This window comes from Crinia signifera, chromosome 12 (assembly GCF_055691185.1).
Source record: "Crinia signifera chromosome 12, ASM5569118v1, whole genome shotgun sequence".
Classification (NCBI taxonomy): domain Eukaryota; kingdom Metazoa; phylum Chordata; class Amphibia; order Anura; family Myobatrachidae; genus Crinia; species Crinia signifera.
The window spans coordinates 53,062,493-53,134,581 of record NC_139228.1 but is presented as its reverse complement, the minus strand read 5'-3'; the positions used below and the strand labels follow the sequence as shown (position 1 = coordinate 53,134,581).

At 48.4% G+C, this 72,089-nt stretch overlaps 1 long non-coding RNA gene across 1 annotated transcript; it reads left to right on the top strand.

Moving 5' to 3' along the window:
* Nucleotides 1–38,882: 38,882 nt before the first annotated feature.
* On the top strand, nt 38,883–41,268 carry LOC146049818 (uncharacterized). Its single transcript, XR_014466211.1, has 2 exons — nt 38,883–39,897; nt 39,971–41,268. It is a non-coding gene; the product is annotated as an uncharacterized LOC146049818 (long non-coding RNA).
* The last annotated feature ends 30,821 nt before the right edge of the window (nt 41,269–72,089 follow it).

Genomic DNA, 72,089 nt, shown 5'->3' with positions numbered 1-72,089 from the left:
GGCATTGTGTGCGTAAGCGGTGCTAGTACTGTGGGCATTGTGTGTGTAAGTGGTGCTAGTAATGTGGGCATTGTGTGCGTAATTGGTGCTAGTAATGTGGGCATTGTGTACGTAAGCGGTGCTAGTACTGTGGGCATTGTGTGTGTAAGCGGTGCTAGTACTGTGGGCATTGTGTATGTAAGCAGTGCTCGTACTGTGGGCATTGTGTGCGTAAGCGGTGCTAGTAATGTGGGCATTGTGTGTGTAAGCGGTGCTAGTACTGTGGGCATTGTGTGTGTAAGCGGTGCTAGTAATGTGGCCATTGTGTGCGTAAGCGGTGCTAGTACTGTGGACATTGTGTGCGTAAGCAGTGCTGGTATAGTGGCCATTGTGTGCGTAAGCGGTGCTAGTAATGTGGCCATTGTGTGCGTAAGGGGTGCTAGTAATGTGGCCATTGTGTGCGTAAGCGGTGCTAGTAATGTGGGCATTGTGTGCGTATGCGGTGCTAGTACTGTGGGCATTGTGTGTGTAAGCGGTGCTAGTAATGTGGCCATTGTGTGCGTAAGCGGTGCTAGTACTGTGGGCATTGTGTGCGTAAGCGGTGCTAGTATTGTGGGCATTGTGTGCGTAAGCGGTGCTAGTAATGTGGGCATTGTGTGTGTAATTGGTGCTAGTACTGTGGGCATTGTGTGCGTAAGCGGTGCTAGTAATGTGGGCATTGTGTGCGTAAGCGGTGCTAGTACTGTGGGCATTGTGTGTGTAAGTGGTGCTAGTAATGTGGGCATTGTGTGCGTAATTGGTGCTAGTAATGTGGGCATTGTGTGCGTAAGCGGTGCTAGTACTGTGGGCATTGTGTGTGTAAGCGGTGCTAGTACTGTGGGCATTGTGTATGTAAGCAGTGCTCGTACTGTGGGCATTGTGTGCGTAAGCGGTGCTAGTAATGTGGGCATTGTGTGTGTAAGCGGTGCTAGTACTGTGGGCATTGTGTGTGTAAGCGGTGCTAGTACTGTGGACATTGTGTGTTGTAAGTCGTGCTACTATTGCAACTCTTTCTGCACGTTACATCTGCAGTGCAGCATAGTATTGCCCATTTTGAGAACAAATTTCCCCTGCGATCAGGTTTGAATTAGGCCTAATGTCTATAAAACTAATGGTGGTCTAACCCCCCCCCCCTTATATCTGCAGCACTACAATGGTAGACAAGTGTATAATAAATATTGCAGCCATACAATTATTTGTAACACAAACATGTAACCACTTCCCGGTGTGTTATTCCAGTTATGATTTACTCCCATCTTTGCAGCCAAACAGAAACGTGTCAAATATCCCCACAAGTGATGTATCAGACGCTGCCCCTCCCCCCGCACAGGCACAGAAGGCTCCGGCCACCATTGCCGACCACAGTGCTCAGCGAGTGCGAGACTCCCAGGACTGGGGGTTGTATGTACGGCTCAGGAGGTGCCTGGAATATCCATTAGCCGTAGAATAAAGCGCACGGCTTTAGTTCCTGACTGCTTGATGTCTGAGTTGGGCCGTCTGGCATTGTTCTCTAAACCTTCCTTCAATTTGTGGAATATCAAAGCTCAGAAAACCAGGATTATGAATTAAAAGTTGGGTAAAACAGCGACGGATCTCTCAGACATTTTATATACGTATTATATTCCATGCTGTAACCGATATGTGGTGATTAATATACTGGTTAGCTGTGCAGGAAGGACGACCTGTCTGTGGCACCCTGGTGGTAAACCATCACTCTGCGTGTAATCTCCAGCTTTGGTCATTTTACAAGGACAGAGATCTGTAGAGTTCAGGTTCCTGTTTACTGAATATCCTGATCTGAATGAGGGGATGTCGTTGGTATCGGGGATAGGGTTAGACACTAATGGGAGGGTTAGAATACAGGAGTGGAGGGTTAGGGTATAGTATAGAACAGGGGTCAGGGAACTTTTTTACCTTTGACCCCAAAATATATTTAGATATGCCAACATTACCCCCTTGATTTCAAAGGAAGGAAATCATGTAATTGTAATAAACACTGTACCCCCAGACAGGGACGGATCCAGGAGAAAATGACAGGGAGGGGGGGGGCACCATGATAGGAGAGGGTTTGAGAGGGGGAGGGGGTGATGGTGGTGCCAGTGTACATGCTCAGAGATTGGCGAGAGAGAGATGGAGAGAAGAAAGAGGATGGGAAAATAGGCCCTGGCATTTAAAGTACCCAGCCCACCTTCGCGTCAAAAGTGAAGGATATAGTTGCGTGCATGCCAAAGGCGTGCTCCGGTAAAGGGTGTGTGGCCACTCAAAAGGGGGCATGTCCTTGAGTGTAGTGTACCACACCCTATACCACTTCTACAGACTATGCAAAAAAATACTAGACCCCTTTATACTTGCCCCTTACACATGATGCCAAATGGAATGAGCCAAAATTCACATAATGCTACACAGATTGAGCCAAAATTCACATAATGCCACATGGATTGAGTCAAAATTCACATAATGCTACACGAATTGAGCCAAAATTCGCATAATGCTACACAGATTAAGCCTGTTTACCTATATGCTTATTGCCAGGGGTTGCATGCTCGTTGCCATGTGGGATTACATGCTCATTGCCAAGGGGGATTGCTTGCGGTAACTGGGGGACAGCTGTCGCCGGTCAGAAGTGAAGCCAGGTAGAAAGCGAGGGTCTGCTCTGCTGTATTCAGAGCACTGCAGGTCGTGGCTATTTGAAATTATACCTCTTTCACACAAGAAAATTTTGAGTGGGCTTCGGATGATTTTGGTCCCGTGAAAATGGACCATTTGGTTCCAGAGTCATCTGCCCTCAAAGAACATGAACAGCCATGTTTCATAAATATAGAAATTTGTTTACCCGCAATATCTCTGCAACCAAATGACCCATATTGACCATCCTGTATCAAGGCCCACCGATTTGGGTTTGAATGAGCTCAACCATGAGCTTCTGTGATGCAGGAGAGGAACTGGAAGCTATCGGAATCTGGTGGGGGTCGGAATTAGCGGGAACCATGTTATCCCATGGGGAGGGTTGGGATTAGGCACTAGGGGGAGGGTTAGAGATAGGCACTGGAAGGAGGGTTAGGGCTAGGCACCAAAATAAGTTTTGCAAGTGTTGATACTAAAATTGCTACCTGCAATATGAGGTATCTTGTTTGCAACTATATATTAATATTTCTGTTCCTCTTGTGACACCTATGCAATAAATTCCAAATGCAGTTTTAACCTTGTCCCTTTGCATAAAATTATATCTTTGGTGTATTAAATGTTACTGACTGCCTGCATCTTGTAGGCAATGTCGATATTTATTGGATGTTCTGTTTTCCATACCATTATAGCATTAGCACAAGCATTCCCAACCATGGTCCTCAAGGCACACCAACAGTGCAGGTTTTAGTGATATCCAGGCTTCAGCACAGATGGTTTAATCAGACACTCGGATACTAATTAAGTCACCTGTGCTCAAGCCTGGATATCACTAAAACCTGCACTGTTGGTGTGCCTTGAGGATTGTAGTTGGGAATGCCTGCATTAGCTCATTAGCAGCAGCAGCACACTATGGATGAGGGCACACCAGTGCAGAAGACCCTGTGTGATGATTCACTGCTGTCTCTCCTTCCTGTAGGAGGTTCCCACAAGGAGGGGGGGGGGGGTAATGAGAGTTGTCAGTTGGGACTCCTATGAAGCTACAGGAAATAACAGTGATTACAACAAATTGCAATCCTTGCAAAGCAACCTGTTGCACGCAGCGGGCGTGCAGCGGCGGTGACGGGGCGGCGGCATCTCACGGCCGCACGTCCTCCCCGTCACAACGCCAGGCGGCCAGGTTGCCTAGCAACCGCAGACGCTCTGGCGGCCGGGCGCAGGGATAATGCGGCAGCCCGGCGCCTAGCAACCCGGGACGCCGGGGAGCTCAGGCAGCCGGAGGCTGCAGGTCCGTTGCCCAGCAACGGTGGACGCCGCCGGGGACAGCTACGGAAGCCTCCTGATTAGGAGACACAGGGGAGGAAGTCCTCCTGTCATCACAGCTGCCTCTCGTTCGGCTGGGCGGGCTGGGCTGTAGGTACTCCTTTATAAGGAGGCCAGCCCAGCATACCCCTGCCGGTTATAGCACCTGTCACAGTGGTTTCCGGTCTCCTTGCTGCTCAGCATTTGCAGTGTCCTGTCCTGTCTGTTCCCAGTCTGGGACCCCCCTCCGGTCCGCGTGAGTACCCCTTTTTTGGGGGCCTGCTTTATTCTTTTACATTCGCTTCCCAGCCCTGGGATTATCCTTAGTTTTGGGGGCACCCTCTGTAGTTCTTAAGAGGTGCCCTGGGCCTTCGTCCCAGTTCAGTTCTCCTTGTAGGTGTCGTTCTATCGTCACCCCTTCTTTATCTTTCGTGTTGTGTGCCTTTTTGTGTGGTGTATTTTTTGTGTATGCGACTCGGTCGCTGGTGGTTAGCGACTAGGTCGCTGGCGCTTAGCAGCGTAGCCAGGTTGGCAAGTTGCCTTTTGTTAAAATACCAGTTAGGTCCCGTAGCTAGATCTCCTTTTGGCTGTACCCTTAGGAGGTCCCGGTTCCTTGTACCATCATAACTCCTGGCTGCACCGGAGCCAGGGCGGGCTTAACTCGCCCTTCCAAACGTGGCGGCTACAGGCGAAGCCTAGCTCCTGCAGGAACCGGTTACCTGGCTTTGGGGGTCAACAGAGGTAGAGTAGGGTTTCGCTGTGGCTGTCCTAAACAGCAGTCACGGCTGCGGGTTAACTCCCGAAACCATAACATTATAACCGGCCTTAAAAACATAGTCAAAGAGGGAGGGTTTAGTATTAGGGGATTGATTCTGTTAGAATTGTCCGCCTCGTGCCTCTCTGCTTTGGCTTCTTATCATGAATCCTACTCCATCTAATCCAGCCCAGGCCTTCGCCAACCAGCTACAGAACCTTACCCAGATGGTGCAGGATCTGTCCTTACGGGTAAAATCTCAAGAAGAGCTGGCTCAGGGTCCCTCAGTTCCGGCTCCCGAGCCTAAGATGAGCCTCCCGGACCGATTTTCCGGTAATCGGAAAGATTTCTTTAATTTTAAAGAAAGCTGTAAGCTTTATTTGCGTCTCAGGCCTAGGTCATCAGGTTCCGTGCAGCAACAGGTGGGATTGATCATATCATTGCTGCAGGGGGATCCACAAACCTGGGCCTTCGGGCTTAAACCCGACGATCCGGCCCTTCGATCAGTAGATGCCTTTTTTAAATCCTTAGGGTTACTATATGACGACCCTGATAGAGAGGCCTCAGCAGAAAGTCACCTGCGGGCCTTAAAACAAGGAAGGAATCCGGCGGAGGCATATTGCACGGAATTCCGCCGATGGTCCAACGACTGCGGTTGGAACGACCCGGCCTTGCGCAGTCAGTTCAGGCAGGGATTGTCGGAGGTAATCAAGGATAGCCTGATTCAATACCCCTCTCCCGACACTCTTGATAAGCTTATGGAACTTTCCATAAAGATTGACCGTCGCCTTAGGGAACGAAAGTCAGAGAGAAATTCTACTCTCCGACCCACCTCTCTCGGTTACGTGCCATCCGAAGAGGAAGAAGAGCCCATGCAGATAGGGGCCTTCCGAATTACTCCAGACGAGAGAGCCCGCAGGATGTCAGCAGGGCTTTGTCTCTATTGCGGCAGCAAAGGACATGTCTTGCGTACTTGCCCGAACAAACCGGGAAACGCACGGACCAAGTGAATTATGAGAGGGTTCATCTTGGTCTCCAGCTTATTTCCTCTCGTAATGCATTATTGGTACCAGCTTGTCTTAAGGTAGATAACATTGAACACCCCGTATCCATTTTTATTGATAGCGGGGCGGCTGGAAATTTTTTGGATATTTCTTTTGCCTCTAGGCTGGGAATTCCCCAGTTAGAGCTGGATAGAATGCTCATTATGCGGGGTCTGGATGGCGGCCCTCTTCCCAGTGGAACTATCACAAGCCAGACTCCACCATTGCTACTTCGTGTGGGAATTTTTCATGAGGAGACTATCTCCTTTTTCCTAACCTCTTGTTCCCTGGTCCCGGTGGTTCTGGGATACCCCTGGCTCAAGAACCACAATCCACATATTGATTGGCAAACAGGAGAGATTATACGTTGGGGCGATCAGTGTTTTGGGTCCTGCGTTAACTGCCCCATTCGGGCGGCGGCAGTTACCTTGGAGGGGATTCCCCCCAGTTATTTAGATTTTGCCGACGTATTCTCCAAAGGACAGGCAGAGGTATTACCGCCTCACCGTCCGTACGACTGTGCCATCGAACTTCTGCCAGAGGTACAATACCCGAAAGCCAGACTCTACTCATTGTCTGGTCCCGAGACTCGTTCCATGAACGAGTACATTCAAGAGAATCTGGATAGAGGGTTTATCAGACCATCTAAATCCCCTCTAAGCGCGGGGTTCTTCTTTGTTTCCAAAAAAGATGGGTCTTTAAGGCCCTGTATTGATTACAGGGCCCTCAATAAAATCACCGTAAAAAACACTTATCCCTTACCATTGATCTCGGTTCTCTTTGATCAGTTGCGCTCCGCCAAGATATTTTCCAAGATTGATCTTCGGGGAGCATACAACCTCATACGTATTAGAGCCGGGGACGAGTGGAAGACAGCCTTTAGTACCCAAACAGGGCACTACGAGTATCTTGTGATGCCCTTTGGGTTATCCAATGCACCTGCTGTCTTTCAGGACTTTATCAACGATGTCCTCAGGGACTTTTTAGGGAGGTTTGCGGTCGTCTACTTGGACGATATTATGATTTATTCTAGTACCCTGGAAGAACATCGCGCCCAGGTACGTCAAGTCCTGCAAAAACTCCGCGAAAATCATCTTTTCGCCAAACTGGAGAAATGTGAATTCGAAGTGCCCGAGATATCCTTTTTAGGGTATATTATTTCTTCAGATGGTTTTCGCATGGAACCCAAAAAATTGCAGGCAGTCTTGGAATGGGTTCGTCCCTCCAATTTAAAGGCCATCCAGCGATTCTTAGGATTCGCAAATTATTACAGACGATTTATCCGGTCTTTTTCCGATGTAGTCGCTCCCATCGTGGCCCTCACAAAGAAGGGAGCGGATCCTTCCAATTGGACCCCGCAAGCGGAGCGGGCGTTTGTAGCACTGAAAGATGCTTTTGTGACAGCTCCCATCCTCAGACACCCAGATCCAGAGCAACCCTTTATCATTGAGGTTGACGCATCGGAGGTAGGAGCAGGTGCTGTGCTATCTCAGAAGGGTTCCAATTCCTCATTCCTCTTCCCATGTGCCTACATGTCCAGAAAATTCTCATCGGCAGAGGCCAACTACGATGTGGGTAATCGGGAGTTGCTGGCCATTAAGTGGGCCTTTGAGGAGTGGAGACACTGGTTGGAGGGAGCTAGCCACCAGACATTGGTCATTACGGACCATAAAAACCTGCAATATCTGGAGTCTGCCAAGCGTTTAAATGCCCGACAAGCCCGGTGGGCATTATTTTTCACACGCTTTAATTTTCTTATCTCTTATAGACCGGGATCAAAGAACATTCGCGCAGATGCTCTTTCCCGCAGTTTTATACCCAGACAAGAATCAAGGGTTTCCCCAGTGTCTATCCTTCCACCATCTGTTATCCATTCTGGTCTTACCCAGACCTTGAAGGATTCACTTCTCAGGGTTCAAGATGGGGCGCCCAGTCAGAAACCCGATGGGTGTCTGTTTGTTCCACAGGTCTTGAGAAGAGAAGTGTTGGCAGAATTTCATGAGAGTAGGATTGCAGGACATCAGGGGGTCAAAAAGACTTCGGAACTCCTCTCTCGCAGCGTTTGGTGGCCCGACATGGCTAGTGACACGAGGGACTTTGTTTTGTCATGCCCGGTATGTGCGAGGCATAAAATTCCCAGGATAACTCCGACGGGGCAATTGGTTCCATTGGCCATTCCGTCCAGACCATGGTCACATATTGCCATGGATTTTGTGGTTGATTTGCCCATGTCTCACGGGTTCCAGGTTATCTGGGTAGTCATTGACCGCTTCAGTAAAATGGCTCACTTTGTCTCATTGCCACAATTACCAACAGCTAGTGGTTTGGCCAAATTGTTCCTTCTCCATATCTTTAGGCTCCATGGTTTGCCTTCTGACATCGTGTCGGATCGAGGCCCTCAGTTTATTGCACGTTTTTGGAAGCACTTTTGTGCGGCACTTAAGATTAAACTGAGTCTAACCTCAGCCTACCATCCCCAATCCAATGGGGTAACGGAACGACTTAATCAGTCCTTGAAGCAGTATCTGCGCATGTTTGTTTCTAAGACTCAGAATGATTGGGCAGACTTTCTTCCCGTCGCGGAGTTTTCCTATAACAACGCGTATCATTCCTCTTCAAAGATGTCTCCGTTCTTTACTGTCTATGGGGTTCATCCCAAGGCTAATGCACTGGGCCCAGAGGGTCGTGTTGTCGCTTCTTCAACCACGGCCCGGCTCAGAGAGATATGGAGGCAAGTTCACTTAGCCCTCAAAGGAGCTGCCTTTCGGGAAAAAGTCTTTTCCGATCGTTCGAGACGGCCGTGCAATTTTAAGGTGGGTGATAGGGTGTGGTTATCGACCCGTAACATTAAACTTCGACAAGTGTCCGCCAAGTTTGGCCCGAAGTTTATTGGTCCATACACCATTATAAGGAGGGTCAACCCAGTAGCCTTTCGACTTCTTATCCCCAAATCTCTTAAAATTGCCAATACCTTCCATTCCTCGTTACTCAAACCAGCCATCTGCTCCAAGAAGTTTCCTCGGAGGATGGTGCAGGGTAGATCACCAGTGGATGTCCATGGTCACTCTGAATTTTTGGTGGAAAAAATCTTGGACTGCAAAGTGGTACGCGGGTCTCTCCGCTTTCTAGTCCATTGGAAAGGATATGGGCCGGAAGAAAGGTCCTGGGTCTCGGACAGAGATCTGCACGCCCCAAGACTCAAAGCAGAGTTCTTTCGGGAATTTCCCGATAAAGCTGCTTATAGGGGTTTGTTAACCCCTCCTCGAGGGGGGGGTACTGTTGCACGCAGCGGGCGTGCAGCGGCGGTGACGGGGCGGCGGCATCTCACGGCCGCACGTCCTCCCCGTCACAACGCCAGGCGGCCAGGTTGCCTAGCAACCGCAGACGCTCTGGCGGCCGGGCGCAGGGATAATGCGGCAGCCCGGCGCCTAGCAACCCGGGACGCCGGGGAGCTCAGGCAGCCGGAGGCTGCAGGTCCGTTGCCCAGCAACGGTGGACGCCGCCGGGGACAGCTACGGAAGCCTCCTGATTAGGAGACACAGGGGAGGAAGTCCTCCTGTCATCACAGCTGCCTCTCGTTCGGCTGGGCGGGCTGGGCTGTAGGTACTCCTTTATAAGGAGGCCAGCCCAGCATACCCCTGCCGGTTATAGCACCTGTCACAGTGGTTTCCGGTCTCCTTGCTGCTCAGCATTTGCAGTGTCCTGTCCTGTCTGTTCCCAGTCTGGGACCCCCCTCCGGTCCGCGTGAGTACCCCTTTTTTGGGGGCCTGCTTTATTCTTTTACATTCGCTTCCCAGCCCTGGGATTATCCTTAGTTTTGGGGGCACCCTCTGTAGTTCTTAAGAGGTGCCCTGGGCCTTCGTCCCAGTTCAGTTCTCCTTGTAGGTGTCGTTCTATCGTCACCCCTTCTTTATCTTTCGTGTTGTGTGCCTTTTTGTGTGGTGTATTTTTTGTGTATGCGACTCGGTCGCTGGTGGTTAGCGACTAGGTCGCTGGCGCTTAGCAGCGTAGCCAGGTTGGCAAGTTGCCTTTTGTTAAAATACCAGTTAGGTCCCGTAGCTAGATCTCCTTTTGGCTGTACCCTTAGGAGGTCCCGGTTCCTTGTACCATCATAACTCCTGGCTGCACCGGAGCCAGGGCGGGCTTAACTCGCCCTTCCAAACGTGGCGGCTACAGGCGAAGCCTAGCTCCTGCAGGAACCGGTTACCTGGCTTTGGGGGTCAACAGAGGTAGAGTAGGGTTTCGCTGTGGCTGTCCTAAACAGCAGTCACGGCTGCGGGTTAACTCCCGAAACCATAACACAACCCCTTAGTAGCACCCCTGGCAAAATCTGAAGAAATCATGGATTAGGAATACAATGCTGGACAGCAGGAGATTTATGATGGAAATGGGAGCCTCCTGCAGGTAGACAACAAAAGTTTTCTGAGAGGCCCAGATTACCTTTATCCAGTTTTATGTTTTGATTTATTTGACAATGAAAGAGAGGAAAGGAGTCCAAACCCATATGTTACCTATGGCCTCATAATAATCTTCTTAATATAGGGCCTTATTCTGGTTCACTCCATCTGGCAATTCCTTCTTCGATAGACAAAACCATGTACACTGTAGAGGGTGGGAGGGGGGGCAGATGTAACTTGTGCAGAGGGAATTAGATTTGGGTGGGGTTTTACTTTAAAGTGAGATCTATATTGCAGTGTAAAATAAAGCAGCCAGTATTTTCCCTGCACAGAAACAAAATAACGCACCCAATTCTAACTCTCTCTGCACATGTTACATCCCCCCCCCCCCCCTCAGTGCACATGGTTTTGTCCATCTAAGAAGGAATTTGCCAGGAGTGAACCAAAATAAGGCCCATAGTCCCAAATTTGCAAAATGTTTTCAGACAATCTAAATTTGCCCAACCCGTTACATTGTGAAAATGTGTGAATTATACCTCTCAGCTGAGTGCAATAGACTAGTCCAATCAGGACCTGCCTACTACAGATGTATAAGCCTAAATGGATCAGCCCAGAACAAAGAACATTCCCTGCAGCTGTTAATCTAGTCTCCTTGAATCCGCGGCCCCTTTGTGTAATTAGGTTCCCTTTGGCTGTTCCTTGCTTTGAAGAACTAATTTATTTATGCACAAATGCATTATACATACAGGCATCTGAAATTGTCCTTGTACATGATGACAAACATCCCAGACAAAGGACACGCGGGGCTGATGGAATGAAAGACCCTGATCTTCTAGAAAACAATAGTGAATTAATCAATAAGCCGAATGTACACTTAAATACAAGCAGTTGCTACAAGATTGCTGCGGTATATCTTCATCATACTCCTGTATACAATAACGGGTGATGTGCAGTATGTCCGGGCTGCTTTGGAACATAGGGCCTTATTCTAGTAAACTCTTTCTGATAAAATCCTTCTTAGATGGACAAAACCATGTGCACTGCAGGTGGGGCAGATGTTACTTGTGCAGAGAGAATTAGATTTGGGTGGGGTTTTACTGCAAAGTGAGCTCTATATTGCAGTGTAAAAATAAAGCAGCCAGTATTTACCCTGCACAGAAACAAAATAACTCACCCAAATCTAATTATCTCTGCACATTTTACATCTGCCCCCCTGCAGTGCACATGGTTTTGTCCATCTAAGAAGGATTTTGTCAGAAAGAGTGAACTAGAATAAGGCCCATTGTGCTGCATTATGACGGTGGTGTGTGGGCTTGTTCCGAATAGGTTTTTGGTTGCAAGTGACTCTTTGTTTAAGCACAATGTTCCACACAAGTGGAAGCGAGGGACACAACGGAGGTGTCAAACACGCCTCTCCTACCGGGGAGTACGTGGGATAAGTACAATAGGGCACTAGTGGTAGGAGTACATTAGGACGGCAGCCAGCTGTGCAAAAGGTAGACGTAAGCGGACGAATGACAGTGGCGCATTTGTGGCTTGTCACATCCAATATTTTTAGATCACGCTCGTGTTCTGTGCGGCTGTGCTTGACAGTAATTCTTTTCTTTAAATGCATTCTTTTGTTACATTGTTACAGGGTTATTGACTTGTATTGTTCTGCGAGGGCACGCCGTGTGCTGCCTGTCCCGCTGAGCGGTGTGCAGATAACAGCATTCTTTTACTGCTTTGTCCCAAACATTGGAATTCTACAAATGGGCTCCGCAGTCCAAATTATAAACAAATTATACACTGGATCTCACAGAATGATATACGGAGAAACACAGGATCACAGGAGTTCTAGGAAAACACATAATTAAATTTTGTGACGAATGCTGAGCACTGGGCCGGCCTGCAAGAGCAAGGCGTTTGCAAGGCCCAAATCACAGTCCCAGTAACAGAACAACTCCAGTGAAACATGATCACGGTATCTCCTTCCTCTGTGTGCCCCAAGTCTGTGACTTACCCAGGTACTGAACACACATGTGGATCTACTCAGCCTATTCTGAGCTTCAGGATGAACTCCAGCAATACTAACCACTGCCACAATTGGTCCAGAGTCACCTAAACTGTGCCCAAATGATTTATACCCCTGGAGGGCATCAGGCCAATTACAATGCACGAAAAACAGAGAAGAGATGCATAATACCTAGTACAGTACATCAAGTACATAATATGCCACATAGCAGCAGTGCCCGCAATACATAATATGCCACATAGCAGTGCACGCAGTACATAATATGCTACATAGCAGTGTCCCAGTACATAATAAGCTACATAGCAGTGTCCCAGTACATAATATGCCACATAGTTGTGCCCCAATACATAAAATGCCACATAGCACTGGCCCAGTACATAATATGCCTAATATTAGTGCCCAGTACATGATATACCACACAGCAGTGCTCCCAGTGCAGAATATGCCACACAGCAGTGCCCCTAGTACATTATATGCCACATAGCAGTGCCCCAGTACATAATATGCCACACAGCAGTGCCTCAGTACATAATATGCCTCATAGCAGTGCCCTCAGTACATACTGTAATATGCCACATAGCAGTGCTCCCAGTACTTCTATGTCCCATAGCAGTGCCCTAGTACATAATGTGCCTCATAGCAGTGCCTCCAGTACATAACATGACTCAAAACAGTGCATTCAGTACATAATATGCCACCTAGCATTGCTTCAGTACACAATATTCCATATAGCAGTGCCCTCAGTATATAATATGCCTCATAGCAGTGCCCTAGTACATAATATGTCACATAGCAGTACCCTTGTACATAATTTGCCACATAGCAGTGCCCTTGTACATAATAACCCACATAGCAGTGCCTCTAGTACATAATATGCCACATAGCAGTGCCCTAGTACAGACTATGTGGCCCCAGTACATAATATGCCACATAGCAGTGCCCTTAGTACATAATATGCCACATAGCAGTGTTCCCAGTCCATAATATGCCACATAGCAGTGCCTGTAGTAAGTAATATGTCACATAGCAGTACCCTTGTACATAATAACCCACATAGCAGTGCCTCCAGTACATAATATGCCACATAGCAGTGCCCTAGTACATACTTTGTGGCCCCAGTACATAAAATGCAACATAGCAGTGGCCTAGTACATAATGTGCCACACAGGAGTGCCAGCAGTACATACTATGCCACAGAGGAGTGTGCACAGTACATAATATGTCACATAGCAGTACCCTTGTACATAATAACCCACATAGCAGTGCCTCCAGTACATAATATGCCACATAGCAATGCCCTAGTACAGGGCTGGGCAACACCGGCCCTCCAGATGTTAGTGAACTACACATCCCAGGATGCTTTGCATTAGTTTTGCTATGTGGCCATGCTGAAACTGATGCAAGACATGCTGGGATGTGTAGTTCACTAACATCTGGAGGGCCGGTGTTGCCCAGCACTGCCCTAGTACATACTCTGTGGCCCCAGTACATAATATGCAACATAGCAGTGCCCTAGTCCATAATATGCCACATAGGAGTGCCAGCAGTACATACTATGCCACAGAGCAGTGCGCACAGTACATAATATGCCAGGTAGCAGTGCCTCCAGTACATAACCTGCCTCTTAGCAGTGCCCACAATACATAATATATCACATAGATAATAAACTGTATCACACAGGAATATACAACAATTAAAGACCGATAATGCATACTAACAGTTATACAATACAATATATCATGCAGTGCTTTCATTTGGAGATAATTTATTACCCTAAGTGTGATATCCAGGGCCATGATAGGCGAGATGTCAGAGATGCATATACCTGCCCCCAAGATGTTGTGGCCACGCCTCCTCCATGGTGGTAATCAAACCCATGACCTCAGCACTGTGAGGCAGTAATGCTAACATTACACCATCCGTACTGGTGTAATGTCAGCATTAGATGTTCTTAGATGTTCTACACCTGCTGTTTGCATTAAGGTCAACAAGGATCCACCTCTCAGAGACCCTACGCACCCCCCTGATTCTGAAACCTACAGGCAGCCGCCTATATGTAGAGCTGGCCTTGACTCACAGGTGCCACTGTAATGACATAAAGTTATTATCTGCACCTGTCAGTGTTTTCATTGTTGTGTCTGTTACATATTATGTTTGTTTCCATATTTCCTGATGGTTTTCTGACACATTATAATCCCTAATCAGGTGCTGTTGTAACACTGGTGACGCCTGAGGCATTTGTAGAACATATACATCACAGACTTGCTACAGAAATGGGTACTTGTTTAGTTTCACCGTGGCAGCTTACGCTACGTTTGAAGCTATGGTAATAGTGTAGCCCAACGGCTGCCTAACTTGTGTAGTTTCACGGCGCCAGGCTAAGCTACGTTATCAGCGTAGGCTACCGCCGTGAAACTACACAAGTCTTGCCGAGAACTGCATCTCTGTTCCTGGTGTCCCTGGCAAGACTAGTAATTGCCTCTCTTACACCGCCGGCACCAGCATGATCCCCTCTCTTGGGATGCAGTTAAAATCCCGGCGGTCGGGATCCCGGCGTTCAGAATCCCGACGCCGGAATCCCGACCGCCGAAATCCCGACACATTCTCCCTCCGTGGGTGTCCAGGACACCCCTGGAGGGAGAATAAATTAGTGTGCCGAGCGTAGCGAGGCACCGGGCCCGCTGTGTGGCGAGCGCAGCGAGCCCGCAAGGGGGGGGGGGCGATCCACGTCCCCCCCTTGTCGGCATTTCGGCTGTCGGGATTCCGGCGTCGGGATTCTGAACGCCGGGATCCTGACCGCCGGGATTCAGTACTGAATCCCCTCTCTTTGGCGGAGAGGGGATCATGCTGGCACCAGCGGAGAGGCGCTCCATCTTTCTCAGACAAAGGAGCGTCTTAGACGAAGGAGCATCTCAGACACGCCTGCACTGAGACGCACCTGCGTCTCGTTAGCTATTGCGGCAGGGTACATCAACCCTGCGGACTGGGTTAGGGGTTCTGTAGCGCATGCGTCTCCTTTCCAAAGTGGGGATGTGGACGCAAGTGCGTCGCATTCACAATGAAGGAGGCATTTTCCAGTGCTCCATGTTACATACTGTCAAATGCCTCCTTTTAAAACCCCCACTATCCACGGCAGTCCAAAGCGTGGCGAGGGACCGCGGTATGCGTCCTCCCGACCTTTTCATACCCCCACTATCCACATCGGCGTGAAAGAGACGCTACGCTAAGTACGTAACTGCCACCGTGAAACTAAACAATTACCCAGAAATGTGGCATTGTCCATCTGGTGACGGTGACGTGCGGAGGCTGTAGCGGTAGGTGGTTTACGGCCAGTGGCACTGCCCTGCCATTATAGTCTCCCAGCTTCTCATTAAACATTTCTGTTCGCGACTCAGTTTGAAACAATTTTTAAAAGACTTTTTAATTGTCTTATAATTTCCACCGGAGAATACTTGACAAATGTACCCACTTGTCTTACACTTAGTCATATATAATGTGTTCTCAGGTTCCTGCGGAACGCTCCATCCCCTTATTGCCCCATTCTTCTCTTTATTATTCCCATCACCAGAGTTTTTCCGTTTTTAGTAACAGAACAGAATATACTCATATAAAGAGAGTTTTGTGCTGTAACACCCTCTACACAATTACACCCAAAAGCCAGATCCACGTTCCTATGATAGATGTGAATTATTTTTCTAACCTTTTCATACTTCTCGGACCAGATCCCCCCGGACCCCCCATATTAAATGTGCATTAGACAAGGCCAAGCGGCTCACAAGACAGAGTGCATGAAATAATCCTGAATTGCTGATCGCTCTAGGGGGCACCTGAGGATACCGGGCCCTGCGCAGCAAACTGGTGAGTGTTCTGCTTAATGTTTATTGTGCTACTGTGATTCATCTCGTGAATGAAGACAAATAAATTAAGATTTTAGACACAACTCTAATCAATCCCCAGCATGCATTGACGATATACTGTAACAGGATAATAAGCTCCAAGCATGGGCTGCAAGATGGATATGTGTCTTTAGTGATATATGGAATGTGCCACAGATTCATATAGAGTTATATTAATGAGCGCCATCTGGCTGCTATTACCAACATTGACCTCCAGAGCCATAACTAGAGAGGTCCGGAGTGTTCCGCCATATACAGCGTGGGGAGTGCTGTTGGTGGCACTTTCTATTTTATTTACTTTCACCTGTAAGCTTCCCTCTTTTTTAAAGCCCAGTAGGGTGTATGACTGGAATGCAACAGATAATGAGTTTGAATCCTGGGTATAGCAGTATATTATAATTTGTAATTGACTTAACGGTACTATAATTACATGAAATAGAGCTCTCCAAAAAGGAATAGAAAAGAATAAAAGATGCTAAGAATAAAAGACTATTTTCTGCAGAAAGAGTAACAAGATAATTTATGTCCAATGGTCCTTGAAAAAGTGCCACACAAAACGTGTTGGAGACCTACCCCGGCGTCCACACTTCAAGCCGCCCACCCTCCTGCTACAACAACCCGGCACGCACCCAGCGGAGACGCCATCAAGCCGCGGCCCGCCGGCACCCGCTGCAACAGCCTCCATAAAAAACCAGCAAGCGGACATCCAAGTCTGGCTGAGGAATACCGCTGCCTCAGGCTGCCTGGGTAAGGCAGGGAGAGTGTATTTGAAAGGGGACTCTGTCCTCCAAAAGGGAGTGTAAACATCTAAATTAGTTAACCTACTTGTTTTTATCCACAGGTGCTCATTCATTATGTTTTATTTGTCGTTTGTCCTGTATTTGTCCATAGTTTAGCGCTCTTATTTTTCATTCTTAAAACGTCACCATATATAGAGCTGCTTAGCAATGGCGCGGATTTCAATCATTAAACCTGTGTAATGAGTTTTGCTGCAGAATTCTGATGTATATTAGCTAGCGTACATGTTACATACTGAATAGAGGACTGTACAACCCTCACTAATGCTGAGCGCTGATGTCCTCAGTCCGGGCAAAGCTTCTATTTCCTCCCGAAGCCTCCTGGAGCCAGCCACAACTGCAAGAGGCACTTAATGAGATCTTTGTACTTACTAATTGTTCTCTAGGACTATTGTGATCTTTAAAGTCCACTTATTCCCCGGGACTGTTTTATTGGTTAATATCAGTTAATTCTGCTCTTGGATGTCTTGCCATTCTCAGCAGGATGAAGTAATGTCTTCCAGAGACACTAATCCAACCAAACAGAGCAATGGCCTCAGATTACTCTCTGGGCCCATGACGTAGGTGAGAAACTGGCAGACTGAGAATGTGCAGACTCCAAGTGAGGAACCTTCACTGCAACACTGTGGACAATAGCATATAGAATGCATTGATGAGGGTCCCGCTGTCTATGAGCAGGGGGTGCCGGGGCAGGGCGCAATACAGCATACAGCGTTTACGCGGGTGCAAATTGACTCATTTGCATGTACCGTCATGCTATTCCATCAGAAGGATCTTTTCTCTGTGAAATGGGCGTATCGGCGAGGGACTTGGTTAGTGACAATTCAATGGCAAAGAGTCGCCCTGTTTCGGGGGACAGTGTTCTCAGAAGTGAGTTGGGTTCCAGATGTTGTGGAAACAAACTGAATCATGACAGATGTATACTGTAAAGCTGGGTACGCACTAGATGATTATATGGTGCCCAATCCGGCAGATCGGAACGTCATATAGGGCACATCGTCGCTGATCATATGCGTTTCCATTCATTGTCAACAGCATCATCCGTCAGCCCTGCTGCAGGCCCAATGGAAGACATGGCGAGCAGGGGACGACACATTTCTGTCGCCACCGTTCTCATCGCCCTGTGTTGCTGTCAGTGTGTATGCCCTTGCCAATGCCAGCTCCGATTGGGCTCCTTAATCTCTGACTGTGCATTGTTACAGAGTCTACTGAGAGTCTCCGGGAACAAGGTGCCCGAGCCACATTCCTGGGGACATCGCTACCGTGCATGCGTGAATAACTGTATTTCAGTTTCGGTTCTTGACGTTGTAAGACGATGCGGCGCAGGGGGTGTCACCTTTCAGGCACTTCTTGTCCTCATGCATCACGCAGTATTTTAGCAAACTTTGTTACATGAACTCAATTTATAATTTCCTACAAATACACATTGTATTCCGCCTTATTTAACAAAGAGTATTCTTCACAACTGCAATTGCCTGCAATACATGCCTGACTTAAGTCATCTATAATCTTTTATTCTGTTTGTTTTGTTACATAATTACAACAGCAATTTATTACCAGACTCCCAAAAATTGCTTTCCCAATATCACTATATTTAAATGTATTATGGAACCAATTGCTCGGAGCAGTTAATGGATTCTTTCTTCTCGCCGCGGAAAGTGCCATTTGTGATTTATAATTTTCTAACTTGCGTATTGTGTGTAATTCTTTGTGTTTATTTAACTAAGCGTCTTCCATTTCGGGAAGTTTATTATTTGCTTGTGATTATGTTGGTTTTAATGATATCAATAGTATTTTTTTTCTTTTTTTCTTTCTTTCTTATGATTTTAAACTTAATTGTGTTTTTGGCAACTAGCGATGCGAGCACTGTGCTCTATAGAATTATTTCATTGCCTTTTCATTCTCCCCGATCTGTGTTTGGGAGTAAAGCACCAACTTGCTCTACAACTTTTACACTATTGTAGAAACTGGTCCGTATTGACTGTTCCACTCCTCCAATGCCAACTGTTCCAGGCCTCTGGCGCCAACTGCTCCATGCTTCCAGCGCCAATTGCTCCAGGCATCAAGTGCCAACTGATCCAGGCTTCCAGCACCAACTGCTCCATGTGTCCAGCATCAACTGCTCCAGGCCTCTAGCTCCAACTGCTCCAGGGCTACAGCACCAACTGCTCCAGGCCTCCAGTGCCAACTGCTCCAGGCTTCCAGTACCAACTGCTCCATGTGTCCAACGTCAGCTGCTCCAGGCGTCCAGCGCCAACTGCTCCGGGCCTCCAGCTCCAATTTCATCAGGGCTCCAGCACCATCTACAGGAACCTTGGGAAAAATGTATTAAAGCTTCTAAAATAAAAATAGGTGAAGTTGCACATAGCAACCAATCAGATTGTGTCTGTGCAGGGTAAATACTGTCTGCTGAATTTTCAGACAGCAATTAAAGCATGTTGTAAAAACCGCCACTGAAATCTAACTCTCTCTGCACATTTATTAGTAACCATCCTGGACATTAATGTACACATTGGTCTTTTTATACACTGGATACTGTATGAAATAAGGAATAATGGTCTTTAGTATAGTCTGTATCACAAATTTACATAATATGCATAAGTGGTCAGGAAATGGTTGGGGCAGATGTATTAAGCCTTAGGGCGAGATGTATTAAAATACATCGCCGCCCATCGCGGCCACCCCGCCGCGATGCCGCCGCATATGTACTAACATATGCGGCTGGCATCGCGATGCGGTGACGGAGGCCCCCCGCGATACCTGGAATGTGGTGTGCGGGGGTCTCAAGGACGTCCGGCTACGTCACTAGGGGGAGGAAGGACCAGGTAAGAGAGGGAGGGGGAGAGGGGGGTCGGCGGGTTTTTCGGCGGAGGCATCGGGCGGAGAAAAGAAGCCTATAGGCTTCTATAGGGTATCTCCACCCAAAGGTGGCGATACCCTACACTGCGGTGACGTGGCGGTAGGGTAATAGTACATAGGAAAATGCGGTAAAACGGGGGTTTTACCGCATTTTCCCTTTAGTACATCTCGCCCTTAACAAGAGATAAATGCAAGTGTGATAAAGAGAGATAAACATCCAGTCAATCACCTGCTAACTGTCGTCTTACAGGCTGTGTTTGAAAAAAGTCAGTAAGGAGCTGATTGGCTGGACGTTTATCTCTCTTTATCACCCTTGTATTTATCTCTTGTTAAGGCTTAATACATCTGCCCCAATGAATGAATAGACAAACATAATAGAATCAGTAATGCACTTTCTAAGCTCACATTCTCCCACCTGATGATAAGGCTCCTGTCTCTTCTTCCTGGCAGCTGCTCTCTAGTCCAATGCACTGATTGAGGACACACACGGAGACACACACACACACAGAAAACTTGGTAGAAGAAGCTGGTACACTGCTCTGTCCCTTACACTGCATGATGTGGCGGCAGCTCCACTAATAGTATATACCATTGCTATTTTTGTTATCATTTAACCCTTTGAGTGCCAAGTGAATTTGTCAAAATAGATGTGCAAATTGGCAAGCAAACATTTGTATTCATCATAATAACCTGTAATGTTACCTTATATAGGAAATATAATCTTTTTTAAACACAGCACTTTTATTTGAGTTTATATACCAAATGTGAGCAACTCTGGCATATTTAGCAGATATTTTGCACATCGCTCACAGATGTTGGCACTCAAAGGGTTAAGCCATTTGCCAAGAGGAGGGAGGTTTGTGGGCAACGGGAAACCACCCCTGCATTTGCCTATGTTGCCTGACGTCAGATATGTTTAAGCAATCACACAGACCTGTACTTACCACGTCAATTAAACAATCAGTAGCCCACGGGAGCACTGTTTAGGGGGGCAGCAAAGAAATGATGTTAAGTGCGCTATAATACAGCGCCCCTCCCTATCTACAACACCATTTTAAATCACCAGGCTAATCTGGTATTATAGACATATAATGGATTATTATATAATGCCCTTTTTAGAAGCGAAGAGAATAAATGATGACAGGGTGTAGGGCAGAGTGGGCTGTGAGTGGGCAATTTACTACAGCGTGTACGCCCTCACAATGACCAACACATGCAATGTATGTTCTGTATAATCTACAATTTGAAGCATTTCAATCACGAAACATTTAAGTGACTGTCAGCAACATTCATCACCATAGCAACGCGCTGGATGCGCTGCTGAATATGCTTTTATATACTGCAGCAATCAAGTGTGTGATTGTGCATGTGTGTGTGTGTGGATAGATAGATAGATAGATAGATAGATAGATAGATAGATAGATAGAGAAACTGATCAGGTTTGGCTGATTAGCAGCACCTTTGCTCTCCTGATATAAGTTTTTCCAGGGCAGTATGTCATTGCTCTTGATGGCGGGGTAGCTGCCCAAGTGAAAGGCCGGGTACCACTGGAACATACTGCAATGCTGTAACCATCCTTGCTTACACTGATTACCTGGTAAGCTGTTAACCTGCTACAAAATAAAGAACACGACTTCATCTTATCCCGTGTTGTGAAACCTGGCATAAAAAAGCCTTAATCAGAGAGAACCGGCTCTAGTGGTTCTGCAGAATGGCCAGCAGACAATGTGTCCCAGGTAGCGTGTCAGCAGCTCACCCAGCCCCTGTTACAGAGGTGTATACCGTGTGTGCACATCACATTCCTCTGCAGAGAAGCTAATTATTCCAGCAGATACAATTACTGTCTGCTGTAAGATGAAATAACAGAGCTGCGCTCCTCACCTCATCTGCTTAACCTCCTAAGACAAGGTACAGGCGTGACATTCCATAGGACAGTCATACATGGACAATCTATAGCGTGACGTACACCCCAGATTGCTGCTCTCCATTATTCGCCTCTCAAACTAATGATTCGGATTGCAGTTTATTCCAGGGAATGAATTAAATGTTACATGTCATTATAACGGCAGCGCTATAATGCAGCCGTCTGATTTTTGCCACTTGACAGTCTTATGTCAACACAATTCACAGCAAGTCGTCAGGATGTGGTTCCGATGCAGTGGCCCCTGCCTCGTCGACAATGAAGGGTTTTCTGTATCCATGCTTGCACTGTGTCCTGCAATTCTTCACTCTGTAATACAGAAGGTAGGGACTATGAAGTATGAAGGACCCAAAGTCTGCCATGCAGTAAGAGACGGGTCATGTAGAATCCCATAGCATGGAGCAGTGGTATAAAAGTACGTGTGAGGGCCAAGGGGCGGCGGCTAAGGAACTCAGAGAGAGGTTAGTGATGTCACAAAAACAGATAGATGCTAACTCATAGCCAGATTAGGGGGGAGGGGGGGCAAGTTCCCAAAGCCCCGCTTATTGGGATTCTGGAACACTAAGTCACAGCCGAAGAGCAGCATGCGGATGAGCGAAGGGTAAAGGCAGGTTGTATTAGGTTGACACCAAAAGGTCAGCAGGGTATACCCGGGAAATTGCATGAGCCTGGTGGATTTGCAAGAGTTAGAGGGGGTCACTCAGGATGAATGAGGCACACCCCCCTCCCCGTCAATACAGAACAGACAAAATGTAATACAGCCTCCCATCACATGCACCCCTTACCCCTAGAACTATGAAATAAATAACAATGTGTTACTCTGTGTGTGTCTGTGTTACTATGTGTGTGTGTCCATGTTACTCTGTGTGTAACACAGACACACACGAGATGCTCGCGCGCCCCGTGGCAACGGAGCTTGGAGGTGGTCCCCGCTGCCTCCCCCGCCATCGGCACCGGTCCCCCAACTGATAGGCTGTCCGCTGCCCATAGGAGTCCATGTTATGAAAATAACATGGTCTCCTACGGCGGTTCCCACTAGAGATGGGTCGTTCGTGAACGATCCGGTTCTTTTGAACGGTTCCGTTCAAAGAACGAGGGAGCCGCCGATCCCAAAATGGTGATCCGGATCAGTTTCGCTTTACATTGCATACAATACAATGCATTGCTTGAGCTCAGCACTGCCACCTTTGGCAGCTGAGATATTTTCTTCTAATTGGAGACTGTGAATAGAAAAACAAGGCTGCTTGTGCTGCTGCTGCTGTTGCTGCTGCTGCTGCGTCATGTGCAGATCTAGATTCTTATTGAAGCCCTGAAGGAGGTCATCAGCAGACTCGGCAGAGGCATTGCAAGATTGCTTCACCATCTTCTCCTAGTACAGTATCATAGAAAGTTGAGTAGAAGTATGAACACACATTCTCACAGACACACAGACTTAAGTAGCCTAGTGAATATGTTGCTTGTACTCTAATAACTGCATAACGGCCTAGAAATAACTTCACACGTAGACACTTATCTAAAATAAAGACGCGACACCAAAAGCTTAGATTAAACTGTCATACTTATTTATTTAAGAAGTGGTATGACCCCCGATAAAGGGGATGGCAAAGACCAGGCACCTGAGACCAGAGACCGTTCAGGGGTGTTGCCCCGGGCAACGACCAGGTCGTTCCCAAATTCCTACACACCCCTTACCAAAGGCACAGCCCGCCCTGCGTGGACATCCCCCCGCCTCTAAGGCCTGACGCGAACATATCCGCCTAAATGTTCGTCGCCCCACCGCGCTGAGTCGAGGCCCGTCCGCCCTCCTGGCAAGGAGAGGGGTAATACCACGCAGGGACCACCTGACGCCCTTCTAGAATCCTGGTCGAGGGTGCTGTCCCGCCAATTTTAAACTTATAATAGCCAATTGATTCAAATTTTTGTGAGGCAAAGCCTTTAGAAGGAAGGGAAGGGAGGGTGGGGATCAAAGAATCAAAGAGGGCGCATACCCTTGCTGCCCTAACCTATATACCCTTGACCTGGGGTGCAACCCCCTTTGCCCCCCATTGGTGGGGGCTTCCCGCCCTGGGTTAACCCCTCCTTCTATGCCCTATCACTATCACTGAACTTTATTTACACAGCCCAATTCACAGGCTCTTAACTGCACTTGGGCTTATTCAGCCCTCGTTTAAACTAAGTAGCCTAGTGAATATGTTGCTTGTACTCTAATAACTGCATAACGGCCTAGAAATAACTTCACACGTAGACACTTATCTAAAATAAAGACGCGACACCAAAAGCTTAGATTAAACTGTCATACTTATTTATTTAAGAAGTGGTATGACCCCCGATAAAGGGGATGGCAAAGACCAGGCACCTGAGACCAGAGACCGTTCAGGGGTGTTGCCCCGGGCAACGACCAGGTCGTTCCCAAATTCCTACACACCCCTTACCAAAGGCACAGCCCGCCCTGCGTGGACATCCCCCCGCCTCTAAGGCCTGACGCGAACATATCCGCCTAAATGTTCGTCGCCCCACCGCGCTGAGTCGAGGCCCGTCCGCCCTCCTGGCAAGGAGAGGGGTAATACCACGCAGGGACCACCTGACGCCCTTCTAGAATCCTGGTCGAGGGTGCTGTCCCGCCACAGCAATGGTACTTCTCTACTGCCCTGAGCACCTAGTACCAATGCCCCGCCATACCCCACAGTAGTGACACCCACTAACATAACTGTTTAAAAATATCTTCCAGAAAAACTGCCATGCCCTCCTCTGAGAGGTGCACCCCGTCTGGCCTGTACAAGCCTGGTTTCTCCGTCACAATGCCCGGGTGTCTGACTGCCCTTCCCCCTTGCCTTAAGACAAATCTAGTCACAGCGTGATTCAGCTTTTTCCTAGCCTTCTCAATTGCCACTAGGTTTTGGGCGCCTCTCCATGAAAAACGTGGTACAATGTCTGACCACACCAACTTCAAGCCGTTCCACTTGCGCAACAAAACCAACAGATCCTTCTCCATTTTTATCCTTAGAGCAATGCCTGTAGTTTTAGCCAGGTCGTTGCCCCCCAGATGTATAATTAAGGTATCTGGCTTGACAAAACCGCTGCTCTTCTTTTCCAAAAACCCCAACAAGTCCTTCCATAACATGCCTCTAACACCTAACCACCTCACCGATTTTGCCTTTGCTAAAACTGGCGCTGTTCTGGCTAGGATATTTCTTTCTGCCCAGAAAACGTATGAGTGACCTACAAACCAAATCACCCCCGTGGGGCCAAGGGGAAGGGGAAGGGCTGAAAAGAAAGCAGAACCTAATGATTAGTAACCATACTTATGCTCTATAGTAACAATTAACTGGTTTAGACTGAGGTCCAAGTGGAGGTGAAAAACTCAAAAACCTCTAGAGGGCTTCTTTGTTTGGGGCCAGATTGAATTGAGCACCTCTTAGAGGAAAAATAAAAAATTCACTCCACACCGACGATTGCGGAACGCTAGCCGTTCCCCAACCGTTTGTAAACGATACGTTTTTGGACCCGCGCAACAGGCGCATGCTATACTTAGCTTATAATGAACTGATATTACTGTACTTAACTTATGATTAACTTATACTTATATTTATAACTAAAGCATTTCAACTCTAACGTATTTCCTAAAGCTGTTGGATTTCCACCTGCCCACGGCCTTGATTGCGCTTTGTGGCAAGCCCGCCACAGCTGCTGACGTAGCTGCGCCAATCCTGAACGAATGCGTTCCGAAATCCTCAGGCCTTAGCCCTATCGCTGCTAAGCCCTTTTTCATCACTGCAGTGAATTGAAACTTAGTTAGCGGCGATCCGTCAGCGTGCGCTAAGAATTGTGCGGCTGCACCCTGTCTCAATGCCACATACTCCCCAGTTAGAGTGACTGGGCAAATACTTTTCACCAGGTGGGGTCTTAGCGTGATCCAGGTGCCCCTGCCTAGCTGGTCTGTCTTAGACCTCTTCAGCTTGCATAGCACCTGATCCTTGCCAACCACCACATCCTCCCAAAGTATTCCTGAGTGTACCTTCTTATTGCGCGCGGTTAGCTCACTAACCCTAAATGCGCCATGGAAAGCCCAGGCGTAAGCCACTCTAAAAAGTGCCAGCTCCGTGGCATTTTCTGCCACCGATGCCAAGCCCTGTAATAGCTCTACCAACTTCGCCTCGTCCAATGGGCGTCTAGTATCCGGTTGAACTGGCTGTACCCTAGACCAACCCTTCATCGCTTTACTTAGGATAAAAGACTTCGTTGGGTCTGGCATGTTAAATAAACGGCAATGAAAAGCTATTCCCGCCAATGTCGCCGCCATAGCCGACTTGGACCTGCCATTATTGTAGTTGCCCCAAACGAAAGCCAGGAGGCAGTCGTCAAGAGACTTACCCCTAGCCTCCGGCAGCTGCTGGTATCTACACCAATCCTCCCAGGCTTTTTCGTATGCCCTACGAGTCGCCGGCGCCAGTGACCGAAATGCCAATTCTGTCATGCCGGCTCTATCACCTGCCAGACAGAATTTGGACAACTTAGGCCGGTCTCGGCTGCTGTTGGAGCTAGGGCGCGGAATCTAGTGAACTGAAATCTAGATAAAGCGTCTGCCACTTCATTGTCCACCCCTGGTACATGCTCAGCCCTGAAATTGATGTTGTTCTTTAAACAAACAAGGACAAGGTGCCTCAGCAATCTCAATGCTTCCGGCGCTGTTGCCCTTTGATTGTTCACCGCGTGAACAACCCCTAAATTATCGCACCAGAAGATGATGTTTCTGTTTGCTAGCTGGCCAGCCCATAGCTCTACTGCGACTATAATAGGGAAGAGTTCCAGTAATAACATGTTCACCGTGAACCCTCTGTCAATCCAGGATTGGGGCCACTTCTCACAGCACCACTCCCCCTGAAAGAAAGCCCCAAAACCAGATGATCCCGCAGCGTCCGTAAAGAGCTGCAGGTCCCAGCTTGAGGCCGCCTCAGACTGCCACATTAGACGCCTGTTAAAGTCTACCAAGAATTCGGACCATGTCCTCAAATCCTCCCTGATTTCCTTTCCCAAGCGAATTGTGTGGTGCGGGTCCCTGACCCCTGCCGTGGCCCTTTCCAATTTCCTACAGAAAACCCTGCCCATGGGTATGACCCTACAGGCAAAATTTAAAGAACCCAGTAGGGACTGGACCGTTCGTAGCTGGACCCTCTTTCTAACCTCGCAATCGTCTATCAGCTCCCGCAGCTTGTGGACCTTGTCCGCTGGCAGCCTACAGCAACCTTCCCCGGTATCTATTTCAATGCCGAGGTACGCCAGGACCGTCACCGGTCCCTCTGTTTTGTCGTGGGCTATGGGAACTCCTAAAGAACTGAAAACTCTTAAAGCCACTTGCAATGTCTCCCCACATTCTGCTCGACCTGCTGGTCCTGCTATGAGGAAATCATCCAGATAGTGGGCCACCCCTCTGGAGCCAGCCTCCCTCTGGATGCACCATTGAAGAAAAGTACTAAATTTTTCAAAATATGAGCAAGATATCGAGCACCCCATGGGGAGACATTTATCTATGTAATAGGCCCCTTGCAACTTAAAGCCCATAAATCTGAACGATTCCGGGTGCAGTGGAAGCAGCCTAAAAGCAGATTCTATGTCCAACTTGGCCATAAGGGCCCCTGGGCCGAAACTTTTAACCAAACTAAGAACTTCCTCAAATAACTGGTAGCGAGCGCTTGCCAATTCCTCTGGAATGGCATCGTTGACTGAATTGCCGGGTGGGTGGGACAGGTGCTGTATCAGGCGAAATTTGCCTGGCGTTTTCTTGGGCACCACGCCCAGCGGTGATATGCATAGGTCAGGTATGGGGAGTACCTCAAATGGTCCCTCCATCCTGCCCAGCTTGACCTCATTTAGCACCTTGTCCCTAACCACCTCCGGCAATTCCCTGGCCGACTTTAAATTCTTATTTGTGGATGTGTAAAAACTTTTTGGGATGGGTAATGAAAAACCATGAACAAAACCCTCCAACAAAAACTCTGCATCGGGCTTATTGGGGTATTCCTTTAAGTAAAGGGCCAACTGTCTTATGATTATAGGGGATTCCGCCTTATTTAGAGCTAGCCGCTCCCTCTCCGGTGTCCCCCGACTTACCACCCCCTTTGCATGACTTGGCAGGGTGGCCTGCTCCACAGATCTTACATTCATGCTTAAAACGGCACTTGGCCCCTCTGTCGCATTTACCGTCGTTGTAAGCGAAACAACGCCCTTTCCCCCCTGACTTTCCCGATGCTTTTCCCCCCTGAAAGGACTTCTTCCCGGCGGGTTCTGTCATGGGCTGGCTTTTTCCTATAACCTCCCACCAGATCTCGACATGCTTAGAGCCCATGGGCATGATGGGGGTGCCCTCGTGACATAACCTGAACTTCTCATCATATTCCCTCCACGCCGGGCCCTTATAACTTATAAAAGTCTCATTTATGAGATGCAAGTATCTAATCACGTTCAAGTATTCGGTGGGTCTTAGTGTTAAGTAACATGACGAGAAGGCCAGGAAACCCCTTAACCAGTTATGGAAACCCTTAAAGGCAGCCTCGCCGTTGGGCGTGGCCTTCTTTGCTTTATCGAATTCCTTCTTCATTTCTGTTGTTATGGTGAAGAAATCGATAAATTTCCCTTTGCGGATTTTTTCCCTAACTCCCTTCCTGAGCCCTCGAGCTACCGCCGTATTAGAGCAGTGCGATGCCTCAGTGTCCGCTGGCGCTGCTGGTGTGCTACGCTTCCTCTTGCGCTTTTTTCCCTGCACCTCCTTTGCCACTTGTTTCGCGACTAGCTTTGCTAGCTTGCGCGGGCGTTTGGTAGCGCCTGATTCATCACTAGCCCCTGACGATGCTGAAGACCCTGACTCACCCGAAGACGACCCTTCTTCTTCACCATCTCCCTCTTGCGACGTGTTCTCGTCAACTTCAACCACTGATTCGCTCGCCGGTGCTTCCCTTGCGGCCGAGGATTCTCCTGCTTTCCTGGGTGCCTTGACAGTTGATGCTTTCTCCCCCAGAGTCGACCGCGGAGTAACTGTACGTGTTGACCCCTCACGAGACCTTGACCCCAAAGACGGCACCGGTGAAGTTGGACGTGCTTCAGAGGCTGAAATAGAAGGGGCGTCAATGACTGTGCGACTGGGTGAAGGCGCAGCCAGATCTAAAACTTCCGCTGGCGCTATGTCTACCTGCACTGCCGGCCCGCGAGCGCTAGACCTATGCATTTCTGCCGCAACCTCCCCCTGCCTCAGGTGACTGTCCGTGTTCCCCGCGAAATGGCCCCTTGGCGGCGGCGCCCAGCCCCCGTACGGCTGCATTTGATATCCCGGGTACCCATATCCCCCTTGCTGGATGTAAGGGTTGTATGCTGGCATGCCTATATTGACAGAGTGGCCGGGCCCAGAACCCCAGTAGGGGAACTGAGGCCCGCCGTAACTCCCAAATGTCTGGTACTGCATGGGCCATTGCCCCTGCCCCTGTTGCCCCATGAATTGCTGAGGTGAAAAATGTGTTGGGCCTCCCTGGGCCCTGTTAAATTGTGGGCCTGACTCATAATTGTGTTGAATATGGGTCCCATAATCCCTTAAACCTGGAGCCACACTTCCCTGGGGATGCTGAAAGCCTGTTCCCCGACCCTGTTCCTCATAAAACATCTCCGTGGCCGGGGGGTGTGCTGCACCCTGCCCGTAATGTCCTCCCGCCAATGGGGGTTGCATACGCCAAAACCTGGGCCTCGGTGCATTAAAATGCCCTGGTATGGGGCCACCTGTGATGACCATCATGGGGCTAGGCCCCCTGCCCGGGCGACCCTCCCCCACTTCCACTAAGCCAGCTTGGCTGCTGGCACCCTGTGAGCCTGCATCCCTGGCCTCCCTTCCTGGCTGTTCATATTCCTGTGCCTGCGCTTCTGCGGCCTGGCCAGCAGGTGGAGCTTCTGCCCTTATGCTGCCGCTATATCCAGGGGAGCCAGCAGGGGGAGCTGCTGTCCCCCTGTCTCCTGACTGAGGCACCGAGACCGCGCAGGGAGCCGCGCGGTCTCCGTCCCCGCTGACACTCCCCTCCCTCCCTGCTGCTTGACGCGAGGGGGAAGCCAGGCTGCCGCCGTCTCCGGCGTGCAGAAGAGAGCCGGGTGAGCGCGAGGGGACAGCTGACGCGCCTCCCGGCTCTCCCTCCCTGCAGACCGCGGCCGCCATTCCGGACGCACCGGCATCCCCGCCGCCCGCCGCCATTACGCTCCCAGGACCCTGGGACTGCAAACCACCCGCGGAGGGAGCAGGAGGGGGAGTCCCTGCGCCCGACCCGCTTCCACCTTGAGCGGCGGGTGACACAGGCCGCGAACCACCGCCTCCAGCTACCAGCACCACCGGGCGGCCACTCACATCCCCGCGCCCAGGGACATGGCTGAGCGGGCGCGCGGCGTCCGCCAGCCAGCGCGGCGGTGGGGCATTCCTTCTGGGTCTGTTAGACATGTTTGAGGTAAGATGCTGCAAGCTTTTACTTATCTTTATTCTCCGTGACGCTGATCCCTGCAGATCAAAGAATCAAAGAGGGCGCATACCCTTGCTGCCCTAACCTATATACCCTTGACCTGGGGTGCAACCCCCTTTGCCCCCCATTGGTGGGGGCTTCCCGCCCTGGGTTAACCCCTCCTTCTATGCCCTATCACTATCACTGAACTTTATTTACACAGCCCAATTCACAGGCTCTTAACTGCACTTGGGCTTATTCAGCCCTCGTTTAAACTTAGTTAGGCAGTGCACATGTTTTTTTTTTTTTTTACTAGATCTGTGTTTGCTGGGCTGTGTAGTTCTTTTAACTTTAATTTGGAGGGGGCCTTCTTTTAACCTTCATTTGGGGGGGGGGGGGGGGCTTGGCGATGAGCAAATTTAGTCCCCCTTGGCAATGAACAAATTTAATCCCCCTTGGCAATAAGCAAATTTAGTCTCCCTTGGCAACGAGCAAAATTAATACCCCTTTTACACCGCCGCAAAACCCCGGGTCTTCAGCGGGTCAGACCCCGGTCAGCGGCAGTGTAAATGGGACACGCCGTGTCCCTTTACACGGGACTTCTACCCAGGTCCTGGGAACTGGATTGTTCGTCAGACAAGCGTTGGTCAGACAGTCACTAGGTCGACATGCAGAAAGGTCGACATGGGAAGAGGTCGACATGGAACAAGGTCGACGTGGTTTTAGGTCGACATGGACGTTAGGGTGACATGAGGAAGGTCGAAAGGTCATAAGGTCGACATGGGGTTTTCGCTGTTTTTTTACCCGAATGTCAACACAGTTGGAAGTGAAATCGGACCCTCGCATCGCTCGCAATGCTTCGGGCACAGTGGCTCACTTCGCTTGCCACACTATTATAATCTCACTCCATGCCCTAGTGGATGGTAGGGCATGAAATACCGCCTGTCGGCACATGTCGGCTCAAAAAACAGTGAAAATCCCCATGTCGACCTTATGACCTGTCGACCTTCCTCATGTTGACCTATAACCATGTAGACCTTGTTCCATGTCGACGTAAAACCACGTCGACCTGTAACCGCGTTGACTTTTTCAACACACCCTGTATGTTACCTTGTCATTTGTTTTTGTTTGCTATGTACGGCGCTGCGGACACTTTGCGGCGCCTTATAAATAAACGTACTACTACTACTAACCACGTCGACCTTGTTCCATGTCGACCTAAAACCACGTCGACCTAAAACCATGTCGACCTTTCAGCATGTCGACCTAGTGTTGTTGACCTAATGTCGACCTAGTTCAGTCGACCAAACGACTGTTTCCCCAGGTCCTGACCTGGGTAGAACATGACTATGACCTGGGTAGAGGGCAGTCGGTGTAAATGGGTACACTGGGTCATCCGACCCGGCTACTATTTACATTTATCAATGGGGGACCGCAGCATCCGCAGGTTGGGTAGGGGGGCACAGACAGCCTGCGCTGCTGTCTGCTATATTCAGCAGACAGAAGCGGAGGAGGTGAATGGATGCCGGTGTGAGGCATCCATTCACCTCCAGGACGATGGCTGGAGGGGTGCACGGGGGCTGGGGGCAGCCCAGCAGCTTACCTTGGTGCTGGGCTGTCCCTAGCACGGCGATCAGTGGTCCCGGCGGGGATCACCGCGGGCCTGGCGCTTGGAGATGATGTCATTACATTTCTCTTAAATGTGCAATGTACAGAACGCTTTAAGGAGCCGCATCCCGCTGTAAGCTCCTCTTCTCCTTCTGATACCCTCTGTGTACTCCCTGGCTAGCAGCTGTACATGTACCAGAGACATGGTATCTTCTACTCTAGTAAGCCAGTATCCCCTAAATGTATCATCGGGGAACCGCAGCAGGAATCTCCGATCCCTGCTGCGATCCCCCTTTCAGCGCCGCCGGCCGCATCCCCATAGGTTTCTATGGGGGATGCGAAGCTGCCCGATGTACCAACATCGGGCAGCCCGGCTTCGCACCCCTGGGCTACCGCCATTCTGAGATGGTGATAGCCCATTGTAGTCTATGCCTACACATCGCACTGCCCGGCTCGGATGAGAGGGGTAGATTCTACGGGCTAATACGGTGGAGAACAATCTATGTTAAGTGCACCACCTAGGTCAGGGTTAGAGAACCTTTGGCCCCAGCTGTTGTTGGACTACACATCCCAGCATTCCCTGCAACAGTTTTATCATGGCCAAATAGCAAATTGTAGCAGGGCATGCTGGGATGTGTAGTCCAACAACAGCTGGAGGGCCAAAGGTTCCCAATCTCTAACCTACGACTTTGCTCTGTTTCTGGACTTCCCTCTTAACGAATGATTGCTATTACCTGTTCTAAACAGGTAAATGGGTAAGAAAGGTGTTTCCACACAGGTAATAACAATCAAACATTAAGAGGGAAGTCCAGAAACAGAGCATTGTGTCCCTCCTGGAAAGGGTCATGTTGGGAGGTATGGTACACTAACTCAAACCATAAATAACTGTCTTTTTTACACAAACTGAGCCGCAGAGCCGCCCAAAGGATCTAGATCTTTTCACTGACCGACCCAGGTCGACCCGGGTCCGCTCAGGGACCCGTTTTGCCCATCTCTAGTTCCCACCATAGACACCCATATTATGAGTTTAACATGGCCTCCTATAATCAGAACCGGCAAATCAGCAAGATCTCATAGTTAATTGATGGGTCGAACACATGTGAAGTCTATTGAAAATCGCCCGGCCTGCGGATTTGCAGCCGCACAATCAGGTCTGAATTATGCCCACTGATTCAATCACGTTAATGTCTGGTTCTGTGTAACGCACTAAGGCGGGCAGGTTTATTGCTGATTCCGGTATCATATTCCAGATACAGTTTTCCGGAGGATGCTGATGCTGAGATTTTCATTAAACAGATCAGGAAGATATAATCACCCCTTGTGTTTTCTTAAGCTTAATTATATTACTGCCAGAGGGAAAATTGACGAGGAAATGTTTCATAGACGCTAAAGAAACAAAACTCGCAGCGAGAAAGGGGCTGGAAGCTGGGATCGGTTTAATGCTATAATCACCAGCATCTTTATAATTAAGTAAAGGTGATGAGATGGATGAACACAACGTATTAAATCATGCATCGTGCCATACACGTGGCAATTAACACAGGAAAATACTAATTACTTTATCCAAGTAAACACATTAAAAGTAAGTACTGTATATTTACAGAAGTGTTTTCATTTTAATATTATGCACAACACATTGATGCTGCGGGGATCCCAGAGAGAGATGCGGACGGGGATTACAGGCGCCTTAATGGATGGCTGGCGTCCATCTGCGCCAGATACACCGCTGCCCTTTAAGAGGAAAGGGCATGACAGGCATTAAGCTGCGTGAAGTGTGGCCTGGGGCGATTCGCACCATGCTGGGCATGAAATGAGGACATGTAGCAGGCCAATGTTTGCTAAATTATTCCACAATGACAGCCACAGGACGTGCTCAGGGCTGTAAATAAATGCTAAATACGTCCTTTCAGTATAAAAAAATGAGTGACTGCAGTAACAAGAGTTATATACAGTTTGGGCTAATGACCAGTGACGTGGTGATACAGATGTAGTCACACTCATACACCCTGTGGCTCAGACACACGCAGAGGTAGAACTACCATTGGGGCAGCAGGTGCAGTGACCAGGGGCCCCTGAGGACTAAGGGGCCCACTGCAGACCCTGTCACCCACTTCCAGCAACCCTCTGTTTTTCCCTGTCACCATTTGCCTTCCCCTGTCACACTCTGCATCTAACTGACAACTTCTGCCTCTCCCCGTCACCCTCTGCCTCCCCCTATCTCTTCCGGTGACCCTCTGCCTCCCCATGCCTCTCCCTGTCACCCTCTGCATCTCCCTGTCACTCTATGCTTCCCCTGCCTCTACCTTTGACCAGAGCCAGATTAATGTCTAAATGGTCCTGGAGCTGAAAATGATCAAGGGCCTATTATGCGCAATAATAGGGGTTGTGGCCAGCAAATAATAATGTGGGGGGCGTGACCAGTGTTCTGGTTGGGTGGTCTGCTCATGGGTGTGTCTCTATTTTTGTAAATACTTTAAACTAATTATATATGCCTGGAAAAAGCAGGGGTCTGACATAGGAAAAATGCAGGGAGATATCCAAAGGTGCACCCGCAGGATGCCGATGTCCTAACATACTTGCGGGGTGCGGCGGCACTCCAGTCAGAATAAAATAGTGTGCCGAGCGTAGCAAGGCACCATGCCCTCTGCTTGGTGAGTGCAGCGAACCCGAAAGGGGGAGCGATCCACAGCCCCCCTTGTCAGGATTGCGGCGGTTGGGAGTCCGGCGTCGGTATTTCGACCGCCAGCATATCATACCGGACCCCATATATCCCTTAGACAAATCATGCAACACAATAATAACCCCTTTATACTGTACACACCCCTTTATACTCTTACACATTATGCCACATGGAATGAGAAAAAAATTCACACTGACTGAGCTAAAATTCACACTATGGTTCACGGATTGAGTCAAAATTCACATTATGCCACACAGATTAAGGCAAAATTCACATTCTGCCACATGGATTGAGCCAAAATACACACTATACCAAACAGATTGAGCAATAATGCACAATATGATTCATAAATGGGCATTGCGCGCCAAAGGTGTGCATTAAAAATTACACCATAATATCCATTACATGTTAAGCCACACACCATAATGTCCATTACGTATTAAGCCAAACACCATAATGCCTATTAAAAATTATGCTACATAAGTGCTGCTTACCTATATGCTCATTGCCAGGGGTTCCATGCTCATTGCCAGAGTTTCCATGCTCATTGCCATATGGGATTACATGCTCATTGCCAAGGGGGAATACATGCTTGTGGTAACTGAGGGACAGCCGCCGCCAGGCAGAAATGACAGCCATTGACAGCCGGACAGAGAGCAGGGGGCTGCCCGGCTGTATTCAGAGCAATGTAGGTCCCAGCTATTTGATATGATACCCCTTTCACACCAGAAAATGCAGGGATTTACCCAGGAATATTGACCCAGGATCATGCAGGGACATTCCCGGATTGGCCCCTTTTACACCAGCCTAGTTCCTGCATTTTCTGGCGTGAGGAAGAGAGAAAACTACCCTCCCCCCTTTAAACAACCAGCTATATCTTCGGAACCAACTGACCCATTTACATGAGGGATTTTAATTATTTTCAAATGAATTTGGTCCTGTGAAACTGGGCCATTTGGTTCCAGAGAAATCTGTCCTCAAACAACATGAACAACCATGAAATTACATTTCAAAAATGAAAAAAAAAAAAAATAATAATCGGTTTACACGAAATATCTCTAGAACCAATGAACCCATATGGACCAGCCTGGTATCAGATTGAAGGCCCAATTTGGGTTAGACTGAGATCAACCTTGAGCTTCTGTGATGCCGTTGGAAGCAGGTGGGAGTCGGAATTTGTGGGTCTCATGTTATCCTATGGGGAAAACGTTCCAGCTTTGCCTGGCAGTATCTCCGGTTCCCGGGTGGCTAGAGACTCGGGGCTGGTCTCGTCAGAGCCAGATTAAGGTCTAAATGGGCCTGGAACTGAAAATTATCAAGGGCCTATTATGCGCAATAATAGGGGTTGCGGCCAGCATCTAATAATGTGGGGGACGTTACCAGTGTTCTGGTTGGGTGGTCTGCTCATGGGTGTGTCTCTATTTGTGTAAATACTTTCAAATAATTATATATGCCTGGAAAACGCAGGGGGCTGGCATAAGAAAAATGCAGGGAGATATATTGGCGGGTGCACTCCAAAGGTGCACCCGCAGGACGCCGATGTCCTAAGATACTTGAGGGGTGAGGCGGCACTCCAGTCATAAAAAAATACTGAAAGCCGAAACTTGGTAGACAGTATGTCAGCACCTTTTATGTGGTAACCTAAGTTTACCACACCATATACCCCTTATACAAATCATGCAACACAATAGTAACCCCTTATACTGTACTTGCTTCTTACACATTATGCCACATGGAATGAGACAAAATTCACACCGATTGAGCAAAAATTCACGATATGCCACACAGATTAAGGCAAAATTCACATTTTGCCACATGGATTGAGCCAAAATACACACTATACCAGGCATGTCCAAACAGTGGCCCTCCAGCTGTTGTGAAACTACATGTCCCAGCATGCCTTGACATAGTTTTAGCATTCCCTAATTGCAAAACTGTGGCAATGCATGATGGGACTTGTAGTTTCACAGCTGGAGGGCCATAGTTTGGACATGCCTGCACTATACCAAACAGATTGAGCAATAATGCACAATATGCTTCATAAATAGGGGCATTGCGCGCGAAAAGGCGCACATTAAAAATTTACACCATAATGCTCATTACATGTTAAGACGCACACCATAATCTCCATTACGTATTATGCCAAACACCATAATGCCTATTAAAAATTATGCTACATAAGTGTTGAATACCTACATGCTCATTGCCAGGGGTTCCATGCTCATTGCCATGTGGGATTACATGCTCATTGCCAAGGGGGAATACATGCTCGCGGTAACTGGGGGACAGTCGCCGCCAGGCAGAAATGACAGCCATTAACAGCCGGGCAGAGAACAGGGGGCTGCCCGGCTGTATTTAGAGCACTGCATGTCCCGGCTATTTGAAATAATACCCCTTATATACCAGAAAATGCAGCGAATATGGTCCCAGGATCTTGCAGGGACATTCTCGGACTGGCCCCTTTTACACAAGCCTAGTCCCTGCATTTTCTGGTGTGAGGGGGAGAGAAAACCACCCCCGCCCCCCTTTAAACAACCAGCTAAATCTTCGGAACCAACTGACCCATTTACATGTAGCCTTCAGATGATTTTGGTCCAGTGAAACTGGCCCGTTTGGTCCCAGAGAAATCTGCCCTCAAACAACATGAACAGCCATGAAATTACATTTCAGAAATGAAAAAAAAAAAAAAAGTTTTACCTGCAATATCTCTAGAACCAATGAACCCATGTGGACCAGGTATCAGATTGAAGGCCCAGCGATTTGGGTTCGACTGAGATCAACCTCAAGTTTCTGTGATGCTGTAGACCAGACCTGGCCAAAAGGTAGATCTTGATCTACCAGTAGATCTTGGGGCATCCGCTGGTAGATCACAGCCAAATTAACAAAATACACGTGAACTTGAACATCTGACGTTTCAGAATGCCAGCTCCCGGTAGTGCCCCTGATGTCATGACGGCACCGGAGTGCTGTGAAGAGCCCTCTGCAGCTGCTATATATCAGTATGGCCCCACACCCACATATGCTGGGCTTACCGCTCTGTACCAGCACAGAGGCTCCTAACAGCACCAAGTACATCCTGACCGACTCCTGAATGTAGTGTGTCGGGTGTAATTGTCTGATATGGGTGGTACAGTGGCTGCAGGCTGATGCTGCTGTAGTACAGCTGCCGCCTGCTCCGTTAATATGATACAATACCAGAGTGGTTCCGTGCTTGTGTCCTGGTTATCAGTCGCTGGCTGACTAATAGATCCTATAACAGAAGTGTGTGTAGGTATTTTAGCAATTGTCCGTGTTGATCGCCCCTGCGAATGTGGGGCAGAGATTTGGCTGTCCTGCAAGGCGTAAGACTTAAGGCCCCTATACATTAGGCCGACTTGTCCTAGGGACAAGTCTGACCCAATTTACCTGCAAGCCGCCCGGCAGCTCCCCGGGAGGCTCACATACAATTTGGCACTTGATGTGCCATTTTTTACATGGGATAAATCGCATGCGATTTATCCCATGTAAAAAAAAACCCGGGGAGCTGCAGGGCGGTGAGGAGTAGTGGGGGCGGGCAGCGGCGGCGGTGGTGGGGGCAGGCAGCGGCGGCGGTGGTGGGGGCGGGCAGCGGTGGTGGGGGCGGGCGGCGCCACTACGCGTCCCGTCCCCGCTGCTGCTATGTGTAAGTACACTGCCCGGCCAGGTCAGTCAGCAGCACTCGCCGGCGCTCAGGGACCCGCTGCCCGCCCCACTGCTCCCCCGGTGTCTGCATGCATATGCCTGTCAGGTGGCAAGCATATGCATACAGGGAGGTTGGACGTGATCGTATGTACAGACCGTCCGACCTCCCTGATCCGGTCCGATGCGCACGGGACCGCGGATCGGATCAGATATCACACACCTACAATTTTGGGCCGATTTCACCCGATTATCGGCACAAAGTGCCGAAATCGGATGAAATCGGCCCAAAATCGCATAGTGTATGGGGGCCTTTACTTTTATCGAGCTAATGATTTTAAGCTCAATCAGTCCGAGCGCTCTCACAGTGGAGCGAAGCCACCGCCCAGCACATGTAGTCACCACCCCAGTATACGCCCCGATTACCGCCCAGTTGTGCCCTCGCCAATCCAAACGCCCACATTACGACTACTCTGCACGAGTTTGTTCGCTAGCGTATTTCTACTCGTAAGGTCGCGAGTGTGCACGGTTGCCCAAACCTACACATGCGCCTTGCGAATGGTACGCATGCGCAGTGGGCTAAGATACACTATGCAAATGAATTGGTGTCCGAGCGAGGCAAGCAGAATGTGGCCCTATGTGTGTAAGAGCGGTCAGCAAAACAAAATCTATTGTGGGAAGCATAGGGCCTGTGAGCCTGGTTCAGAGGTGGATGCTATGTATGTATGTATATATATATACATATATGTATGTATGTATGCATGTGTGTATGTATATGTATGTGTGTGTATATGTATGTATGTGTGTGTGTGTATGTATGTATGTATGTATATGTATGTGTGTGTGTATGTATGTATGCAGGGCCGGCCACTGGAGGGCGGCAGTTCGCCCCTCGCCCCCCGTGCAAAGGGGGTCCATGCCGGCTTCTGACAGGAGCCTGCAGTGGTGTCCTTGCTGCGCGGGTACCTGCGGCGCTGAGTATAAAGCTGGCGGCGGTGGGGGTCCCTTCAGTGAATAAGAAATAACTAGCGATATGCGGCGGCGCGGGAAGCGCTTCTGTTTTGAAAACACTGGCCGCACGGCGCACGCTGATTGGCTGAGATTCACGCTGATTGTGCAGTTCTTGATTCTTATGTATTTATATCTACAGAAATATACAGTTACCATCTCTACTGGCAGCAATGCCGTGTGCAACTGTGCCCGCCATCGTACAGTTAGATTTACGGGTCTGCAGTAAGGGTTTCCGGTACTTTCATGCATGCGGAATAGCAAAACTAAATATCAGTATATGGGCCACCTCCGAATCAGGCCCATTGACAATGGTAGATCTCTGCTAAATATGTGAACTAAAAGTAGATCCCGCATACCTCCCAACATGACCCATTCCAGGAGGGACAAAATGCTCTGCTCCTGGACTTGCTGCCAGTGGTAGTTGTAGATGTGGGACTGCACCAATGTCACAAATTCAATAAGGGGAGCCACACCTGCCAGTGAGTCCAGACTGTGGTGTTTAAGGTGGCAGTTGGTGGGGCTCCCCTATCTGAATTGTGGACTGTGCTGCAGCCCTGCAACTGCCACTGATATGAATGTCCAGAAAGAGAGCATCTTGTCTCTCCTGGAATGGGTTATGATGGGAGGTCACCCCTGCTAGAATACAATGTAATTACAGTGAAAATTGTGTTCATATAAAACCTCACATTACCAAAGATTTATAGGGAAATCCTGCCATCAAATAATACATTAGATTCTGATGTGAATGTAATATTTAAAGTGAGAAGTTAAATCACATTTCCCTCAGATCAGCCATGCAAAAGATAAAGGAGCTGTGATGTCATAATGGGCCTCAAACCACAAACTGGCCAATCAGGTGGGGTCTGTGAGGTCATAGTGATGTCATAATCAGGGCTATACTGAGGCTGTCTCACTCATTCACCTCACAGAACTCCGGGCAGTGCGCATCTCACCAGCAGGAGGACATACTCACATAAGGTTAGTGACTGGACAGAGATAAGGGCAGTTTAGCACGATGCGGCGGTAGACTCGGAGCGTGACTACTGTAATATATGACTGATCACCTGACCGACAGGACAGTATTGGATAATAACAAATCTCCCACCTAGGGGGGCAGTACTAAGCAGCCACTAGGGCTGTGCCTGGGACACCTAAGGGCGGTGTCTGGATGGCGCTGGATAAACCCTGTATGGAGCGGTTAGGACGTGTCGCAAGGCACAAATGTGTCCTACTATGCTGCATCAAGTCCCCGTACGGATCCCTACTTATTAATGTGCAGAGGTGGGAGAGATGTATACGGTGCTGTACCCATTACTTTGTTATTATCTGATACTGTTGTTATAGTTATATCATAGTTTGGGCTCCATGTAAGAGTGATACTAAATCCTGGCAGCATATTGTGTTAGTGTCCATGTGATACACAGGATATGCCGCTGGTATTTACCATCACACACAGTATCTTTCCAGCGAGGACCAGCGGTGCCCCCTCCTCCGCTGTATCCTCCGCTGTGTTGCCAGCAGCCTGTTGGCAATGGGTTACTGACTAATGCACATACATGACGGCCGTCTGTGTATGTGTATAGAGATCAGACCCGGTGGGGACATAGGAAACAGAGTTAGAGCTGTCCTATATATATCATTGCAGCCCTAACCCCTTATAGCACCAGAGACGAGTCCTAAAGGGGATCTGGCTGATTCTTACATGGAGTCCTAATACTAATGGGTAGCTAGCTACCTTGTCTCTTTCCCCCTACCTTGTCTCTCTCGCCCCCTACCTTGTCTGTCTCGCCCCTTTTACCTTGTCTGTCTCTCCCCCCCTACCTTGTCTCTCCCCCCATTACTTTGGACATGCGCGTGCCCCCCGGTGCCATCGGGTGCGTTCTTCATCATCTGGGAAAAAAGTTAAAATACAGATTTGGGGTGACAGAAGGGATGACGGGTTATATAAGGTTAGTGGGTGGGTGGTTTGGGCAAACTCTGCAAAGTCTCTTAATGCCTAGAGGGACGGGCAGTCCGTCAGCCATGGGTCCCCAGAGGTTTCCCCCACAGGGGGTTTTTCCTCTCCTGAGTGCTGATGGATGACTCCACCATCTTGTTCCTCTTATAGGACAAGTGTGTAAGAGTTCTGGAACAATCCTGTTCCAGTATTCCCTATTTTATAATGCAGAGCAAAAATAATATATACATTTTACTTAAAATAAAAGTTTGAATTTATTTATTAAATATATTTTGTGTGAATTTGTCTTTATTTATATTAATAAATGCTCCAAAAGGTCAGGAGGTCGCAGTGAGGGCTGGTGGGTAAATGAGATTAGAGGTGGTAATGGAAAGTAAATGGAGTAGGCTTACACCCTGATCACTGAGGTGACCATACAAATGGGAGGGGCGTAAGGAGTAGGCTTACACCCTAATCACTGAGGTGACCATACAAATGGGAGGGGCGTATGGAGTAGGCTTACACCCTGATCACTGAGGTGACCATACAAATGGGAGGGGCGTATGGAGTAGGCTTACACCCTGATCACTGAGGTGACCATACAAATGGGAGGGGCGTATGGAGTAGGCTTACACCCTGATCACTGATGTGACCATACAAATGGGAGGGGCTTATGGAGTAGGCTTACACCCTGATCACTGAGGTGACCATACAAATGGGAGGGGCGTATGGAGTAGGCTTACACCCTGATCACTGAGGTGACCATACAAATGGGAGGGGCGTATGGAGTAGGCTTACACCCTGATCACTGAGGTGACCATACAAATGGGAGGGGCGTATGGAGTAGGCTTACACCCTGATCACTGATGTGACCATACAAATGGGAGGGGCTTATGGAGTAGGCTTACACCCTGATCACTGAGGTGACCATACAAATGGGAGGGGCGTATGGAGTAAGTTTTCACCCCGATCACTGAGCTGACCATACAAATGAGCGGGGCATATGGAGTAGGTTTATACCCCGAACACTGAGGTAACCATACAAATGGGCGGGGCTTATGGAGTAAGTTTACACCCCGATCACTGAGCTGACCATACAAATGGGCGGGGCTTATGGAGTAATGAATCAATGCCTCCGACTAATATGTGCTCAAGGTTTGGTAGGGAAACATTATATTTGTATGTGTTGTATGTGAATAATGCAAGTCGGTTATATGATATATGGGTTATTAACTCCTGATAAATAATAATAATAATAATAATATATACAAATAAAAACAAGATTTAACAAAGGAAGAAGAAGAAGAAGAAGAATTATATTTCTACAGTATTTTTCTCCAGTTCGGCACAGGACACGTTACAGATAACATGAACATATTACAGAAGTTTAGGTTTTCAGAGAATTCAGAAACAATGAATAAAATACAAAGGTGTGACAGACATTTTGTGTTATCGATGCCAAGGATTATTCCTCTTACGCACATTGGGATTAGGAGAGATCATTGCATAATTAACAGAACCAGTCACGGCTCTTTCTACACAGGAGAGTCCCAGGCGAGGCGGCCATCTTGGACGCACTACGTAGGTTAAAATGTGCAATTAGCAATACATGACAATAGAACATACAAGGGTAAAATAAAAAGCAACCTATACCCCTTTCCCATCGCACCTACTGTGATTACCAGGTTCATGCCGGTTTCTTGCCGGTTCGACCCGGTAATTGGTGCGATGTGAAAGGGGTTACTGGGTCCTGCAAAGCAACACTGCAATATGAACCAGTAAAAAAGAAGGGTTCTTACTGGTTCGTTGCCGTGTTGCTTTGCGGTGTGAACAGGTTAATAAGGTCGAGTGACTTGTTTCCCGTTCACACCAATGGAGGAGGCAGTGCTTGGAGCAGCGCCAGCACTAAGCGTTGCCTCCTCCACCTCCCCCGATGATGCTCTGCCACGCCCCTGGGTGAGGTCAGCGAACCGGCAATATTGGCAGTTCGCTGAGGGTATGTGAACAGAGTAAAATGCAGGGATTCAGTATTGAATCCCGGCGGTCGGGATCCCGGCGTTCAGACCGCCGAAATCCTGACAAGGGGGGGACGGGGATCACCCCCCTTTACAGGCTCGCTACGCTCGGCACACTAATTTATTCTCCCTCCAGGGGTGTCGTGGACACCCACGGAGGGAGAATGTGTCGGGATTTCGGCGGTCGGGATTCCGGCGTCGGGATTCTGAACGCCGGGATCCCGACTGCCGGGATCTTAACTGCATCCCAAATGCAGGGTTGTCTAGGGACTGAACCATTTCAAATCCCAGTGCGACCCTGCATTTTGTAATGTGAAAGGGGTAGGACAGGATTCACACTGCAGAGGTTCCAATTACAGACAATAATTACATAACTGACCGAAAGTAAAAAAAATAAATAAGAAAAACGACATTAATTCCGTGTTACATTTGGAAGATGTTAAACTCTGAATTGCATATAATATAGGCATGATCCCACGTGGATTGCTGACAGCTCAGGAGTGATAACTGTGGGCTGTGGTAATGGTTCCAGTGATACAGACTGTTCAGTAGGTTGTGTATGTTAGCAGCCTAGCGAACATATGTATGTATGTATGTATGTATGTTTGTGTATGTATGTGCAGTCAGGGGCGTAACTATAGCACAGCAGCCTCCACCACCGTGGGGGGGCGCTGTGCATGTGGGGGCGCCGGGGGCTGCGGTGCTATAGTTACCCCCCCCCAATCCCCCGCAGACTTACGTATCTTGCTGGTCCCGGCGGCTCCGTTCTTCTGATGAGGACCACAACAAAATGGCCGCCCCCATATAGCAAACAGTTCTCTGAAACTGTCTGCTGTACGGGGGCGGCCATTTTGTGGTGGTCCTCAGCAGATGAACGGACGGAGCCGCCGGGACCAGCGCGATAGGTAAGACTGCGGGGCAGGGGGTTAGCATAGGCGATGGGGCGGCCGGGGGGGTGGGGGGGTTGCTCGACGGGGCGGCGGCGGGGGTGGGTATGGGCGCCCCCCCCCCTAACAGCGGGGGGGGCGTCCAAAACGTAGCTACGCCACTGTGTGCAGTTGCTGATTCTTATATATTCATATCTGCAGAAATATACAGTTACCATCTCTACTGGCAGCAATGCCATGTGCAACTGTGCCCGCCATCATACAGTTATATGTACGGGTCTGCAGTAAGGGGTTTTCGGTACTTTCATTACATTTGGAAGATGTTAAACTCTGAATTGCATATAATATAGGCATGATCCCACGTGGATTGCTGACAGCTCAGGAGTGATAACTGTGGGCTGTGGTAATGGTTCCAGTGATACAGACTGTTCAGTAGGTTGTGTATGTTAGCAGCCTAGCGAACATATGTATGTATGTATGTATGTTTGTGTATGTATGTGCAGTCAGGGGCGTAACTATAGCACAGCAGCCTCCACCACCGCGGGGGGGCGCTGTGCATGTGGGGGCGCCGGGGGCTGCGGTGCTATAGTTACCCCCCCCCCAATCCCCCGCAGACTTACGTATCTTGCTGGTCCCGGCGGCTCCGTTCTTCTGATGAGGACCACAACAAAATGGCCGCCCCCATATAGCAAACAGTTCTCTGAAACTGTCTGCTGTACGGGGGCGGCCATTTTGTGGTGGTCCTCAGCAGATGAACGGACGGAGCCGCCGGGACCAGCGCGATAGGTAAGACTGCGGGGCAGGGGGTTAGCATAGGCGATGGGGCGGCCGGGGGGGTTGCTCGACGGGGCGGCGGGGGTGGGTATGGGCGCCCCCCCCCCTAACAGCGGGGGGGGGCGTCCAAAACGTAGCTACGCCACTGTGTGCAGTTGCTGATTCTTATATATTCATATCTGCAGAAATATACAGTTACCATCTCTACTGGCAGCAATGCCATGTGCAACTGTGCCCGCCATCATACAGTTAGATGTACAGGTCTGCAGTAAGGGGTTTTCGGTACTTTCATGCATGCGGAATAGCAAAACTAAATATCAGTATATGGTCACCTCCGAATCAGGCCCATTGGTAGATCTCCGCTAAATATGTGAACTAAAAGTAGATCCCGGGACACAAAATTCTGGCCACCCCTGCCCCTCAGAGCCAGATTAATGTCTAAATGGGCCTGGAGCTGAAAATGATCAAGGGCCTATTATGCGCAATAATAGGGGTTGTGGCCAGCAAATAATAATGTGGGGGGCGTGACCAGTGTTCTGGTTGGGTGGTCTGCTCATGGGTGTGTCTCTATTTTTGTAAATACTTTAAACTAATTATATATGCCTGGAAAAAGCAGGGGTCTGACATAGGAAAAATGCAGGGAGATATCCAAAGGTGCACCCGCAGGATGCCGATGTCCTAACATACTTGCGGGGTGCGGCGGCACTCCAGTCAGAATAAAATAGTGTGCCGAGCGTAGCAAGGCACCATGCCCTCTGCTTGGTGAGTGCAGCGAACCCGAAAGGGGGAGCGATCCACAGCCCCCCTTGTCAGGATTGCGGCGGTTGGGAGTCCGGCGTCGGTATTTCGACCGCCAGCATATCATACCGGACCCCATATATCCCTTAGACAAATCATGCAACACAATAATAACCCCTTTATACTGTACACACCCCTTTATACTCTTACACATTATGCCACATGGAATGAGAAAAAAATTCACACTGACTGAGCTAAAATTCACACTATGGTTCACGGATTGAGTCAAAATTCACATTATGCCACACAGATTAAGGCAAAATTCACATTCTGCCACATGGATTGAGCCAAAATACACACTATACCAAACAGATTGAGCAATAATGCACAATATGATTCATAAATGGGCATTGCGCGCCAAAGGTGTGCATTAAAAATTACACCATAATATCCATTACATGTTAAGCCACACACCATAATGTCCATTACGTATTAAGCCAAACACCATAATGCCTATTAAAAATTATGCTACATAAGTGCTGCTTACCTATATGCTCATTGCCAGGGGTTCCATGCTCATTGCCAGAGTTTCCATGCTCATTGCCATATGGGATTACATGCTCATTGCCAAGGGGGAATACATGCTTGTGGTAACTGAGGGACAGCCGCCGCCAGGCAGAAATGACAGCCATTGACAGCCGGACAGAGAGCAGGGGGCTGCCCGGCTGTATTCAGAGCAATGTAGGTCCCAGCTATTTGATATGATACCCCTTTCACACCAGAAAATGCAGGGATTTACCCAGGAATATTGATCCAGGATCATGCAGGGACATTCCCGGATTGGCCCCTTTTACACCAGCCTAGTTCCTGCATTTTCTGGAGTGAGGAAGAGAGAAAACTACCCTCCCCCCTTTAAACAACCAGCTATATCTTCGGAACCAACTGACCCATTTACATGAGGGATTTTAATTATTTTCAAATGAATTTGGTCCTGTGAAACTGGGCCATTTGGTTCCAGAGAAATCTGTCCTCAAACAACATGAACAACCATGAAATTACATTTCAAAAATGAAAAAAAAAAAAAAATAATAATCGGTTTACACGAAATATCTCTAGAACCAATGAACCCATATGGACCAGCCTGGTATCAGATTGAAGGCCCAATTTGGGTTAGACTGAGATCAACCTTGAGCTTCTGTGATGCCGTTGGAAGCAGGTGGGAGTCGGAATTTGTGGGTCTCATGTTATCCTATGGGGAAAACGTTCCAGCTTTGCCTGGCAGTATCTCCGGTTCCCGGGTGGCTAGAGACTCGGGGCTGGTCTCGTTGGAAAGCCCTGACCCTCAGCTACAAAATGGGCATATTTAGAGAGTGGGCCTGGAGCTGTAGCTCCATCAGGCCCATTGTTAATCCGGCTCTGCCTTTGACCCTCTGCCTCCCACAGTCTTTCCTTGTCACACTCTGCCTCTCCCTGATAACCTCTGCCTCTCCCTGTCACCCCATGCCTCTCCCTGTATCTCCCTATAATCCTCTGTCTCCCCCAGTCTCTCCTTGTCACACTCTGCATCTCTTTGTCACCCTCAGCCTCCCCATGCCTCTCCCTGTCATGATCTACCATGTTGCATATTGTGAACTTGGGTTGAGGTAGAGGAGAGAGGCACAGATTATATTTTTACACCTAGGCCTACAACCCACAAGTTCCTCGACTGGGCACACATGCACAGTATGGGTGTAACATCAACCTACAGCTTAGTACACCACATTGTATTCCTGTGGGCTGCCTACTTAGATGCTCATGTTCATTCTAGTTGCAAGCACATCTGTATGTATGTCTTGCACTGATGAGCACCACTTAGGGTGAAACAGACATACAGTACTGTATGTATCTTTTATTAGGATTTATATATACGTAATATATGACTTTATAAAGACTCTGAGTGCCGATGTATTTATTCATAAAAAAGAAGTCCATGTAGGTTTATATGGCCGTTATTGGGCTTGGCGGACCAAACTGCTTGACACATCTTGATTCTACTCAGCTGACTCCATTTTCCGACACAACTTTTGTACTAACTTGTCATACAGTAATCGTTTCAGTTTTGTACCACAACAGAGATTGACCCCTGATGAAGTATCATGAGGAGATGAAACGCTTAGGGTAAAGATACTGTCAGATCCACAGAGAGTCTTAACATCTGAGAACCTGTACCCAGGGGCGAATTTAGGGGTCAGGCCGCCCCTAGGCACAATTTTTGCGCGCGCCCCCCCCCCCCATATGTATGTATATGTGCACCCACATATATATATATATATATATATATATATATATATATATATATAATCACAGTAAACACAATGATTGGTACACACTTGGGTGCACACACTTAACATGGCAATTTCTTAGCACTTACTGTTTCATAGCAGGGATGCAAACAGTTAAAGTGCTTCAGAGACAATCCTTTAGCCTGTAGCAGCAGCATGAGAGGACGGAGGGCTCCGTAACCTGAGAGCACTGCAGGGTAGTGTTAGACAGCTTGTGTGGACGGGCGCTGGATGCTGTCAGTGTGCGAGCAGGGCAGGCATGTTGCCTGTATGCTCTGCTCGAAAGGAGGGAGGGAGGAACGGACGGGACTTCAGGCTGCCAGCGCTGCTGTCCAGAGAGGGACAGGGAAAGGTACAGTGGCAGCCGACAGCAGCGCTGAGCGCACAGGCACACAGCTGTGGGGATGCAGGGAGGCTAGAGAGCTCCTCCCTGCACTAACGAGCAGCGGCGAGCGGCCGCTCTGTAAAACAGAGTGACGACATGCCTGCCAGCTGCCGCCCTTGACAGGTGCCGCCCCTAGGCCCGTGCCTCACGGGCCTAGTGACAAATCCGGCCCTGCCTGTACCCCTGTAGTGGGGATGAAAAACACCTGATCTCAGGAATAAGAACCTTACAACTCTTGATGCTATTGTGTAGTAAGCTTTGCTGCTGTGTGAATTTACATATTTTAATACATTTTTAAATTGTATGATTTGTTTTTATACGGTATGTATGGCTAAATGCCTGTTCCTATCATGTAATAGATATAACTTATATCTATTACATGATATGATATAATGTTTCTTATATCATATAGGAGACATTTTTAGGCATCATTAGTATCTAATAATAATTAATATAGAAGTTCCTAATGTGCAACCTCTAAAGGGAAATAGCTCTTGCAAATACAGTATCTCACAATATGTCACAGATTTCAGTCAGGACACACCCCAATACATTATCTCTTTCCCTCTGTTTTTTTTTCATGGGGGCGTTGCCATGCGCCCTGCATTCACCAGCACTTGCTGCACATTCACAGATTGGCACTTGCTGTAACAAGGTATTATCTGCAGACCACACTGATACACTACTGTGCAGGCATGATTGTGTCACCTGCAAGAAAGGTACAATGTTAGCACTGAGGAGTAAATTTACTAAATAAAAAAAATAACTTCCTAGAAAATGTTAGACAGAATCTGATTGGTTGGTATGGACTGGCGCACCCCGCACCAGTCCATACCAACCAATCAGATTCTGTCTAACATTTTCTAGGAATTTTTTTTATTTTATTTAGTAAATTTACTCCTTAGTGCTAACATTGTACCTTTCTTGCAGGTGACACAATCATGCCTGCACAGTAGTGTATCAGTGTGGTCTGCAGATAATACCTTGTTACAGCAAGTGCCAATCTGTGCCAATCTGACTGCCGACCATCATGCTGATAACCCAATACGGTCATTGGGTCACCAGAATGATGGTCAACAGTCATGTTACAGATGGAGCGGGTCCCATCTTTGGCCGGCGCTCGCCAGATCCCTTGCACTGGTGAGTAACGAAGATAGAGACTGGGATGCGCGTGCGTCTCACACGCACGTGCGTCCCAGTTTCCTGTCCGCGGGGGGACGGGAACCCTGTCCATCTCTGCTTCAGGGAGACGGACAGGGTTAGGGGGGGGATGTGCGGCAAGGCGGCGGGGACCTGGGGAGACCGTCGACGCAAGTCCCCTCTGGTGGCTGGCGGGGGATGGTGGCTGGTGAATCTTCCGCCATCCCCTGCAAAGAAGAGACCTGCTCCATCTGTAGGTCAATTTTTTTGAGCGGACATGTGCCGACAGGCGGTATTTCATGCCCTACCACCCTGGGTGTGGGGGGAGAATAAAATAATGTACCAAGCGCAGGGACCCATGTGAGGGGGCGCCGTGCTGCGTTTCAGTGTCCATGTCGACTGTGTCGACATTCGGGACAAAAAATGGTAAAAACCCCATGTCTGCCTTTTGGCTGTCGACCTAACACATGTCGACCTAAATGCATGTCGACCTAATGGTGTCAACCAACATTGTGGTGGCCTAATGATCCATACCCGAGTTGTGGTAGGGATAAGCTGAGGTGTCTGCACGTTCTCAATTAATTCCTATTTGAACAAAATTGTTTATATTTAATATTGCTCTAAATCAGCCCAACAATCATTCATTATTAATCAGTGCTCTGGTAAATTATTTTCTAATGAAGTGCAGGTTAATTCAGAGAAATATGGAAACTAGTGTTGAGGTTAATGGAAGTTGTGAGTGTAACTTAGAAAAATGGGTACTTGTGTATTATCACGGCGCACACGATTTCCATCGCAGGCTATTGTACAATGAAAAATCGCGTCGCATCGCAGCATGCGATGCGACGCGATTTTACCCGATTTGTAATTGTACAGGCACCCAGATGCCATATTACCATGTTAAATGCCCCCCCCCCCCCCAGACCCGATTTTTAATTTATACCCACCCTCATGGGTCATGAGTATGTGAAATGCCCGTCAATTGTTAATGCCACCCCACTATCAACGCCAACACGAAGCGTGGCGAGCGCAGCGAGCCCACAAGGGGCGGCGGTACGCGTCCTCCGACCTTTAATACCCCCACTATCCAAGTCGGCGTGGAGTTGATTTTATATAGTGTGGCGAGCACAGCGAGGCGAGCGCAGCGAGTCCCGCTAGGGGACGCGGATAACTTCACATGTATTCCGCGTCTGCTCGCCACGCTTCGGGCTCGGTGGCTCGCTGCGCTCGCCACACTTTATAAATTCAGCTCCACGCCGACGTGGATAGTGGGAGTATGAAAAGGTCGGAGGACGCGTACCGCCGCCCCTCGCGGGCTCGCTGTGCTCGCCACGCTTCGGGTTGGCGTTCATAGTGGGGGGCCGTTAACAATGTGGGGGCATTTAACATACAGTACTCATTACCCATCAGGGTGGGTATACAATTAAATATCGGGTCTGGGGGTGCCATTTAACATGGGAACCAATGGGAAATCGCGTCGCATCGCATGCCATTGTAATGGCATGCGATGCAAAGCGATTTTAAAATTGTATACTCAGCCCGGGAGAAGCCTGAAATCGGGTCCATCGCATGCCATCGCATACCTTAATTAGTGATATATGATGCGATGGGCGCCGTGATAATACACAAGTACCGAAAAATGTTCCAATATAAACTTATATATCATGGTTGCCTACCTGACCCTCTCCTTCAGGGAGAAAATGCTCTGGTCCTGGACTTCCCTGGTAATGTATGATTGCCGTCACTTGTGGTGAAACACCTTTCTTATCAGTTAACTAGCTCACCACAGGTGATGGAAATCATACATTACCAGGGAAGTCCAGGACCAGAGCATTTTCTCCCTCATAGAGAGGGGCAGGTAGGCAAGTGTGATTGCAGTGGTTGCAATATATGGGTGTCACTGTGACGATATATATGGGCAGGGCTATTTTTGTGCAGGCTCTAGCAGGAACTGTGTCCCTTATTCTAGCTCACTCTTTCTGACAAAATATTTCTTAGATGGACAAAACCATGTGCATACCTCCCAACATGACCCATGCCAGGAGGGACAAACTGCTCTGCTGCTGGACTTTCCTTTTAATGTATAATTGCTATCACCTGTTTTTGGGCAGGTTAACTAATAATAAAGGTGTTTCTGCACAGGTGCTGGCAATCATACATTAAGAGGAAAGCCCAGTAACAGAGCATTGTGTCCCTCCTGGAGAGGGTCATGTTGGGAGGTATGCATGTGCACTGCAGGTGAGGCAGATGTAAAACCCCACCCAAATCTAATTATCTCTGCACAAGTAACACCTGCCTCACCTGCAGTGCTCATGGTTTTGTCCATCTAAGAAATATTTTGTCAGAAAGAGTGAGCTAGAATAAGGGCCACAGTTCCTGCTGGAGCCTGCACAAAAATAGCCCTGTATATGGGTGTGTTACTTGCCTAACTGTCCATCTCCATGAGGGAGAAAATGCTCTGTTCCTGGGCTTCCCTGGTAATGTATGATTGCCATCACCTGTGGGGAGCTAGCTAATTGATAAGAAAGGTGTTTAACCATAGGTGATGGCAATCATGGTCAGAGCATTTTCTCTCTCATGGAGAGGGTCAGATAGGCAAGTATATATATATATATATATATATATATATATATATACATAGTCTGGTTGAGAGAGTAATAAGTGAAATGGGGCAAGAGGGAGAGAGATAAATGGGGTTACACAGACAAAAATAGAGAGAGAGAGAGAGGGAAATTAGAAAATAGGTAAAGGCTGGGAGAAATGGAAGGGGGGGGGGGGGGGGGACAATGGGTACAAGAGAGAGAACCAGGGCGGGTAGAGAGGAGAAAGATCAGATCATGGAGACGACATGAAAAGAAATGGGGTCAGACAGAAATAACAGGGGGGGGGGGGGGGGGGGCTGCGTTTGGCATCACAGCAGTCCAGGCCGCTGTGCATTATAACAACACTGATATCCCGGCAACTAACAGTATACCAGAGCCGGAATCCCAACATCAATTAGTATGCAGTACGGACAATCAGATATCGTACAGTATAATGATTACCAGGTATCGTTTAATTGTACATTGCATTGTGTAGTGTGTACACAGCCACTCACATAGGCCCAGATGTACTAATGGAGAGTGATAAAGTGCCAGCCAATCAGCTCCTAACTGCCTTGTTACAGGCTGGGTTTGAAAATAACAGGAGCTGATTGATTGGTGGTTTATCACTCTCCATTTTATCACTTTTCAAGGCTTAGAACATCTCACCCATGGTCCGTAGGGAATGCAGGTCAATCATCGGGAAGACTACCCATCGTTCTGGTGTGCACCCACCCTTAGAATAATGCGAGTGACGAGTTCTCCCAAAATGGGAGAAACCAGCCCCACTAGTTCACGTGGAATTATGACTGAAATAACACATCTCTGCGTGTCCGCAGTAGGTCCTTATACCGCTGAGCGACACACACCCCTGGCAGCTACTTCCATAAAGACCACCCTACTGTATTCGCACCTACTGTCACCCTTCCACTTGGTGCTTTGGTAGAGTTATACTGTACGAAATGTAATAACTACTATTTCCATGAGACTCCGCAATACGCGCCAACCGCCCCGATTCCTGCCAACGTTGCCCAAACTTGTAGTGTAAGCTCCAAGAATAATATGAAATTGGATTTATACATCAGCAAAGAGGGTTTCAGTCATGAGAACCCAAATCCCTCTCCCCAGTACTGTAAGCACCGAAGGACTGGCAATAACATACAATATGAGAGTCAAAGCTATATACAGTACGCGCCATCCCTATAAGCCTCTGTTCATTCAATGACCCGTCTCACCAACGATTTCATGAGCCCACAGCGCCGCATTACATCTTGCTGCAAGGGATTCCGACTCAAGGGAGGTCCTGAGATTGTCTGCAGCTAAGATTACATGTTTAATGTTCCTACTGAATTCAGCTACACAATGTCTTGGCTCCGCAAACATAAACAGTAACATATACATATATATATACTGAATGAAATAAGGGCTTATAGAGATTTTGCAATAACTAATACTGAGTCTTAAGTCTTTCCGGGCTGCCAAAACATACAGTATAGCGCTGTCGGAGTGCATGGAAATAATCACTGCGTGGCGTACCCTACTTAAGTGAAATGTTATATTTTTAATTTCTGGATGGAAATCATCTTTTCCTAAATTGCTGTTTTATGTCGACACTGGCATATTTCTGGGGCATCACTTAAAAAAAGATTATTGTAGGATATTTGATACGGTACGCCTTCCTTTCTCTTATTAAAACAAGATTCCATATAAAGCTGACGCGGCAGGCCGGCCAACTACCCAGAATGCTTTGCAGAAAGTTTTAGGCTCGGGGGAATTATTTTTTTCCATTCCTATCGCAGGCACCGGACTTGTGAGTGACAGGACCGGCGAGAGGGGTGTCGGCTCACGTAGTACGACGGAATGTGATATGCCATGTCGGCACTAAGCTCCTTAGCAGCAGATTAGCTTTCTCATTGCTAAATACTCATCTCTGGCAAAATAATTCCCATAATTAACTATTCTCAATCTGTGATAGAACTCGGTAGCTCAATAGGAAACAACAACCCAGCAATGCATTCTGGATACTTTTCAGATGTGTATCCTGTACTGTATTATTTTGGCTAAGATCAAGTGTAGTATCTGTTCTTATCAGTGGGTATGGACTGGCCTCTGGCAGAGAATAGAGAAAGGCTGGACTGAGTAGCTGCTCTGATGGGCGGAGGGTGTGGGACCCCTCTTTTTTGCCTGGGAGTGGTGAAAAGTCTGGCTGAGTACCTTCACCTCTGCCTTTGGTAGGAGGTGTTGTTTCCGTAAATCCACTGGTAAGAGGGGGGGAGAAACACTGGGCCTAGTAGTTTGACTCTCTTGACGGGGTTCGTAGCCCCCGAAGGATGAGAAAGAGAAAGGCTCAGTCTAGTATCCATTCCAAGGAGCGGAGAAAGGCTGGGACTGAGTAGATGGCTCCTGTTCCAGAGGTTCGTAGCCTCTGATGGGGAGACCGCGAAAGGCCCGGCTTAGTACCTTAACCTTGGGATCGGAGAACCCCAAGGGAGTCAGTCGAAAAGCCCAGTGGAGTACCCATTCCCATGCCAGGGGCTGGAAAATGCCCTACGATGGGAACAGAGAAACCTTGGTCGGACGCTGATCGGTCGGTTGCTTGGAGTCCGAGGCTGCACTGTGCCCCCGGGGAAACTCTGGGGTGCCGAACATGCACGGGTGATCCCAAAATCACCATGCACTAGTAAGCACTTGCACTGCGCACTTCCCTTCAGGTAGCGCTGCACGTCCTTACCTCGTCCTTTTGGATGGGGTAGGACAATTTTTCACACCCCCACCCCGGCCTTCTGGCTGAGGTCTTTATTATTTATTTCTCTTCCCCTCTCACATTCGTCACTTTTCACGTTCCTTGTTTTTGTAGTTTTGTCACTTTTTTTGGGTAGTGTGGTCGACCCTTTGGGGCCTTCCATTTCCCCAATGTGCCGAAGCTCTCGCCTTTTGGGGAGAGCTTCAGTCCCCCGAGGACGACCCCGAGCCGCAAGGCGGAGGGAAGTCTACTGAGGGTCTCTCCAAACCTTTGGGTGCGGAGGACCCACCGTCCTAACCCTTCCGGGGGTTGAGGAATGAGGGTCTCTCTAAGCTTCGGCGAAGAGGACCCACCGTTCCCTATTTTCCCCTCTTCGGCCTTATGGTTGAGAGGGGTTAGGGGAAAAACGGGGCCCGTCTCCTTCGGGAGATGGCCCAATTCGATCACACGGCCCCCTTTGCACGTGTTTAGGCACAGCACTGGTGGTAGGGAGCACACCTCGGGCTCCTGAGTTTCTTCAAACTCATCAGTAATTGTTCCTTGGCCACCACCCAGGCATGTCCTGGAGTCCCAGCAGCAATGAGAGCACATCGCAGCCGGGATGGGCTCCTCCTAGAGCGCCTGTCCTTGTATGTGTAGTAAAGTATATTGCAGTGCCATTCTCAGTGCTAATACTTGATAAATGTGGCCATAATACTCTCAGCCAAAACACATATTATAACCTATGTGGGTCATCGCCCTTAGCTGTATGTTACCTGTGCTCATTCTACTATCAGTTCATTTAAATAAAAAGTTTTATACCATACAGTATTTCTGCTATTGTTGAATCCGCAGTGTGCCCCTGTTTCCGTTACATGTGTCTGTACCATCTGAACTCTAGGAGTCTCAGCATTGTGTCAATAGATGAATTGTGATTTATACATTTGGCTGAAACATTGTTATGAATTACAACAGAATTTGCTGCGTGACATACAATAAGGAACTGTTAATAAATAAATGAATAGTATTACTCTCCAGTATAAACACAGGTGTAGGCTTCTTCCATTCACAACAAGCGGCCTATCCTGACAGTGCTCATATAGTGAAGCGTTCAGCTTATTAATAGCAAGATCTGAGAAATTGGCGCACTAATGATTCTGTCACTCTCCCCGTCCTCAGACAGACGTCCTCCGCACATAATACTACAAATAAAAGTGTAATTTTCAATTATCACCATTACAATTCCATGAAGTTACATTTTAATCAGCAGCTGTCATTGATTATTAGCAGGCGTCTGATTTATTTATTTTCCAGTTCATATTAGTGTGTTTCCCTTCACATTATTTATCATTGTCCCTGTCCTGAGGATGTGCAGTAATAATTCCCCAGGACTGTTATGTAATAAGCCCAGTGTAGGGCAGGTGTAAGAAGGGCAGAGGTCCTACAGCGATGGAGATGGCCTCTCTGATCTGGTGGGTCCCCTTATCCCTGAGGAGATGACAATTAAGTATGGCTCATAGGGTCAATGGTTAACAGTCAATAGGTCAACATCAAAAGGTCAACACACATAAGGTCCATACTAGGGTGGGGGGGAGTTGACACATGAAAAGGTTGACATGAGTTTTTCACATTGCTTGGTGTCAATGTCAACACCTGAGCACAGAGACATGGGGTGGATCCAGAAAAATATGACAGGGGTGCACCACAAAGTGGGCAGGGTGGAGGGTGATATTGCACGTGCCTTTGGGTGTGGCTACAAACAAGGGGAGTGGTCTTACAGGAAATGCTGTACCTTCGAGTCATACCCTCATTTTTATTGCGTGTGGAGCATGGGGTACAGTTTAATGGATGACATGGTGAGTGTGCTGGACGGGTCTAGTAGCGGACAGGGTGAACGTGCGGGGACAGGTCTGGTTAGGGACAGGGGGCGGGATGTACTAACGGGAAAATGCGGTAAAACACCCGTTTTACCGCATTTTCCTATGTATCAATACCCGTCCGCAGCGTTTTCGCTAGGCAGGGTATCGCCACCCTCTGGGTGGCGATACCCTATAGAAGCTTATGGGCTTCTTTCGCCGCCCGCCGTCCGACGTTCGCGCGCCCACCCCCTCCCGTCCTCCTGTGATCATCTCCTCCCCCTGGTGTCACAGCCGGCAGGACATCCGGCTTCAGGGGGGAGGAGGAGACACAGGGGGACGCTGGCAGCCGCCGGGAGGTGACGGAGACCCCCGCAGCCAACATCACAGGTATCGCGGGGGTCTCCGTTACCGCAGCCCGATGCTGGCCGCATATGTTAGTACATATGCGGTAGCATCGCGGCGGCTGCCGTGCGAAGGGCGGAGGTGTATGTTGATACATCCCGCCCAGGGTGAGCGAGCGGGGACTGGTCTGGTAGAGGACAGGATTAGGGACAGGGTGAGTGTGCGGGGACAGGTGTGGTAGGAGACAGGGTTAGGGACAGGGTTAGTGTGCGGGGACAGGTTTGGTGGGTGACAGAGTGTGTGGGAACTGGTCTGGTAGTAAACAAATCCCCAGCACTTCACATATACAGACGGGATTCTCTAACATCCACGGCCGCACATCGCCGGCTACCGCAGACATAATTATTGCATATGCACTAACATGCGATAATTATTGCAAAGGACAGCTCTTGCGATCTGGCTGATGATGTGCATCGGGTCCCGGCGGCTTCCCTATCGGCTCCCCAGTCCCTCCCTTACCAAAAGGACTATAAACCAAGCGCAGGAAACACCAATTTAATATTTGTCCTGGCTGCCGTCTAGAAGGGATACTCAACCCTTCTTGAAACAAAAAAACGTAAATCAACAAAATAGACGGCGCAAAATGGACACACTTGATACCTAATTGGTTAAAAGATAAATTTTTGTTTATTTTAACAATATTGTTAAAATAAACAAAAATTGATCTTTTAACCAATTAGGTATCAAGTGTGTCCATTTTGCGCCGTCTATTTTGTTGATTTTCCCGTCTCTTACCAGGTGGGATGATGCTGCTGCTGCGGGGTGGGCTCTCCTCCTTCTCCCTGTACCCAGAAGAAAATTTACAGTGAGGGAGAAGGAGGTCACTGGTCCGGGCAGCATGGCGCAGGTGAAGGGGGTCCGTGCGGGGCAGCAGGGGTCTGTTCGGGGCGGTGGTGGGTCACGGTAGAAGCCCATAGGCTTATATAAGGTATCACCAGCTTTTGCTGGTGATCCCCCCCATCGCAGTAACCTGGGGGTCTTTCGTGCATCTCACAATGCGTTAAAACCCCGATAACGGGGGTTTTCCGCATTTTTGGTTTAGAGAATCCCACCCACAGTACCTCGCTCTCCGCACCTTGTTTAATAAGGGACAGAGAGCAGGGCACTGGCAATGCCGCATAGTGCTGGGGATTTGCTTCTGGCATAGGAGTTTGTAGACGGCTGCTCGCCTCACATATATTGTAGCAGGAACCCAGAGATGGCAGCTGACCCCATGTAATAGCTGCACACGCTGCAGAAAAACAACAACTTCTAAATGACAGGGGGAACGTCCCAGGTGCCCCCCCCCCCCCACACACACACACACAAATCTGCCTCTATCTGCACATGTTACATCTGCCCCACCTGCAGTGCAGCATGGTTTTGTCCCCTAAATATCGGGGATGATGTTTGTTAGTGGATAAAGTCTGTAAGTCACTATGGGGCTGATTCAGTGATATACTATATGCAATGCCGAGTGATTATGGTCGGACTGCACATGCAAACGTTAATATAATAATTGTGCATTTGTTGCAATGTTTCTTTTGGCAAATAAAAATAATAATTAGACAAGACACTATGGGATGGATTAGCTTCTAAAAATGAAAATAGGGGATGTTGCCCATAGCAACCAGATTCTATCCATCGCCTTATACCCAAGAAATGAATATATGCATAGAATTATTTTGACCTGGAAGACGCCGGTGTCTGCTGGGTGATGGGAGAGCCGGTGTCTGCTGGGTGATGGGAGAGCGGGTGTCTGCTGGGTGATGGGAGAGCGGGTGTCTGCTGGGTGATGGGAGAGACGGTGTCTGCTGGGTGATGGGAGAGACGGTGTCTGCTGGGTGATGGGAGAGACGGTGTCTGCTGGGTGATGGGAGAGACGGTGTCTGCTGGGTGATGGGAGAGCCGGTGTTTGCTGGGTGATGGGAGAGATGGTGTCTGCTGGGTGATGGGGGAGCCGGTGTCTGCTGGGTGATGGGAGAGCCGGTGTCTGCTGGGTGATGGGAGAGCCGGTGTCTGCTGGGTGATGGGAGAGCCGGTGTCTGCTGGGTGATGGGAGAGCCGGTGTCTGCTGGGTGATGGGTGAGCGCTCTCTGTCTCACTTAGCGCCATATTATCCGGTCTGCTTCTAATTTATCCGCACAGCGACCTGAGCAGGATATTATTTCTATATGCAAAGTACAGACACAGAGAAATCACACAGAGGTCGGGTTTGTTAAGTACATAATGCCCTTGCAATTTGCCACCGTTTCTGTGCTCATAAATGGAGTCATTGTCAATTACGTCAATCTGCGCCGGGAAGACGTTCTAAACATGATGTGTATATTTGCAGACAGCTTGTGATGGCCGCTGTATGCCTGCGATGGTAATCTGAGGACAAGCGGGGACTGCCCAAAAAATGTGTTTTCTTGTTCTTCTTATGGCAGTGACCTTGGTGTTACGAAGAAAGCAGAGAACAGATGACAGCGTTGGGAGAGTCGGCGGTGTTACGCAAGAATGACCCAGTGACACCTTGTACTAATGACAAGGCACCAATCTGTACTCTCTGCATATGAGAAACATACTGTAGACTTATTAGGAAGGGTACTTGTTTCCTATCTGGGCGCCCGCTACGTTAATTGCGCACCATGCTATTCTCTGTATAAAAATCGGATCGCATCGCATCGGATACCACAAATGCACATACACGATATTGAACGATGCGATCCGATTTTTATACGGAGAATAGCACTAATTTTTAGTGGACTGATAATGGCAATTTACCGCCCCATTACCAACGACACCACCACTATCCACGTGATCCCGAAGCGTGGCGAGCGCAGCGAGCCCCGCGAGGGGCGGCGGTACGCGTCCTCCGACTTTTTCATACCCCCACTATCCACGTCGGCGTGGAGTTGAGAATAGAAAGTGTGGCGAGCGCAACGAGCCACCGAGCCTGAAGCGTGGCGAGCGCAGCGAGCCCCGCGAGGGGACGCGGATACCCCTCGCGCTTCGGGCTCGGTGGCTCGCTGCGCTCGCCACACTTTCTATTCTCAACTCCACGCCGACATGCATTGCATCGTTCAATATCGTGTATGTGCAGCATTGTGCACCGCATGCGATGCGATCCGATTTAAAATGAAATCGGATCGGATCGGATAGCATCGTATGCCATCGTACATCATCGAGTACCGAATCCGATGCGATGCGATCCGATTTCATTACGGTGCCGTACGTAGAAAACCTGGGCGCCCATATAGGAAACAAGTACCTTAGGAAGTATTACAATGCTTACCTCCCAACATTTGATAGTAGGGAGGAGGGACAGGGTGCCCCAAAATATTGGGGTGTAGCTTAGCAATAAGGGGCATGGCCTGTACCAGCAGCATTGCCGTGAGGCCACGCCCTATTTTCTCCGCTGTGGGACACTGCTGGCCCTGGGTGGCAAGCGGGAACGGCCCAAAAAAACGGGCTGTTCCCGTGATAAGCGGGACAGTTGGCAGGTATGCAATGTACTGTAGTCATTGGCTCGACCACTGACGGCCGACAGGCCTTAGAACAATATCTGAAATAGTGTGACATGGCCGGGTTGGAAAGTCGACACAAGCATCAGGTTGACTATCGGAATGTCGACAGTCAAAAGGTCGACATGAACACCGTCAAAGTGTACCACTGGTTCGGGGCACGGTGCCTCCCTGCCCTCAGCACACTATTTTATTCTCCCACCACATCGTAAAGGATTGTAGGGCATAAAATACCGCCTGTCGGCACATGTCGACTTATTTCAGGTGTCGATCTAAGCCATGTCGACCTTCAGTGGTTGACCCAATGCATGTCCACTTAAATTTGGTCGATCTAGTGACTGTATCCTCTTCAATGGCACCAAATCCCTCAGTTTCTGCCCCCCCCGATACTTATGTCAGTGCCGTCTCCTGACGCAGCCACAGTATGCTTATGTAATAGTAATAATTATTGTCAGCTCACCAGTTCCCGAAGCCTTAAACATCCGTGGAGTCTCCTGGCACACCTTCTGCCCAGGGCAGATTGGTCATAGGGCTCACAGGGACGTTTGCCAGTGGGCCAATGGATCTATGAGGCCTGACATGTGGCCCCAGCCCTGCAGACAGCCCACTGCACTCATTATACTGTATTGTGCCCATTCATTCTGCAGTACAGCACCTCTGCCACCCAGTGATGCTGCCATGGCCACGCGGCCTGTAATATAGCACCTCTGTTATCCAGTGATGCTGCCATGGCCACGCGGCATTTTATAGCTCTGGCGCTGCCCATGTTGGGCCACTTCTACAACATTGGCCCTTATTCTGATTGAGTCGGACAGCTCCTTGTGCGGTCGGATGGCCGATGTTTGGTATTTGCACATGTGCAGAGGCATATCTGCGAATGTGTAAACGCCTCCCATGTCCGAACACGGTGTGAACTCCATGCAGAAAATGATCGGTCGGACCCATCCGAGAAGGGGGCGGAGATGGGCGTGAAGGGCTGTTTGGGCTCATTACCATATGTGTACGCCCCACGTTTCATGGGCATTCCCATAAAAACGCTGGGCGTACTTGTGGTAATGGGGCTAAGAACACTCGATTCCTGTCCGAAATACGCATCCTTCCGAATCAACTAGAATAAGGGCCATTGTCCAGGACTACTATTAGTTTCCATTCTGCCCTTGCCCCCTGCAAACTCAGACCCTATTACATACACCCCAATAAGTGATCATATACCCCGATAACCATATACCCTAATAAGTGATTATATACCCCAATAAGTGATCATACTGTATACCCCAATAAGTGATCATATACCCCAATAAGTGATCATATACCCCTATAAGTGATCACATACCCCTATAAGTGACCATATACCCCTATAAGTGATCACATACCCCTATAAGTGACCATATACCCCAATAAGTGATCACATACCCCTATAAGTGATCACATACCCCTACAAGTGACCATATACCCCAATAAGTGATCATATACCCCAATAAGTGATCCTACAGTATACCCTGATAAGTGATCATATACCCCAATAAGTGATCCTACAGTATACCCTGATAAGTGATCATATACCCTGATAAGCATATACCCCTATAAGTGATCACATACCCCGATAAGTGACCATATACCCCAATAAGTGATCATATACCCCAATAAGTGATCCTACAGTATACCCTGATAAGTCATCATATACCCTGATAAGCATATACCCCGATAAGTGACCATATACCCCGATAAGTGACCATATACCCCAATAAGTGATCGCAAATATTTTTTTTTATCATTTTATTGTGTATGTGTCTTTTTTTATCTCTCCATCTACTATTCATAAAAGTACTGATTGAATTAATCATTACAATTTTAGTCTTATATGGTGTCAGATTACGCTACCATCATCATCATCTCCTTAATGCATCTGTTTATTAAGTTTAATTCAAAGCACTTTTGGCTTTTTTCTTTTTTCTTTTTACAATAATCATCTATGAAATGATCCCATGTTATTTTAACCCTTTGAATGTCAACATTTCTGTTAGAGATGTGCAAAATATACACTAAAAATGCCAGCGCCTCTCACATTTGTTATATAAATTCAAATGAAAAAATGGTGTGAGCGAAAAATTATTTTTACTATATAAGCATTACATAAGCATACATGGCATTATGAATATAAATGTTTGCTTGACGATTTTCACACCTATTTTGACAAATCACTTGACACTCAAGTGCCAAGTGATAATTCAATGTGTAAAGATCATTGCTGCAGTGTTATCATCATAAAAATAAATGTTATGTTATTCATTTACGCTGAATAGAACTGTTGCGCTGTTGCGCTATTGGCTGGATAACCTCTCAGTAATTTCACTGGCTCTTAGTGAATGGATAGACGGCCCTATCAGAGAAGAGAATGGTAACAATGCTAATGAGATGTTATATAAAGAAATGACAATAATGCCCAGTGACACCATGTGTCAGAACTGCGTAAGGAGTAAGACAGGGTAACCCCTGACTTATCTGAGAAGATGACAGAGTCCCAGAGGCAGCTGCAGTTCTCTTGGGCTGATGAGTGTACAGTGAGGCAGAAGCTGAATCCCAGGCACAGCGGGACCAAACCAGGCAAGGCAGGACAGGCGTGGAACAACAGGAGGCTTCCGATAGGCACCAGGACCAGGAACACACTCAGGCATAGACTGACTGAACGCTATAACCGGCGTCTGTTTGAGAGAGACGCCGGCTTATATTTTGAATTTGCTGCCCCCTGCGTGACGTCACATCTGGTCCGTCCTGCAGAGTCTTCCCCCTGCAGAGACGCGGCGGAAGTTCGGGGCGTTGCCTAGCAACGTCCCCGAAGCCTTCCAGTGACGCGTCCCAGGAAAATGGCCGCCGTCCTAGCAGCGCAGATGCTGCTGATGGATTAGGACGGCGGCGGTGCCTGGGACGGCGCCTAACAGTACCCCCCCCCTTGAGGAGGGGTCAAGGTACCCCCAACTCTGGGTTTATGGGGAAATTCTTCAAAAAATTTCTTCTTGAGGATAGGAGCGTGGAGCTCGTGGTCCGGGATCCAGGATCTCTCCTCCGGGCCATACCCTTTCCAATGAACCAAAAATTTGAGCTGATTACGAGTCACGTTGGAATCAAGAATCTTTTCAATAATGAACTCCTTGTGACCTTGGACAAGGATAGGTGCACCACACCAGGGACAACCTTTTTCTTGTTTCCTCTGAAACGCTGTTTCTAGGTGCAGGTCCCTTGCGCCTGGGCTGAGATGCCTGCTTAAAAAGAGAGCAATGGAACGTATTGTGAATTTTCATGGCCCGGGCAGTTGGAGCTTAAAAGCCACGGGTTGATTTGACTGATGATTCTAAAAGGACCAATAAAGCGGGGCCCAAGTTTCTGAGAGACCTGGCGAATCTTAATGTTTCGGGTGGAAAGAAAAACCCAGTCTCCCACTCTAAAAGAGCAAGGCCTCCTGTTACGATCAGAGAATCGTTTGGCAGAAGCCGAAGAAGCAAGAAGAGCCTTATGAACCTTGCTCCAAGTAAGCCTCCTCTGAGATAACCAAGAACCACCCCCGGAAGATCCGGGATCAAAAGAATTGGCTCTGGGATGTTGACCAGAGACACAGAAAAAAGGAGACATTCTCGAAGCAGAATGCCATGCATTATTATATGCAAACTCTGCGAAAGGCAGATGCTCCGACCAATTGTTCTGACACTTGGAAACATAACATCTTAAAAATTGCTCGAGGTTTTGATTGACTCTTTCAGTCTGTCCATTCGACTGGGGATGATACCCAGAAGATGGACTGAGACTGATGCCTAAAGCTGCACAGAGGAACTTCCAAAACCTGGCGACAAACTGCACACCCCTATCCGAGACAATATCCGTGGGGAGGCCATGGAGGCGAAATATATGCAGCAAGAATAATGCAGCTAGTTTCTGAGCGGAAGGGAGACCGACCAGGGGAACAAAATGCGCCATTTTGCTGAAACGGTCCACAACCACCCAGATGGTATCATGACCAGAGGAAGAAGGCAAATCTACAATAAAATCCATGGAGATATGGGTCCATGGCCTCTCCGGACAAGATAAAGGAAGAAGTTGACCCGTGGGGGGGGTGCGGAGGGACTTGTTTTTGGCACAAACCTCGCAAGACTTGACAAAAGATTCCACATCCCCTCTCATTGATGGCCACCATACAGAACGAGAAATTAAATCCAATGTCTTGGAACAACCAGGATGGTCTGCGGTCTTGACCGTATGAAACTCAGCAAGGACCTTCCCTCGGAGTCTGGAGGGGACAAACAATCTCCCTGAGGGGGTAAGGTCCGGTGCCTCTGTTTGTGCCCGCAGGACTTTATCTAAAAGTGTTTGCGCAATACCAACATAAATCCTAGAAGCGGGAATAATGGTCTCCAGCGCTGATTCCTTGTTCTGAAGACCCAAAAAACTCCTGGACAAGGCGTCCGCCTTGACATTTCGGGAACCTGGCCTAAAGGTGATGCGAAAATTAAACCGAGCGAAGAATAACGCCCACCTTGCCTGACGGGCATTTAGTCTCTTGGCATCCTGAAGATAAGAGAGGTTTTTATGATCAGTAAAAATGGTCACCTGAAATTTGGCTCCCTCCAACCAGTGCCGCCACTCTTCCAGAGCGCATTTAATAGCCAGAAGTTCCCTGTTCCCCACATCGTAATTCCGCTCTGCGGACGAGAACTTACGCGAATGGAAGGAACAAGGGTGTAATAGACCATCTTTAGAATCTACCTGTGATAACACAGCCCCTATGCCAATTTCGGAGGCATCTACCTCTAAAATAAAAGGGCGATCAGGATCTGGATGACGTAGGATCCGGGCAGATACAAAGGCCTCTTTGAGAAGACGAAAAGAATTGTGGACTTCTGTGGACCAGAGAGCGGGATCTGCCCCCTTCTTGGTGAGTGCAACGATGGGTGCGACTATATCTGAGAACGCAGGAATGAATCTGCGATAGTAGTTCGCGAACCCCAAAAACCTCTGGACTGCTTTCAGAGTGGTGGGCTGCACCCAATCCAGGATAGCCTGAACTTTGGCAGGATCCATATAGAAGCCCTCCGGAGAAATAACATAGCCAAGGAAAGAAATACTCTGGACCTCGAACTCACACTTTTCGAGTTTCGCATAAAGACAGTTTTCTCTGAGTCTCTGTAAAACCCTCTTAACATGTACCCTATGTTGCTCCAAAGAAGAAGAAAAAATCAAAATATCGTCCAGATAAACGACCACAAAAATCCCCCAAAAATCCCGAAGGACGTCATTAATAAAGTCTTGAAAGACTGCAGGGGCATTGGCCAGCCCAAAGGGCATCACAAGGTATTCATAATGACCAGTGTGGGTGTTAAAAGCGGTCTTCCACTCATCCCCCGCTTTGATTCTAATCAAATTATATGCGCCTCGGAGATCTATCTTAGAAAAAAACGTGGCAGAGCGTAATTGATCAAACAAGACGGAAATCAAAGGCAACGGATAAGAGTTCTTTACAGAGATTAGGTTAAGCTGTCTGTAATCAATACACGGACGTAAGGTACCATCTTTTTTACCAACAAAGAAAAACCCCGCCCCCACCGGAGATTTTGAGGGACGAATAAAGCCCTTTTTCAAGTTGTCGGCTATATACTCCTCCATGGCTTTAGCTTCGGGTAAGGACAATGCATACAAACGACCCTTGGGTAACTTAGCCTGAGGAAGGAGACTGATGGCACAGTCATAAGGTCGATGGGGAGGTAAGGTCTCCGCCTCTTTCTTGGAAAAGACATCAGAAAAAGAAACATACGGAGCAGGGAGCAGGGAATTGGCGAGACTAGAAACCCTGACAGGGAGGTGCAGGCAGGAGTCAGTGCATGTTACACCCCACCGCAACAGTTCCCCAGTCCGCCAATCGAAATGAGGGTTATGTAACCTTAACCACGGTAACCCCAACACCACAGGAGCTAAGGGACTGTGAATAACAAGGAATTCTAACCTCTCGGAGTGGGTGGAGCCTATGCTTAGGTCTAAGGGCACAGTGCGATGTGAAATAAGCCCCTTCGGAAGGAGACTGCCATCCAAGCCAAAAACAGACAACTCAGAGGGAAGAGAGACTAATGGAATGGCAAGATCCTGAACCAGGCGAGAATCGATGAAATTCCCGGCTGCCCCACTATCCACAAAGGCCTGGGATTCCCACCGTTGAACCCTGAGACCCAAACAAATACATAAGAGAAGAGAATTATTGGGAGACAAACGGGACTGGCCTAAAAGGATTCCTCCCCTAACCCCTAGGCCCTGTCGTTTCCCGGACGCTCTGGACATGTGCCCACAAGGTGCCCTTTACCCCCACAATACAAACATAAACCTAGGGAGCGATGACGAGCCTTCTCCTGGTTCGATAGGCGAGATGCACCAATTTGCATTGGTTCTTCAGACCCGCCCGCCAGGTCACCTCCTGTCTCGGCAAGAGGATAGGAGGGTAACTCTCGCTCGGAGCGCCTCTCCCTGATGCGTCTATCAATGCGGACCACCAACTGCATCAATTCATCGAGAGAGGCTGCCGCCGGATACTGTAGAATCTTTTACCTGATCTGCTAGGCCAAGACGGAATTGGCTCCGCAGCGCAGGGTCATTCCAAGTGGTATCCCCAGCGTAGCGTCGGAATTCAGAGCAGTAGGCCTCTGCAGTACGCCGACCTTGTTTTAAAGCCCGAATGTGAGCCTCGGCGGAGGCTGCTTTATCAGGATCATCATAAAGCACCCCCATAGCTGTGAAAAAAGTATCCACAGAACTAAGCTCAGGACTGTCCGCCCCTGAACCAAAGGCCCATGTTTGTGGATCCCCTTGGAGTAGGGAGACAACCAACCCGACCCTCTGCATTTCTGAGCCTGAGGAAACGGGCCGGAGACGGAAATATAGTTTGCAACTCTCCCTAAAATTAAAAAACAATTTCCGATCGCCTGAAAATCGATCAGGAAGATTCATCTTGGGTTCTTTGATGGGTTGAGCACTACCCGGGACTACTCTCCTAACCTCCTCCTGTGTCTCTACACGTAGGGACAACTCCACCATCTGCTGCGTGAGGAGACGAACCTGATCTGAGAGTACTTGAGCTGGACCCCCTGCAGAGGGATCCATGACGGATGAAAAAACACAAGACACCCAGGCACAACAAGTGAGTACAAGGAGATCCTCCAGAACAGCTGGGGGATCGTGGTTGGCCGGTTATAATGTAAGGATTCTGGGAGTATCCCCGGTACCCTAACTCCGTTGCCTCTGACTGGAATCGACGGACGTGTGCGGTGCTAGGCTTCACCTGGGCCTGTCTCGGCTGAAGGGCGAATTAGGTCCGCCCCACTCCGCTACAGGCAGGTCTTAGGAAATGACAACACGTCCGCCGAGGCCAGGAGAGAACAAGGGGAACAGCTAGCTAAATCCCTATACCGGGGAACTCCCAGAAGCCCAAAGAAGTAATAAGGCTGAGCAGGAGACCCTGACTGGCAGCAGTGTATATGAGATATAATATAATGAAATGGCAACAATGCTAATGAGATGTTATATAATAAAATGGCAACAATGCTAAGGAGATGTTAAATAAAGAAGAGGGCAACAATGCGAAAGAGATGTTATATAAAGAGAATGGCAACAATGCTAATGAGATGTTATATAAAGAAATGACAATAATGCCCAGTGACACCATGTGTCAGAACTGCGTAAGGAGAAAGACAGGGTAACCCCTGACTTATCTGAGAAGATGACGGAGTCCCAGAGGCAGTTGCAGTTCTCTTGGGCTGATGAGTGTACAGCGAGGCAGAAGCTGAATCCCAGGCACAGCGGGACCAAACCAGGCAAGGCAGGACAGGCGTGGAACAACAGGAGGCTTCCGATAGGCACCAGGACCAGGAACACACTCAGGCATAGACTGACTGAACGCTATAACCGGCGTCTGTTTGAGAGAGACGCCGGCTTATATTTTGAATTTGCCGCCTCCTGCGTGACGTCACATCTGGTCTGTCCTGCAGAGTCTTCCCCCTGCAGAGACGGCCGCGGCGGAAGTTCGGGGCGTTGCCTAGCAACGTCCCTGAAGCCTTCCAGTGACGCGTCCCAGGAAGATGGCCGCCGTCCTAGCAGCGCAGATGCTGCTGATGGATTAGGACGGCGGCAGTGCCTGGGACGGCGCCTAACAGGCTGCACTCAGTGATGTCACTGGCTCCTACTGACTGGATAGTCTGCACTCTCAGTGATAACACTGGCTCCTAGTGATTGGCTAGGCTGCACTCTCAGTGCTGTCACTGGCTCCTACTGTCTGGATAGGCTGCACTCTAAGTGATAACACTGGCTCCTAGTGACTGGATAGGCTGCACTCAGTGATGTCACTGACTCCTACTGACTGGATAGGCTGCACTCTCAGTGATGTCACTGGCTTCTAGTGATTGGCTAGGCTGCACTCTCAGTGATGTCACTGACTCCTACTGACTGGATAGGCTGCACTCTCAGTAATGTTCCTAATGGTTCAATATGTTTTATTATGAATATTGGTTGTTTGCCTTTCGTATCTTTAAGTCATCTTAGATCTTACTCTTCTGATTGAAAAATGCCGGGAGTAACGTCCTGCTGCTACAGTAACAGATATTTTCCGACTTGGGTAACTTGAATGTTCAGTAAAATACTGTATCCAAAGTCATTCAGTGCTTGATTCGATTCCTAATTAAAAGTGCAGTGAGGCATTATATAATTGAAAATGACTACTGTGAAGTAATCTAATTATGTTTTCAGAAGAACAATACTAATAATATAAAATACGCATCACGTCATGGTAAAAAAGCACAAAAACATGCAGCTGGCTGCTAATTAATTACTAATTATCCCTAACTAAATTATAGCACATGATTATATGTTCACAGTGGATGTTATATGGTGGATCATTTTTTTTCTTGAATTAGAATAACAATTAAAATGTCCTTTGATTAAAATTTTTATAACAGAAATCGTATAACAGAAACACATTGAGCGGTTTAAAACATTAGCCAGTGCTGTGAGCAAATAAGCTTACAATCTAATTTCTTGTGCAAAGGATACAATCAACTGGTACATTTCCTTGTGCCAACGTCAATGACTCAAAGCCAACATCTGTAGCAAGTCCTCTTACAGAACGGGATGCGCACTGCCCTGTGCCCCAATATATGAGCAGGGGCGGAATGGGATGAAAAACCAGCCTGGAGAATTTTTGGAAGCAGCCCTAATTGAGGCGGGTTCTACTCCCTAATACCCCTTTCACACTGCAGCTATAACCTGGTAATTTGCTGATTTTTAACCATTCAAAACAGTTATAGCTGCAGTGTGAAAGCGCTGGTTTTAAATTACCGGTTGAAGAGAACCGGTAATTCAAAACGGTAAAAAAGAAGGATCCTACACGGTTCAGACCCGTTATTTTGGCAGTGTGACCGGGTCTGAACCGGTATTTTGGACCTCACACCAGTCCGTCGTCCCCCCCCTCTCCTGGTACCTGGCCAGCGGGGTCTCCCTCCCTCTCCCCTGGTACCTGACAAGCGGGGTCTCCCTCCCTCTCCCCTGATACCTGACAAGCGGGGTACCCGGTGCTTCTGAACAGGAATCTCCATAATTTACCACTACACCAGCATGCACTTATATCCTTGTATATGCTGGCACTTGTAGTACTACAAGTGTGGTTATATAATATCATCTTTATACTGTAACAGCGAGGTCATTAAAATAAAAGGAATCTGGATTATTATTTGAAGACTGAATTTCGGGGCCCAGCAGAGAACATGGTGTCTCCCGGACAGATAAGGATTACGTGCCGCTCTTGTGCGATCCACAACAAAGAAGCCACTAACCGGCATTCTCCTTTGGTAGAACAGAGTAGCGGGATATAAGAACCATGCATGGAATCCAGCATGTAACCAGCCGCTTGTGTGTATGTGTAACGCGGTCCGAGCGTTTCACATCTACACTATATTAGTTACAGTCTCATGGCCACAACACTTCTCATTATCCCAGATGGAAACTTCTAGGAGATTGAACATCAGATCCAGTGTTCTGAGCCCACGTCACACAGAGATAATTACAGAGGAGAGAGAACAGATTGGGATTCTGTTGCGGTTTACAGGGCAAACATTTAACAGAACCAGTGCCAACCTCAAGGTGCGTACACATGTACAGATTTTTCTGTCTGATCTATCTGGTGGGTACAAAAACCTGGAAATGAATGGGAGCATATGACAATCAAAAATTTCCACCCAAATGCAGGAAAACCGAAAAAAATATATGCTTTGATAAATTTGTTACATCAGAATGATTTACACAATTTGTCTGACTGATCACTGTCTGTTTTCAAGTGTTTGGGAACAATTTTTTGATTGTCATTTGCTCCCATACATTTCCAGGTTTTTGTTCCCACCAGGTAGATCAGACAGAAAAATCTGTCCGTGTGTACGCACCTTTACACGGAGGGTAAGCCAGATACTCATTAGGTATACTCAATAAAGGAGGCACTTGGAGTGTATCCAACCTCTAATTAGCAACAGGAGTCTCAGACTGCGATTTTATAGAACATCATTAGGTGCAAGAACATGGGAGCAGGTTTAATGCACAAACCACACACTTCTTTATGATATGCACATTATAACTTACTAGATTTAAGCCTGTCAGAATGACAGCTTCTGCCATGTACTTTCACTTTGAGCTGTGACAGTTTTTACTTTCACTTTGAGCCGTGACAATTAAAAATAAAAAATAAACACCCCACCCCCATTACGTGAAGGGCGGGCTGTGTGGCTGGGAGTGGCGGCGCGGGAGTGTAGCCAGGAGTGCAGCGGTGCAGCCGGGTGCAGTGCAGTGAGGCCAGGAGTGCGGTGGTGCTGGGACGCAGCCGGTCGGCTGCGCAGTGTGACCTCTGACCACGTCACTTTGAAAGGTCATATACTTATGATGAAAATAAATACAGACATAAATACAAAGTGAAAGTGTAAACGAAATTCAATGAAATAGAAAGGTCCGTAGTTTTTTTTCCTTAAAAATAGAATCGGAATCTTCTTTCCCCTTGCAAACCACTAGGAGCCAGTGACATCACTGAGAGTGCTGCCTATCCAGTAACTAGGAGCCAGTGACATCACGGAGAGTGTGGCCTATCCAGTAACTAGGGTCCAGTGATATCGCTGAGAGTGCAGCCTATCCAATCACTAGGAACCAGTGACATCATTGAGAGTGCGGCCTATCCAGTAACTAGGAGCCAGTGACATCACTGAGAGTGTGTCCTATACAGTAGCTAGGAACCAGTGACATCACTGAGATTGCGGCATATACAGTCATTAGGAGCCAGTGATATCACTGAGAGTTCGGCCTATACTGTCACTAGAAATCAGTGACATTACTAGGAATGCAGTCTATCCAGTATATAGGAGCCAGTGACATCAGTGAGACTGCAGCTTATCTAGTCTCTAAGAGCCAGGAACATCACTGAGAGCGCAGTCTATCCGGTCACTGGGAGCCATTCACATCCCTGAGACTTCGGCCTATCCCGTTACCTGAAGCCAGTGACATTACTGAGAGTGCGGCCTAGCCAGTAACTAGGAGCCAGTGACATCACTGAGAGTGCAGCCTATCCAGTCACTAGTAGCCAGTGACATCACTGAGAGTGCAGCCTATCCAGTCACTAGGAGCTAGGGCATTGCTGAGAGAGCAGCCTATACAGTCACTAGGAACCAGTGACATCAATGAGAGCGCAGCTTATTCAGTCACTAGGAGCAGGGCCCAGCAACAGAAATCTTTGGACCCAGAACACTG